Source organism: Malus sylvestris, chromosome 14 (genome assembly GCF_916048215.2).
Source record: "Malus sylvestris chromosome 14, drMalSylv7.2, whole genome shotgun sequence".
NCBI lineage: Eukaryota > Viridiplantae > Streptophyta > Magnoliopsida > Rosales > Rosaceae > Malus > Malus sylvestris.
In genome coordinates this window covers 7,016,693-7,088,781 of record NC_062273.1, presented here as the reverse complement: position 1 = coordinate 7,088,781, position 72,089 = coordinate 7,016,693, and the positions used below count along the sequence as shown (strand labels likewise).

Sequence of the window (72,089 nt, the reverse complement as noted above, 5' to 3'; positions counted from 1 at the left end):
TGCAATATTGCATAGCCCTAGGCAGATACCGACAGTTTGGTTCTCATAACCAAAGCCCGAGCTATCAATTGAAGACGCTTTATGAAAGCTTTTGCCAGGCCGTTTTGGGTGTAAACATAGGGCACAGGATGTTCCACATCAATCCCTACTGACATGCAATAATCATCTAGGGTCTATGACGTAAACTCTCTAGCATTATCCAGTCGAATCGACTTGATCGAATAATCAGGGTGGTAAGCCCTTAACTTAAAGATTTGAGCTAGGAGTTTAACAAACGCGGCGTTGCTTATGGATAACAAGCAAACATGTGACCATCGTGTAGATGCATCAACCAACACCATAAAGTATCTAAATGGTCCGCAGGTTGGATAAGTCCACAAATATCCCCTTGAATCCTCTGAAGAAATTTAGAGGGGTTCTGAATAATCTTTGTATATGAGGGTTAAGTATTCAACTTCCCAAAAGAACACGCTTTGCATGGTGAAACTCCAACATAGGGATGTAACTTATGCCCTTGTGAAGGTTTGAGGATACGGCGCATCATGTCACATCTAGGATGTCCCAAACAGTCATGCCAAAGCAACAAAGTGTCCTGGAACTTAGGCATAGGGCTGGCCACACTTTGGGCTTCTATGCTGCGAATGGTTGTGATGTACAACCCATTCGACAAGTGTTCCAACTTCTCGTGAATATGCTTCTGGCCATATTCATACGAAGTGATACAAAGAAATTCAGAACCATGATCTTCAATGGTTTCAAGATGATATTGATTATCTTGAATATCTCTAAAACTCGGCACGTTCTTCCGAAACGTGGAAAATAGAGTGCCTCCTTAATGAGCCTGAGAGAGTTGTCAAATGAGCTTTCTTGGGTATGAAGTTTGTAAAATAGTGTCGTTCACGCAAGATAGTGTGCGTGGTTACACTATATACCAGACAACTAACTTCCCCACTAGACATATCTAGAAATAAATTGATTAAATTGGTCACATGCATAAATATAAGTCCATTCATTCAATTAAGCAATTCGAGAAAATAATATCCATTCAAATAACAATCTATAATTCAAAACAAACCAAAACCAAACAAATTATTCCAAATACTTAGAAAAATTGTTCAAAATTAAACCATAAACCTAGCAAAATAGGGGGTAGGGCCGGCCACTCCTAGTAGGTTTGGCCACTAGGGGTAAACACCCTAAAAACATGTCTAATTTATTGATCCATAGGTGCTGACGCCTCCTGGAAATCCGATATCTTCATTGATGTAGTTACATCTTCTGGATGATCCACATGTGCAAAGTTAGACTCACGACGAGAATGATATTTGGCAATAGCCTCAGGGGAAGCTCGGCATCCACATGACCAATGAGCATTTGATCCACAACGATAGCACATGTCCAGTTCAGTAGAAGCGGACTGAACAGGTGTTTTGCCCTTGCTCTTGAAGTTTGGGGCCTTAGGGGCGAACGGTGGATGCTGCTGGGTGACGGTTCTTCCCTTAGGTGCGGCACTCTGTTGACTTTGGGCCCGTGGTTGGGCTTGCCACCCATTTCCACATCACGAGGATTCTTTGGTCGTTTATGGCTGCTAGAATAGGTTGCATGCGCTTCAGGCACAGCGTTCGAGCCAGTGGGTCAAGCTTGATGATTCTTCATCAAAAGTTGGTTCTGTTTTTTAGCGAGAAGTAAAACAGAGATCAAATCTGAAAACTTGGTGAATTTTTGTGCCCTATATTTTTGCTACAGGACAATATTGGTGGCATGGAAAGTCGAATAAGTCTTCTCTAGGAGATCTAATTCGGTTAGTTCCACTTTGCAGAATTTCAACAAAGAACGGATTCTACAAACTTCGGAGTCGTATTCATTCACAGACTTAAAGTTTTGGAAGCAAAGATGCTGCTAGTCATGTCTTGCTTCAGGCAAGTATATGTCTTTTTGGTGATCGAAACAGTCGTCCAAAGCAAGCCAGAGGGTGTGTGAGTCCTCCTCAGTGAGATACTCAGTCTGCAGTGCATCATGAATGTGTCTTCGAATGAAGATCATTGCAATAGCCTTCTAACCTTCGTCAACAGGTTTGTCAGCGATAGGTGCCTCGATGGTGGCTCTAATGCCCTTTGCAGTCAGATGGAGCTTCACGTCTTGAACCCATTTCAAATAGTTTCTTCCAAAGACTTCTAGAGCGGAGAAATCGAGCTTGTTCAAGTTCGACATATCCCTAAAGCAAAGGGAAAAATGTGAGTAGTCATATGGTAAGCCATAGACATATATCGTAGAACATACAGGTTTTATAAACATGTATGGTTTAATTTATGCATGAAAACTACAGGTTTCATGTGGTATGTTTTGAATGAAAACTTCAGGTTTCAAAGACACTAAATTTGAAACTATATGTTCAATTTAGTTTTATGAACAATTAGTTCATAATGAGAGGTTCCTGCAAGAAACACAAAATGCAATATACTAATTTGAATATAATGGATTTGAGGTTCTTCGGGAACTCAAGTGTGAGAGCTTCATTACTACGAAAGTATGTGACGGTTCAAAGTATAAAAATAAATTATTGAATCATTAATGTCCAAAAGTGATCTTCAGGATAATAATTTTGAATTCATTATCAGATTAATGGACTGCATGTCACTTTTAATTAATTCAATAAATCGGGCCATACGGGGTCGATTGTAAAAGCTAAATAATATTATTGGATAAAAAATATAACCCCAAAAATAATTTAGGCTTGGTGCCGTGGGGAAAAGGGCATAGGTTGGGTGCCTTAAGTATAAGGCAAGGCCCAAAGGACCTCGAGTGATGGCTGCAGGCCACAGGGTGGAAAAAAAATCCCTCAGCTGCAGCTAGGATTTAGATTGGGCTGAATGAGGGTGCACAGGACAAGGCCCAGCAGGAGCTGGCCTTGTGGGTGTGGTCGCGGGGAGCCAGCCTTGTGGGTTGGCGTGGAGAACAAAGGTCGTAACACTGGCCAAGGTGCAGGTTGCCAGCCTAGGCAACACAAAGCCCAACAACCAATGAGGTTGCGGCGTGCAGGGGGAAAAACCCAGCTAGTCTGGGGTAGTTGCGTGGCTACGAGCCACGGTGCAAGGACAAAGGGTTGGAGGTCCAAGTTGACTCACAAATTCCACATAACAATTTAATTGTGCGATGCATGAAACAAATATATAAACATATACAATATATATATATATATGTATATATATCGAAAGGAAAATATAAACATATAGGGGTTCATGCATCATGGGAAATGTTTTCATGCTTCGTGGACATTTCAAATATCTTATTTTATTTTAAGTGTACCTGATTAGCAGAAAACGAATAAGCATTTGAATTTTGGTAGATGATAGCCTCCTCCTATGATGCGTCAATTCCTCAACTTCTGGCAAGAGCGTGTTGATAACGTGTTGTAGGCCTATTTGATTGAGCGATCTATGATTTAGAGAGAGAGGGGGCCAACCACAATTAGAGAGAAGAATGATTCATTTAATTGTGAGGTGTGTTTGATTCACCTCATTGTGCTCTTATTTATAGTAGTAGGACAGGTAAAAACATTTCCCTTTACGACTACAACATTTAATAGGTAATCTAATCCTAATAGGAATATAAGATACTTTTTCATATCACTTAGGATTTACATAATCACATTCATATTCTAAATATGACTGCAACAATAATTCCTACAAATTTCTAATATTTTTAAAAACTTTCTAATATTTCCTAGAAATTTATAATATTTCTAAAATTTCCTAAAAAGTTCAAATCTTCTAAGGTTGAAGGATTTCGTCTCGTTATCTAATCCTAAAACTTGCATTTGGGTATTATTGACGTATGTCATCTCGAAGTATATACCAACACATTGACAGTTGGATTGTTGAAATTAAGAAAACAGTGAAAATCACGGTGGTGGTGGCTGAGAATTGTGCATGCGTTGGAGCCGGAAACTCAATGCGCTGGACAACTCGATCACTCGGCGTACCGCTTCTTGAGGATGTCATCAATGTAGCGATCATATCGGGATCAAACTCTTCAACATCATAGTTCCGCTGCAATTGTCCAAATTATTAAAATAATAATAATTATTATTATTATAAAATTATTTTTAAATTGACACTTACTGATAACACATTCCACAGCACTTTCTTTTTATCCTCCGACACATTTTTCCAGGACAATCGTTGCATAAGGCAATGAGTTCGCACTATCCACCCGATGTAGTGCTGGCTGCGCACCTTTGTTGTAAAAGTTGTGCAGTCCAGAGGATGGTACTGATGTGTATCCGATCATTCAACGCACATGTGACCCTAGCAGACTTGATCTGTTTGAAAGGCCTGCGAAAAAAAAGAAAAACAAAACAAAGATGGTAAAAAACCAACATAAAATTCAACCAAAAATTCGGTATAACCTCCCTTAAAAATATAATATTTCCCATAACTTGCAAACTGTTATATTCCTATATTGTCCACATCCAACCAACATTTGCAACAACCAACCCATTATAATCATCAACATTTATTTAACTATGTAATTATACTTTGAAACAAAAAATATGTAAAATTCACAAAATTTTCTTACCAACTATTTGCATATGGCTGGTAAGCCGGAGAAAGCGGTGTAGATATAAAACGCGACATCTACAAAATAATAATTTCCAACTATAAGTCTCTACTTCATCGCATAATATATATATATATATATATATATCATTCTCTTCAATTTCAATCATAAGCCTACAACAAACAAAATTGGTTAATTACACAATTAAACAAAAAATATTTAACAAATAAAAAAACCTCTAAATTAATTGGGAAAGGGAGAGACTGAGAGATGGGTGATGAAGTGGGTGTATGAGAGAGAGAGAGAGAGAGAGAGAGAGAAGAGAGTTGTGAAAGAAAGAAAAAAGAAGAAAGAGAAGAAAAAGGAAAATGGAACACGGTCTGTTTTAATGAATAATTGGAGTTTACGCAACAAATCGCACAACCTACTTTGATGATTGGGGTTTCCCCACGAAATGGGCAAAGTTACTAAAGTCGTCTAACAAACAGGTGTCTATAGGGTTTAGAACAGGTTAAGGTGGGTCTTTGCCCGAGGACTCATAAGATAAAACTAAACTATGAGATATAAGGATTAATCATTCATATTATTCTTCTCCCTTAAGGAGGCAATATATAAAACATGTATTTTGAGACAAGGAACATTAGAGGATTCCTAACTAAATTTGGCAATAGTCCATTGGCCAAGGTAATTTTGCCCAACGAAATTTGGTTCTTTGGGCAAATGATTCGTGTCATAAGATGTATCATTGAATCCAAGACTTTTCAATTACAAGTCGTCGGACAAGTGATGCTAATGTCATAACATGTACCTTCGAATCAAAGACTATTCACTTACCATTAATAAACAATATCAAACCACAATAGGCCTAGTGTCATAACATGTATATTGAATGATGAGATACCAAGTGGTAAATATCGAGGTCTAAAAAAGGGACATGTGTTAGCGCGGTATTGGTTCATGTCAAAGGGGTGAACATGAGAGTTGATGTAGAACATATGTTCGACAAGCGTAAAGTTAGAAGTAAGGTCTAAACATTGCCGATTTTGGCTCTAGTGCCTAAGTACAGAATGTGATATAACTTGAAAAAGGTATTCATCAATTTCCCCCCTGAACTTGTGATTATTGGCCAATTTCCCCCCTCAACTTTAATTTGGCCAATTTCCCCCCTCAACTCTCATAATTAGTCAATTTGCACCCTACTGTTATTTTTTTTTAATTTTCCATCTATTTTTTTTTCTTTCAATCTTTCTAATAACTTCCAACAAAGTACTAAAATTAACATAAACTCACCTGCATAATATATGGTAAAATGTACAAAAACATAATACAATTAGTATGTGATATGGGTTGATTATAAGAAAAAGTTATGAATCGGGTTTAAAGCATGTCGAAGAAGAAATAATAATCCTAAACTCATGGATCAGACCTATTTCAATAAAATGGGTTATTCTTAATAAGGAGTCGAAAATTATGAATTGACTAGCCATTTTTGCACTAAAGCTCGATTCTCCGTAATTTACTTGAACTTATCTTTAACTTTTATAAAGAAAATTGTATTCACATACAAAAATGTACACATCAATCCTTTTCATTATCAATTTTGTATAGTAAAAAATCAAATAAAATTACTCCATACTGATTTATTATGACTAATAATACTATCCATGATAAATTGTAAAATTCTAAATTTTAATCTATTTGTGATAGGATAAAGACATAAGAAAATGATTAACATACATCTTATTTAGTTTCTTACATACACTTGTTTAATTATGATCAAATTAAAAAATTAACAGTAGGGTGCAAATTGACTAATTATGAGAGTTGAGGGGGGAAATTGGCCAAATTAAACTTGAGGGGGGAAATTGACTAATTATGAGAGTTGAGAGGGGAAATTGGCCAAAATTAAAGTTGAGGAGGGAAATTGACCAATAGTCATAAGTTCAGGGGGGAATTTGATGAATACCTCAACTTGAAATTCTATAGTACTTAAGTGACTTTTAGGAAAGAACTAGTGGCTTTCCACTAATTAACGCCATCATGTATCCTGTTAGCATGCACAACCTTTCAACCCAAAGATGATATGAAAATGGTCTATCAGAAATGATGCTAACTGCTCGTCATGTCAATCTACAACAAATCGTTGATTCTGAGCAATTGCATCCTGCTTGCATTCAAAACCATGCAACCAATATTTTTCATTCACATATTAAAATAAATATATAATATACAATTTTCAACAGGCATGTGACCTGTCGTTGCATCACAAGTCAAATTCACTACTTTGTTGTGATATACAACAATTCTTAAACGAATTTATTTTTTTCTTTCTCATCCCAAAACATCATTCAAAGATTTGAGGATATTTTAGTATTTTGCTTCTTATTAGATTTCCTAGCAAATAAATAGCGTTGTGATGCCTTATGAAAGCATCCTTTGGTGGTGCTACGGTTGTTATTTTAATTATTATTTGTTCATCCAATAAATTTTTATGTTTTCTCACATTTCAATGGATATCAGATTGTTAGTGGATTATGGCATAGGGTTTTTTTTTCAATTTCCTTTTAGTCTACGACTCTACATCCATGACGCACGGTCTCTATACTATATTACCTTGTTCGATTTTTCCATTTAATTACTCGAAGAGTAGTTGCAAGTACTGTCTTTAGTAAAAATGGTAATGCTAGGGAAACTAAATTTTTAAACCAAATTCTGTAACCAAGTGATGTGGTTGTTGATAATTGAATTGTTAAGTGTTGATTAACATGCTTATTTTTCTATTGGTGACACGTCATTTGATTTGCAAAATTGATTTAATAATCTGATCTCCCTAGTGATCACCTATAAAATATTAGAGGATTGCAATCTACATTCTCTTATATATAAAGCCGGAATCGCACAATTAGTGATCACCTATATAAAGAACATTATCCCAACAAATAATGAATGATTGTAGTCACATTGCAGGATCAAAAGAAAGAAGAGAGAAGAGATAACAATGAGATTGTACCAGGACATAGAACTTAAAATTGGAAATGAAAGAACTATTGGGAAAAAAAGATCGTGCAGTGTTGCTTATGTTATTGAAGTGGCAAAGGTGATTATTGGTGTGCTAGACCACCATGTTCTTTCCAAGCACATATTCACTCTCATAATTATCTCATTCCCTTCCACATTTAGCTAACCAAATCTCCTAATCTCTAATCTTAGTACTGTAAATAGTAGCCAAAGAATGATGAAAGGAAGACACCGGCCAAAGAGCCAACAACGGATAAGGTAATGGAATCGGTACTTGACGGTGTAGGAGCTGGAGCTGAGTCCTTCTCTTTGCTAGGGGCAGGAGCATGAGCAGGTGAGCCCTTTGGAGAATGAGCGCCATGCTTGTCCTTTTTAGCTTCCAAAACGACACTCATCAAGGCAGCAACGACAATGATGGCAATGGTGATCTTCTTCATGTCCATGATGACGTTGATGATTGGTGATTGTGAACTTTGAAGTGATAGTAATTAAGTTGGGTGCGTTAGAGAGAGACGAATAACGAGAAAACTTGATACTTCTGCTCTGTTGGTTCAAGGATTCAAGCAAGATGAATACTGAGCAATTAATGAACTAATTTATAGGGAACATGTTGGTTATTATTAGAAAGGACACTTGATTACCAATTAGTGTTAGTTACGAATAGGTAGCTAGCTAGGTTTATACGTGCTTGGTTTTGCATGGTAATAGGAATTGAAAGGTCTTTTTTGGACATCAGCCTAACCCTTTTAAATTTTCAAACTCCTGTCAAATGTCAATAACCAAGTATTTTCAAGGAAAACAAAGAAACAAACAAAACCAGCATAGGAAGAGAGAATAACAAGTCTATTCAATGTCTTGCTGACCTAGTGACCTCCGATTGTGAGACCGCCGGATGTGCCGGTCAATTTTTTAGTTTTTTTTTTTTTTTCTTTACAACCCAAAAATAAAAATAAAAATAAAAAAAAGCACTCTTCCTAGATGAAAGGATTTTGTTGAGCCAAATAAGGTTTTTTTGGCAATTTCAGTCAGGCAAAGGTCATCACTCAAATGTTTACCAGACGAATATTAAAATTCAGTCTGGCAAATATAATTTGTCCGACGACAATTTAGTCAAACCAAGAGCATTGACCAACTTAGCCCAATGAATCAAGATCGGACTGTCTACATATCCAGAAAAGGAATCAAATTGTGTGTAGTTTAGATTGTGATTGTTCTTATTTACGCCACTTGGAGAGACTTGTGATGGGTTTTCCTTTTGTTTACAGGGCTCTTCCTCTCACCATCGGTTCTTCAGCTTCTTTGGTATTTGACCTTTCACTGCTTGTCGTTATAGTTAGGTAGCGGGCAAGGGTTTGTCGGCAACTGGAGTTTTGCTCATGTTGTGTAGTCATTCTCGATAGAGGATAACGTTGTAAGGAGACAGATTATCCATCACATGGAAGGTCACCAAATGTTCAAACGGTTTTACTTGTACCTTGAGCTGCATTGTTTCCATAGAGTAGAGTGATATGGTGGAGAGGAATAAGAGTTCACTCTTAATGGAAACACCAAAGGTTGAAATTAGGGGTGGGCAAACGGGCTTTGGACCCCGCGAGTCGGGGCAGGTCCATGCAGTTCGGGGCGGGTCCAAATATTGTAAACTCAGAATGAGGTGAGGCGAGGCTCTATAATAAGCAGGGCGGGGCGGATCCCAATATATGAGAAAATGGACCCCTGGCCTGGACCGATTCAATTGTCCATTATATGAGATTAAATCTCCACCATGTATTTCTTAAACATTAGATCACTCTCCTCTGTTTTCATTCTCTTTGAGTCTCTCCACCTCTCTTGATTCCTCGAAGACTTAAATCGAAGTATCGAACTCGTCTCTCGACTCAAATTTGCAACGGTAACGGTTACACAATACTTCATTCGTACACCCCTCGTCTCTTGGTCTCTCCTCTGTCTTCCAACTTACCAATCTCGAGAAACGACCTCGAGGTCTTTCTCTCTCCCGTCTCTTGGTCTCTCCTCTGCTACGTTCCTTCATTTTTAAGGTATTGATTTTTAGAGATTTAGGATTTAAGGTTTTCTAGATATAGGAATTTTGGGGGAGTGGACTTATTAATTTCTAGTTGTCTTTTGATGGAATCTACTAATTAGTTTTCTAATCTTGAAGCTTTGTATTTTGTTTTTTTGAAACGAGATTGGAATTATGAGAATTTTTAGATTTGGGGCGTTGGGGATCGATGGGCAAATATTGCGGTGGCTCAATACTAACATGTTTATCAGTATGTGTGTTCTATTTTGGGGTGTTGAGGAAGAACATTTTTTGTGATTGAAAATTTTATTTGTTTTTAACTGATTGATGAAATTGTGTGTCCGCAATATTGCGTTTTTGCAATTTCGATAATTGGAGAATGTGTTAATTGTTGAATCCGACTATTTGACGAAGCTATTGATTGAATCTAATTGTTTTAGAAAGAAAAAAAGGATTGGACCCATGGACCCGTCTCGAATCGGCCCGTTTTAAAAAGGTTAAGTTCGGTCTAGTTCCAAAACTCAAACTTCCTATAACCGGCCCGGCCTGCCCTTTTGCATTTTAAAACAGGTCCAGTCTAGTTCCTTCAAATTTGGACTCGGCCCAACCCATGCCCAACCCTAGTTGGAACTAAATTCACGCACTGCCGTGAGTGGTGGTTGTGCACAAGCTCAAGCAATCTGTAAAACAGTAAACAACAGTGAGCAAGCCTGAGACCATTAGGGATGTGCTGGTCAAATGTTCTCCGATGGTCAAGTTAGCGAATAGTTTTGAACTCAAGTAGTGGGCAAGAGAACTGAAGTGTTTAGATTGCATTATCCAAGATGAACCCTAGATAGTTGTGTTTATACTGTGAGAGATAGATCTTTTTAGGATAGAATCATTGTTCTAACCCAAAAAATCCTAGAGGATATCTAGAAGTAGATATTACACCCTCTTAGGAGTTATGGCTACTTACAGTGCATGTCAATCCCTAGATTGTAGGAACTCCAAGACTTATAAAATCTAATTGAGTCCATATTAGGATCAAATCCCGTGTCTTACGGAATAAGCATGGTTAACTAGTGGAATCGCTTGGACTTCACCTCTTACCCAGGAATAGAATGATGGTGGCACAACTACTCCGTCTAATCCAGCTCTGCCCGATGTTAGTAAGTCCATGACCGGACTTTTGAGGTAACTATATTCTGATCAGTCTTACTCCAACCCTAAAAAACTTTGGTCCCACACCATCCGTGTTTATTAAGAAGTTACATTCCAGATTTATGATTGTTGCAATTTATGTCGACGATATGAATCTCATTGGTACTCCTAAAGAGCTTGAGAAAACTGTTGCTCACTTAAAGTTAAAATTTGAGATGAAAGATCTTAGGAAAACTCTAAATTGTCTCAGCCTGAAGATCGAGCATTATTCGGATGGAATCCTATAAAGCTAAGCCTTCCAGTACTTCTATAGTCGTTCAGACGCTAGATGCTAAATGAGATTGTTTCTGTTCTAAGGAAGACATGGAAAAAATTTTGGAGCTTGAAGTTCCAACCTTAGTGCAATTGGTGCTTTATTATACTTAGCTCAGTATACTAGACCAAACATCTCATTCGCTGTGAATATTTTGGCAAGATACAATAATGTGCTTACACGCAGACACTGAAATGGTGTTAAAGACTTTTTGCGCTACCTAATGGTACGACATATTTGGGATTGTTCTACCTCTACAAATCCTTGAGAGAATTTGCCGCCGTCCCCCTCAACCCCCCTATGCTCGCACGATCCTCGGGTTGATTCTCCCCTAGTTGGTTACCTGATGTAAACCCGTACAAGACACGTTCTCAAACAAGTTGTGTCTTTACCATTGGAGACACCAAGTATATTAGGGTCTACCAAGCAAACATTAGTTGTGACTTCTTCGAACTATGTTGAGACTCTTACCCTACATGAAGCTACTCGTGAATGCTTTTGTCTAAGAGCAGTTATTGAACATTTTGAAGTACCAGCGGTCTTTTCTACGTCCTTGACGTCCCTACAATGATTTATGAGACAACGCTGCATGTATCGACCAGATTAAGAAGGGATAGATCAAGGGAGACAACACTAAGCACATTACGCCAAATTTTTTCTTTTTATATTAATAATAAAAATATCTAAACATTGAAGTCAAGCAAATCTGTTCCCAAGATAACCTAGCCGATCTCTTCACAAAGTCATTGCCAAAGTCCACTTTTAAGAAGTTCGTCCAAGGAATTGGTATGCGTAATTTTTTTTTTTTATCTGAATCGCTTGTAGTTCTCATTTTTGGAAGTTTTGTCAAACTTAGGTAGAGTATCTATAAGGATACTCACTTGATCTTAATATACTCTTTTTTCCTACGATTAGGAGCATTTTCCTCATTGGGTTTTTGCTACTTGTCGAGGTTTTACCGAGGCACCCATCCTAGGCTAGTCCTGCCTTGGGAGGATTCCTACTTTCATCTCATATGTTTAGTTTTTATATTATGCGTACTTCTTTCATTTCTCCTTAGTCTATGGATTTTTCTCCCATATGGGTTTTATTATAGCGAGGTTTTGTAAGTTTTATTACCAATGTATACTTCAATAATTTGAAACTCACATTCGCTCATTGTGTCGACGACTTCATTAACTCATCTTACTTCACTGCTGAAGACCTAATCCGATGTTTTGTTTTGAGTATTTACAAACTCAAGGGAAAGTGTTGTAGTCCTGATTTAATTATGAATGTGATTGTGTAAATCATAGAAAATCCTTATGGGATTCTACTATATCTTATCTTTAGATAGTATCATGTTTAAGTTGTAATCCTCATTGAGTAAGGAATTTACTTCGTGTTCTACTATAAATACAGGTACAATGGGATGAGATCAAACTCTCTCTCTCTCTCTCTCTCTCTCTCTCTCTCTCTCTCTCTCTCTCTCTCTCTCTCTCTCTCTCTCTCTCTCTCTCTCTCTCTCTCTCTCTCTCTCTCCCTCCCTCCCTCCCTCCCTCCCTCCCTCCCTCCCTCCCTCCCTCCCTCCCTCCCTCCCTCCCTCCCTCCTCTCTCTCTCTCCCTCCCTCCCTCCCTCCCTCCCTCCCTCCCTCCCTCCCTCCCTCCTCTCCCTCCCTCCCTCCCTCCTCTCCCTCCCTCCCTCCCTCCTTGCTCCAGTTAAATAGGCCCTCCATCGGAAACCAATTTATAAAATTCTTTATAAATTTTGGATAGATATCCGTGCATAACCTTAAAATAAGATAGTATATTGTCTTGCTATACATGTTATGCATATATATTCAAATGTTCACTGGACATAAATATATAACCAATTATTCAAATTGACATCAAACAGCTTAGGCTATAAAGTCGTAATTATAAGCAATTCATCCAAAGATATATAGAATTGTACAGTACCATTCAAATTAGCAGAGATATCATGTGGTACATTACTACATTACCGATTAACAATAAAATACTCAAAGTAGGAATATAAGAATGCTGAAGACATAATAAGGCAAATGTCAATACCAACAATGTCCATACATAACCAACAGCTCCACTACATTTCCCAAACTCAAATCTCCAAATTCATCCATTCATTCTAACAAAAAACAAACGCAGTGAGAGAGACCAACACAGACGAAAATATCGAAGCCATGCAAACCGGCAAAGCAAACGCCGTTCCGGTCTCCAACAATGGTGAAGGCGTAATAGCTGAATCGTCTGCTGTAATTTTGGTAGCATAAAGCAATGCAGCAACCATAATAACAAGAACTTTTGCTGGAATTGTTCCGAAACATGCCATTTTCTCTGTAAATAAAATTGGCCCAAAAACTGAAACAATTGGACAAAGATAGAGAAACAAAAAAGTAACCAATTATTGTGATTATGTTTTTATTTTGTAGAAGAGCAATGTGGTAGATGAATTTATAGCAGTCAGTTTAGTATGTGACACGTTCTTCAGTTTAACCAGGTCCATCAAATGTGAAACTTTAGTTTTTGCCTTCCTTTTCTGTCATGGCTAGTGGCGACCAATAAAAGCAATTAGCAGATAGACATGGGAACTACAGAACTTTTGGATGAATTATAAGAAATTTGGTGTGCGATCACCTTTCATACTCTCAACCCTTTGTAATTTGTGATGTGCTTTTTTTGGTACAGAATAATTGTGGGTTCGCATTAGTTTATTTATCCGCCTATTATCAAATTAAATCCTCGTCACCGAATATCATAGACCAATTGTGAGATATGCAAGTTGGCTAAGACAGTGTGCTCACCCATTTGCACTCTAAGTTCGAATTTTTCTTTTTACAGTTTAGAATATTGTCTTGTAAAATAAAAATATCAAAGACAAGGGCACCATATATTGATATAAGTTTGGTGTGTAATTGTCAGCCTTAAATGGCGCAAGATTAATACTAGAGCCTATGGTTCAACAAATGAATTGATACTTTTCAAGCAAACATTTTTGGCTTCCCAATTTGGTGGTGCTCTCCCTTTCCCTTCCTTTTGTTATGACGAAGGTTGTTGCAGAAAATGTGATATGCCAGTACTTTAATAGGTGGGTTAATAATTAGGGAATAAGGTAAGCTGTGATTTGTAGTTTCTGGTGTACAACCAAAATGTTAATATATCACTGTTAAACAGCAAACTTATACTAGGAGAAGAAGCTAATTAATGATTCTTATAGTTTTCTTTCTCTCTTTTCCTCACAAGTTCACAATTGGACTTTCAACCACAAGAGATTGGGAACATAGGGAATCTGAAATTAACTAAACCTTGAATTTTGAAAGGAAATTGGTTTTGTTTTGCAATGTTATTGTTAAACATAAATGAAAAGATATGCTTTCTAGTTTCGAGTGATTTTTTTTAGAGATAATCTTTGAGGGAAAACTTAAAAGATTGACGGTTGGATTGTTGAAACAATGTGGGGTGGGCTGTATGAAGGACCCCTCAAATAAGCTTATTTAAGAGATCCCTCAACAGAAGGGGACTGTATATATAGATGGCTCCGCTGACGATACTAGTTTCAAATCCCATTTAATTTGAACATTAAAATGTAATGCAATGACTTCCAACTATAATATACTACCTTAACAATGTAATCTAACGTCCACACCGTAAAGGGCAATCATGATATTGTAATAGCAAGGTCATTTGCTATAATAAATATAACGTTAAGATAATTATGTAACCTTAGAATGTAAATTTGAATAATTATGGTGTATGACGTCCATACCGTAAAGGACAATATTGGTATAGTAATATGAACGTAATTTGGTGTAATTAACTATAATGTTAAAATTATCCTTGAAGTGTAAATTTGAACAATTACAATGTAACCTTACCTTCATGTTGTAACACAATAACGATGTTGTTTAAAGTTTATATTTTTCCCCAGTAATAACATATGTCTTGTTGGAGCAATTATGTTTTTATTTAAATATTTATATATATATTTATGTTTTGTTTTATTAGAAATAGTAAGTATATAATTGTTAATTGCTATTAACCTTATTAGTTAATAAGGAGTAATTGGCACCACATAAACATGTTTTGAGATTCCTTCTCTGTATAGAGAAGAAGAACAAGTCTTAATCCATTATCCACCCATAATCATTCTATGTTGATTTTTTTTCCTTTTTGATCTCTTCCGTTTTGTTTTTTCCTTTTGATTTCTTACGGGGTTTTCACACCCAATAACTCTCTTGATTTCGTACGGTTTTGCAACCCCAAATAACTCCCTTAACGTCTCTTTCTTTAATATATATATATATATATATATATATATATATATATATATATATAGGAATTGCTTAAGGGGAGGGATCCCCATTTTTTTGAAAAAAATGGGGACACGCTCCCCACCGTTAGATTGACTTTAATGAAATTGTGTGGTTGAGATTGTGTGGTTTGTGTTTTAATCTCAACCACACAATTTCATTAAAGTCAATCTAACGGTGGGGAGCGTGTCCCCATTCTTTTGAAAAAAATGGGGATCCCTCCCCTTAAGCTCTCTGTATATATATATATATATATATATATGTGTGTGTGTGTGTGTGTGTGTGTATAGTCCCTAGAATCGTAGTGAGGTTAAGAAAAAAAATACAAGTTTTACATATATTAAATTAATAGCAACGTATCGAAAGGGTGTGGGTTTTGTAGATGCACAAAACCTGAGGAGTCTTGGAACAACGTAAATCCGACCGTGAATCTGCAAGAAAGTAAAGAACACAAGATGTATCGTGGTTCACCCCAATGTTTAGGATACGTCCACACTGATATTGTATTTCTCTGTTTGTGAGAGGACTGTGAGGGAGAGAGCTTCTGAGGGTGAGAGAGTTTTTTCCTATGGCCTAAGAATTAGCCTCCCCTAATGAGGAGAGTGAGGAGTCATTTTATAGAATAAGGCTCCTCACTTATTACATATTTGCCCCTTCATTTATTACATAATTACATTTGAGTACCCCGAGTATTTATACGAGGTCTAAATACGGAGGCCCTAAGTATGGTACAAACAAGTTTGAAAGTTTTTCCGCTGTGCAAGTAAGAACCTTATCAGAAAAAGAAGGTTATGGACTGTTTTATCCTAGGGACAACGTGGTGTTTGTTAATTGCTTGCACACTTTGGGTAGAGCTGGGAACGTCTTAAAGAGAGCAACTTAGTCCACGACTCATCTTAAAAATCATTCATCACTCAAGGCTTCTACATTTTTCGAGTAACTTCATTCCTTTCTATTTCAGTTACAACAATTTTAAGATGAAATCAATCTGCCATGCATTATAAGGAAAACTCTGCTTCTTAGGCAAATCTTGTTGAAGAGCAGCTAATTGCAATGATATTAGAAATCAACTTAGTTGATGGATCCGAGGGGTGGTAGGTGGACACTGGCACCAGTGGCGGATCCATATAGGGACTCAGGGGGTCCCAGGACCCTCTGTAAGCTTGAAGAAACACTTGTGATCGACCTTCAGGACCCTCCAACAATTTGGGCAAGTGCAGAGGGACGGATCTATTAAGGGACCTAGTGGTACTAGACCACCCGGAAGTCGGGATAATTTCTGTGAGGACCTTCGAGGATCACCCAAGTATAAGAATATAGTGGAGGAGAAGAGGAGCGGAGCTACAGAGTGTTCTGGAACTTCTGTTTTTCTGCGAACCAGAAGGAAGAAAGAAGGAGACGACTACTATGTATGGTTTGAAAACAAAAGTAAAACGGTGTGTTCGATACAACATTCTTTAATATATAGTTTTTGCAATTTTTTATTAAAAAAAATTGTTTTCAACATTCAAACAGAACCAGAACTTTTCCAATTCCATTTCTAACTCCTAATTGGCTAATCCCATTCTCTAGTCACCTCCCCACCCAGAAGGCCACCCACCAGCACAACCTTAGTCTCATCCCCAATCTTCACAAACTAAATAGTTCAATTTCAATTTTAGATCATTTCAATTATATCCTGGATATCTTCTTTCCAGTTGACAATAAATCTATAATGACACATTTTCAAGTATGATACATTGTCGGGGACAAATTTAATTCTTTGTAATTTGTATTTTCGTCTAATATTTTTTTTAACTTTTATGTTGGGACCACCCAATCTTAAAATCCTGCATCTGCTATTGGGTGCAATGGAAAGGCTGGTTGCCTCCATGGATGTGCAGGCAGCAGTGCTTATAATGAAGAAGAAGAGGTTTTTAATTTTTATTTTAAAAAGACGTAACCAAACTAACAATGTTTTTAAGCTAGGCCATTATAAAAAAATTAAAAACTAAAATATCTCTGTTTTCTCAGTAGAGCCCGAGAACCCCGGTCTTTTCCAGTAGTCCCAAATCATATTTAAAAACTCGCAGCCCCAATCATCACAACCTTCCAACTTTAAATCCAAGTTACCTTATCCCCACCATCATTTGTCGTTGTACCACCTTCAACTTCCTAATTTTATTTCTTCCAAATTCATATAAGTTTTTTAATCCCAGACTCTAGTCCCAACTCCCAATTGATAATATATATATATATATATATATATGTGTGTGTGTGTGGATACAAATTTCCGCCTTCTTCTTCTTGGACAAAAATGCACCTGCAAAACCATTAACACCTTAGGTCAAGGCCAAGAGTCTCGCGCGCCCAAGATGAATTGAGAGGGGGGGCCTTGGCCGAAGAACCTCCAATGCCAAAGTTAGAATTTGACAGAGAAAGTGTTTAGATAAATTTGGAGAATTTTAGAAGAGAATTGGACTTAGGTTTTGGAGAAAATGAGTGGCTATATATAAGGGTGTGGTCGGCACTGTTAGGAGAATTGGGACCAACCACATTTGGTTGATTTGTGGGATTGATTACAAGATATTATGGAAATAATATCTTGCAATTACTTTAGGCAATTAATCAATCAATTAGATAATTATAATTAATTTAGGTAATTAATCCCAATTTGAAAAAAAATAATTGGGAGTTATCTTATGGGTGAAGATATGAGGAGTGATGAGAGGGTTTAAAAGAATACCATTTTGATCACCTTTGACCTCGATTGAGCCGTTATTGTCTGTTGCATGCACGTGGAAATCCTCCTGTGCCCCAAGGATAATTTTGTCTTCTTTACCCAAAAATCCACGTGTTGCCTCCATGATTTTCTTGATTATTTTTTGATCCACAATACATATTACATTAACAAATTTTATCTTCGTAGAGTCACTAATTGCTTTATGTTGCTAAGGAGAATTTGTTGGTTTTATTACCTTTGAGATTAATTTGATTTATTCAATGAACTAAATTCAATAGAAAATAGTGATATGGAACTAAATTAGTCTAATATTTTTTTGAACTTTTATCTTGGACCCCCCAATCTTGAAATCTTGGATCCGCCACTGACTGGCACTTCTTGCCATGTTTGCTACGTTCCTTCTCTTTTCAAGACCTATTATGTGGCTGAGGGAAGTAAGGTGTTGTTGGGTGATTCGTACTCAACTGATGTTACTAGCATTGGAAAGGTAGAGTTGAAGTTCACCTCTAGAAAAAACATGATACTGAAAGATGTGATGCACGCTCCAGCTATAAGGAAGAATCTGGTCTCGGGCCTCCTTCTCAACAAGGCTGGATTCACTCAAACCATTGGAGCAGATACGTATACTCTTACTAAAATTGGGGTTTCTGTGGGAAAGGGATATGCTACTGATGGAATGTTTAAACTGAATGTTGATGCTAATAAAATATCTACTTCTACTTACATGTTTTCTTACTTGGCATGCTAGAACATGAGTAACTTAGGCTTTTTACCCAACTTATCATGGAATGATTTTGAAAAATGTGAACATTGTAGTCAAGCTAAAATCACTAGAACTTCGCATAAATCTATCAATAGAGAATATGAACCACTTGACTTAATTCATTCCGATATATGCGAATTTGATAGAGTGTTAACTAGAAATGGAAAACATTATTTTATTACCTTTATTGATGATTGTTCAAATTACTGTTTTGTCTATCTTATGAAAAGTAAAAGTGAAGCTATTGACATGTTCAAAACTTTCTTGACTGAAGTTGTAAATCAATTTAATCGTAAGATTAAAAGATTTCGTAGTGATAGAGGTCAAGAATATGAATCCACTTAATTTTTTAATTGTTTAAGTCTCATGGAATTATTCATGAAACTACTGCTCCTTATTCTCCTAAAATGAATGGTAAAGCCGAAAGAAAAAATTGAACTCTTTGTGAATTGATTGTTGCTACTTTACTTAGTTTTGGAGATGCTTCTTATTGGTGGGGTGAAATTATGTGACTGTATGTTATGTGTTAAATAGAATTCCTAACTCAAAAACGAATATTTCTCCTTAAGAAATTTGGAAAAATAAGAAACCAAATGTGTTGTATTTCAGAACTTGGGGTTGTTTAGCTTATGTTCGTAAACCTGATCCAAAAAGATTGAAATTGGCTGGTAGAGCATATAAATGTGTTTTTATTGGTTATGCATGTAATAGCAAAGCATATAGATTTTATGATTTGACAAACCATGTCATAATTGAGTCACTTGATGCTAATTTTTATGAGAATAAATTTCTTTTTAATCTTCGAAATAGTAGGGGTTCTAATTCTTCTAAAATTTATGAACCTATTGTTGTAGAACATAGTGAATCTGCATTAGAACCTAGGAAAAGTAAAAGATCTTGAATAGCTAAAGATTTTGGGCCTAATTTTCATGTATATAACTTACAAGAAGATCCTAATACAATTCAAGAAGCTTTAACATCTTTAGATGCAGATTTGTGGCAAGAAGCTATAAATGATGAAATGGACTCCTTGGAGTCAAATCAAACTTGGCACTTTGTGGATCTTCCACCTGGTTGCAAAACTATAGGTTGCAAATAGATTCTTAAAAGAAATTAAAACCTAACAATTCAGTTGAAAATTTTAAAGCCCGACTAGTTGCCAAAGGCTATAGACAAAGAGAAAATATTGATTTCTTTGATACTTATTCACCTGTGACTAGAAAAACATCTATTCGTGTATTGTTTTCTTTAGCTTCTATTCATGATCATGTTGTGCACCAAATGGATGTTAAAATACCTTTCTTAAATGGTGATTTAGAGGAAGAAATATATATGGATCAACCAGAGGGTTTTATTATTCTAGGACAAGAAAATAAAGTTCGCAAGTTAGATAAGTCACTTTATGGATTGAAACAAGCTCCTAAATAGTGGCATGCAAAATTTGATAGTTTGGTTAGGTCGAATGGTTTTAAAATAAATGAAAGTGATAAATGCATCTACTATAAGTCTGAAAATAATGTATGCACTATAATATGTCTATATGTGGATGATTTGCTCATTTTTTGTTTGAATATTCATGTTGTGAATGATGTCAAATCTTTGTTATGTGCTAATTTTGATATGAAAGACTTGGGTGAAGCTAGTGTAATACTTGGCTTGAAAATAACTAGGTCCGAACATGGGTTTTCTTTAGATCAATCTCACTACATAGAAAAGTTTTAAGAAAGTATAATTATTTCAATTGTAAACCAACATGTACACCTTATTGTCCTAGTGTAAAGCTGTTCAAGAACACTGGTGCCAATGTTAAATGGTAGCCTTCGTTATGCTACTGATTGCACTAGGCCTAATATATCTTATGTCGTATGAGTTTTATGCAGGTTTACTAGCAAACCCAGTTTGGAGAATTGGCATGCAATAGAGAGGCTTATGAGATACCTTAAAAGGACAATGAATTTCATATTACACTATGAGAAGTTTCCCACTGTACTAGAAGGTGACTTTAAAGCCACTAGTGGATATATTTTTAGTATTAGTGGTGGGGTTGTGTCATGGAAGTCCAAGAAACAGACTATTGTGTCATGGAAGTCCAAGAAATAGACTATCTTAGTTTAGTCTACTATGGAGTCAGAATTAATAGCACTAGCTACAGCAAGCAAAGAAGCAGAATGGTTGAGAAACCTACTGTGAGATACCCCTTTATGGGAGAAACCGATTCTAGCAGTTTTGATCCATTGTGATAGCACAACAACAATAGCTAAAGTGCAAAACTGTTATTATAACGGGAAAAGGCGACAAATACGTTGTAAGCACAACACTGTAAGAGATTATCTCTCTAATTGAGCTGTAAGAGTGGATCGTATACGGTCTGAAGAAAACTTGGCTAATCCTTTGACGAAAGGACTAGCACGAGAAAAGTTTTTGGAAAACCTCGAAAGGGATGGGACTAAAGCCCTTAGAAAATTGAGTCATTTGTGATAGCAACCCAACCTATAGACTGGAGATCCCAAGAAATAGGTTCAAATGGTAATAACAAGTCGCAAGTGATATGAGTGAAGTCTTGCTAATTTTAATTTAGAATATTATTTCATCTCCATCCCTAAGAAGCATGACATCTAAGCGTTTTTAGGTTGAGATTTGTTTTTCTCTTAGTAAGGTCTATACTCTATGTTGAGTGGGATATCTAGCTGCAGGAATATCCTTGATAGTCTTACCTATGTGAACGTGGAAGTGAGGCCGCTTCCTATGAAATCTTGGGCAAGTTTCTAGAGCGTTCGCTATATTGGGATACAAGCACATGGCCGTAATGTGCTAGCTTTCTGAACTTCACCTTAATAAAATTATGTGTGTGGTGTTGTCAAAGATAGAGTTCAAAACTATAAGTTACTCTAGTATAATCTGGATCACTAACACTATGTACATGTTCAAGTTGACAAACACCTTAACTTATGTATAGCTTTATGATATGTTGCTAGATATATAATTTTTAAACAAAAACGAGTTGGGGATTGTTGGAGCAGTTACGTTTTTATTTAAATATTCATATATATATATATATATATATATATGTTTTGTTTTATTAAAAATATTAAGTATATAATTGTTAATTGCTATTAACCTTGTCACTTAATAAGGAGTAATTGGCACCACATAAATATGTTTTGAGATTCCTTCTCTGTATAGAGAAGAAGAACAAGTCTATATCCATAATCCTCCCATAATCATTCCGTGTTGATTTTTTTTTCCATTTTGATCTATTCCGCTTTGTTTTTTCCTTTTGAATTCTTACGGTTTTTCTTACGGTTTTTCACCCCCAATAACTCTCTTGATTTCTTACGGTTTTGCAACCCCAAATAACTCCCTTAACGTCCCCTAGAATCGTAGTGAGGTTATGAAGAAAAAATAAAAGTTTTACATATATTGAATTAATAGCAACATATCGAAAGGGTGTGAGTTCAAAGGTTTTTCTATTGTGCAAGGAAGAACCTTATCAGAAGAAGAAGGTTCTGAGCTGTTTTATCTTGGGGATGACGTGGTATATGTGAACTGCTTGCACACTTTGGGCATAGCCGCGAAACGTCTTAACAAGAGAGACTTAGTCCGCGACTTATCCCAATAATCATTCATCACTCAAGGCTTCTACATTTTTTGGATAACTTTATTCCTTTCAATTTCAGATACAACATGTCTATACTATGACAGTAAACCAATGGTGTAATAATAAACGTTTCTTTTGTAATTCAATCATGTTGAAGTACAGAAACCTACCTTGACGATATAATAGAGGTCGCACTTGGTGCGATGGCAAGTGCCTTCGCCCATGAGCGGTAGGTCTCGGGTTCGAGACTTGGGAGCAGCCTCTCCATAAATGGGGGTAAGGCTAGCCGACATTCACCTCTCCCAGACCCTGCGTAAAGTGGGAGCCTTGTGCACTGGGTATGACCTTTTAATAATCACTTCATTTTTGTTATTAACTTGAATCTTATCATAATAATGTAACATTGTAGTGTAATTTTAGAGTGAGCTCCTACAATAAAGTGTGAAGATGCTCATTTGGAGCTTATATTGCTCAAAGCTCCTAGCTTAGTCAAATTAAATTCAGCCACTTACAACTGCATACATACGTGTAATAAACTTGTTCCAACAAGATTTAGTTTGAACTGCTAGGCCAAAGATTTGTTTGTGTGTACTTTTTTTTTTTTTTTTTAATTGGGCTTCCCCCTTATCTAGTTTTGAAACTTCAATGCATAATATTAGTTGAATATACTTCAGAAGAATTCTATTTGCACCCAAAATCAGTCTCCAGCCACCCAACTTCTTGAGTACTCATTTTCAAATGTTACACTTTTAAATCCACTCAAGATTTACAATTTCACGAAACTACATCTGAAGATCATGTTTTATTAATTTAAGCAATAAAAATAAAAAAATAAAAATAAAAACTGAGAAATTGACCGGCATGTCCAGCGGTCTCCCATCGAAGGTCACTAGGTCAGCAAGACATTGAACAGACTTGTTATCCTCTCTTCCTATGCTGGTTTTGTTTCTTTCTTTGTTGTCCCTGAAAATACTTGGCTATTAACATTTGAAAGGAGTTTGAAACTTTAAAAGGGTTAGGCTGATGTCCCAAAAAAGACCTTTCAATTCCTATTACCATGCAAAACCAAGCACGTATAAACCTAGCTAGCTACCTATTCGTAACTAACACCAACTGGTATTAAAGTGTTCTTTCTAATAATAACCAACATGTTCCCTATAAATTTGTTCATTACTTGCTCAGTATTCATCAACCTCGCTTGAATCCTTGAACAACAGAGCAGAAGTATCAAGTTTTCTCGTTATTCATCTCTCTAACGCACCCAACTTAATTACTATCACTCCAAAAGTTCACAATCATCAATCATCAACATCATCATGGACATGAAGAAGATCACCCTTGCCATCATTGTCGTTGCTGTCTTGACGAGTGTCGTTTTGGCCGCTAAGGACTCCCCGAAGGCTTCAGCTGCTCCTGCCCCTAGCAAGCAGAAGGACTCAGCTTCAGCCCCTAAGCCATCAAGTGCCGATTCCATTACCTTGTCCGTTGTTGGCTCTTTTGCTGGTGTCTTCCTTTCATCGTTCGTTGGCTATTATTTGCAGTACTAAGATCAGAGATTAGGAGATTTGGTTAGCTAAGTGTGGAAGAAGAATGAGATAATTATGAGAGTGAAACATGTGCTTGGAAAGATCATGGTGGTCTAGCTATATCTATTTTGGATATTCAAGCACACCAATAATCACCTTGTCATTTCAATAACATAAGCAATACTGCACGTTCTTTTTTTCCCAATGGTTCTTTCTTTTCCAATTTTACTTTTTATGTTTTCCTACAGTCTCTTTGTTATCTCTTCTCTCTTCTTTCTTATGATCCTGCAATGTGACTACGATCATTATTATTTCTAGGGATAATGGTCTTTCTAAAGGTGATGATCACTAATCAAAATTAAGAGAATGTAGATTGCAATCCTCTAGCAATATTTTATTAGGATTTTTATTAAGGACAATAAATACTTGCATCTGCTCATCGAGTAAATAGGAAAATTGAAAAACGTGATATATATAGTATTGAGAGCGTGAGCCATGGATCTAGAGTAAAGGAAACTGAACAAAACCCCAAAGCCATAATCCACTAATACTATGATATACATTGAGAATTGAGAAAACCTCAATTTATTGAATGAACGAAAAATAAGATAACAACCCTAGCACCACGAAAGGATGCTTTCATAACGCATCACATCCCTAGACTTGCTAGGACATCTAATAGTAATAAGCAGTTAAATAATAAAATATCTTCAAATCCTAGAATGTTGTTTTGAGATAGTAAACAAAGAAATTCGGTTAAGAATTCCTGTATATCCAGAGGCAGATGTACATTGGGACTACGATGGTCCAGGACCATCCTGAGTTCGTAAAATATAATGAAGGTCTTCCAAATGTTTGATAAGGGTCCCTTTTGTGGCAACTAGGTGTAATACTTGCTAAGCATATCTTAACAAGTTGCATCGACAGCACATGAGAAATCTCTCAATATCACTCATCAGATTGTTTTGGAAAATTTCGATATTTGCTCACATATGAGTAACATAGTTTGGCTGACGACAATAAGTTCACCAAGTGTTTGACAAAATGCCTCAATGAATAAATTGATTTTTTTTTTTTTTTGCACACTTCGTGCTATGTTTCTATCTAAAAAACTTATACTTTAACACTGGGACCTCTTTTGTTAAAAACCAAAAAAACAAAAAAACAAAAAACAGGGACCTCCAAAATTCAAATCTTGAATCTGCCATTACATATATCACAACAAAGTAATAAGTTTGACTCGTGATGAAACGATAGGTCACATGCCTGTTGGAAATTATATATGTATTGTTAAGTTTATATCTGAAAGGTTGCATGGTTTCGAATGCAAGCATGATGCAGTTGCTCAGAATCAACGGTTTTGTTGGAGATTAACATGCCTAGCAGTTAGCATCATTTCTGATAGACCATTCGTATCATCTTTTCGGTTAAATGCTTGTGCATGCTAATAGGATACATGATAGATTTAATTAGTTGAAAGCCACTAGTTCATTCCTAAATGTCACTTGAGTACTATAGAAACTCAAGTTAAATGACATTCTATAATTAGGCACTATAGCCAAAATCTGCAATGTTTGGCCTTATTTCTAAATTTACGCACATCAACTCTCATGTCCACCCCTTTGGCATGAACCAATACCACGCTAGCACATGTCCATTTTTTCAGGCCTCGATATTTACCACTTGATATCTCTTCATTCAATATAAATGTTATGACCCTAGCACTATACAAAAGTGATTCTTCTTGAATTGTAAGTAAAAAGTTTAGGTATGATAATCATAAATAACGAGTTGAATGTATAGTTGACATATTTTGTCGCTTACCTCCAATGTTTAAAAAGTAACTATATATACTACTTATTAATAGAATATTCTTTGTCAACAAAAAAATAGTCAAAATACCATTCTAACTCTATCAACAAAACTAAAGAAAAATAATCAAAATAAAAGTTATGTTCAATATAGTAAATTACAAACAAAATAATTTTACTGCTTTACTTTTTTCCTATCTCTTACAGCTAGGTAACCTTATCGGTTATCCCATTTTCCTCCCACCTCCTCTCTTCCACATTTTTCTTCAAAATAAAATAAACTTTTAATGACGAAATAGAATTTACAAGCAGTTGCTAAAGATATGAACAATCTCTCCAATGACAAAAATCCATTTGAAGATAGAAAGTTATAAGTAAAAGCACTATTGCAATGTTTTTTCTTTTTAACAAATGTTAGTGTTGTGCCATGAGTCTTAGCTGAAATAGTATTGTGACAAGATGGAAAGTTGTAAACCCTAGATTCAAACCCTACGTACAATCTGTACCAAAAATTATTAGAATGTTATAAACTTCTTATTTAAGTGTGATTGTGTAAATCCTAGATTAGATTTGATTCTAGTTATTTTTCCCTATTAGGACTTATATTCCTTAGAAGAGAAGGATTTCTTCTATGTCTTATTACTATAAATAAAGGCATTGCGTAGGGGGAATAACACATCATCTACACAACCCTACAAACACATCTCTCTCTATATCTTCTATGTGTCGCTGGCCCCCTCTCCCTGTTAGTTAATATATAGGCCACAACATTTTATCAACACGCTCATACCGCTGCGCTTAAGAATTTGACATGGAGGTTTTTTGCATCAAACCAGTTTATCAATATCATCACACAATCAGGTTATTTCAAAAAAAAAAAGGCTTTTATCTCGATATTTTTGCAACCCTGATAGCATGAACATTCACCATAATGCATGACCCAAACTTTATGTTGTTCGAATTTTAGATTCTACATAAATTGTGTATGTATTATATCCATAATTGTTGAATTATGTTAATTTAATATTGTCATGAATTGCATCAAATATATGCTCATGCATCAAATTATTTATATGAATATGCATTGATTTAATTCATAACCTGGAATTAAGATAAAAAAAAATTAAAATTAGGGTTTCTCAAAACCCATCCCGTCACCACCGAGAGCCGCTAGATTCCCCAACCACACCATGCCAAGCTGCGAGCCGCTGGATTCCCCAGCCACACCATGCCAAGCCGCGAGACCACTGGAACCATGGGCTCCATGTTCAAACCTAGAAACCTCAACGCCTTCCACGGCGTCCCCAATTGTTGCAAGTTGGCCTGTAGCCAATCTTCACCCACGGGTCAACGTTTTGACGAACTGCAGCTCATCCACGACAACACTTAACCGAGATTCTATTGAATCTCGTCGGATTTTTCAAATTTTCAATTCGAATTTCTAGGGTTTTGATTGAAACGTTGAGATTTCTCCATCTCCGTTGATATTCGTGATCCCTATTGAGTCACAAACTGGCCTCGAGAATTTTTGTCCCAAAACACGACCACCTGAAACGGCAGAGCCGGTCTTCTTCCCCAGCGAGTGCACCCAGCTATAGCTGGGGTGTTTTTTGTCCCAACTTGAGCCTAATTGGGCCTTGGTTTTCTCAGCCTAAAAATACTTTTTCATTTTGGGCTCGCCTACAGCTACCCAAACCATTAGCTAGGCCCAAATTCGACACCAACCAATAACGCTATGGTGTCCTCGTGCATAGCAACCACACCAGATTCCAGGCTGTAGCTAGTGAGTTGTTGCATGCACCTGCACTGTGACACACGTGATTACAACTCTGCATAACTGTGGTGCTCCCATGTACCACGACACACAAGATTGCGTCTTCCCTGGGTACATGTGCCTAACCCAGCCCAATTTCTTTGGGCCTGGAGCTCACGGTTTCATTTTTCCTAGCCCACCTGTGGGCTTTGGTCCATGTTTTTGGACCCCAAGGTTTAATTGCCTATTTTTTAGGCAATTTTGGGTTTTATAATTTTTCCACCCATACTTTAAATTTGGCCCGAAGCCCAAATAATTAATTCAATTATAATTATAAACCTGAAGTTCTATTTGCATATTTTCTTGTTGCATATTTCTATATATATATATATATATATATTTGCGTTTATCTGCAGGAACCTGTGAACCAGAAGTTCATAATTATTTCGAAACCTAAAGTTTCTAGAAACATGCCTTATATGAAAACCTAAAGTTTTCCTTAAAAACATCACTCATGAAAACCTGAAGTTTTTTCATGCAAATTTAAACCAAAACATGCCTATTATAACCTGAATGTTCTACTCTTATATGAATGGATTTATTTATTTTTTTTCTCCATTACACTAACCACATCTTGTCCATTTATTTTGTGATAGGAACATGTCGAATTTGAACAAACTCAACTTCACCAATTTAGAAGTCTCTAGAAGAAACTACCTCAAGTAGGTCCAAGATGTGAAGCTTCACCTCATTACAAAGAATTTACGTCCTGCCATTGAATATGAGACAGACAACCAAGCTGGCGAAGCTGAGAAAGCCACTGCCATGATCTTCATTCGAAGACATATTCATGACGCACTGAAAATCAAGTACCTTGCTGAGGAGGATCCACAATCACTCTGGGTCACTTTTGCTGATCGCTTTGATCACCAAAATGACATCTTCTTGCCTGAAGCAAGACATGACTGGCAACATTTGCACTTCCAAGACTTTAAGTCTTTGAATGAATATAATTTTGAAATTTGTCGAATCCGATCACTTCTCAAGTTCTGTAACGAGACTTTAATCGAAGAGGATCTTTTGGAGAAGACCCATTCAACCTTCTCTACTACTAATATTGTCCTACAACGACAATATAGGGCTCAGAAGTTCACTAAGTTTTCAGATTTGATCTCTATTTTACTTATCGCTGAAAGCAAAATCAGTTGTTGATGAAAAATCATCAAGCTCGACCTACTAAGGCGACTGATGTGCCTGAAGCACATTATGGCACAAACCAACGCTCAAAACACCAACATAGGCATGGTAGGGGCGGCTAGAAGTCACCCTGTCAAGGTCAACAGAGCCAAGGCCCATCTAATGGAGGAAACCAAGCCCAGAAGCGCCTTAACCTCATTTCAAATGCCCCATACTTCAAGAATAAGGATAAAGCACATGAAACCATGGATGCATACATGTGCTATCATTGTGGTTCAAAGGACCTTTGGTTCTGTGTTTGCCAAGCTCCCCAAAAGGTTGTAGCTAAATATCATTCTCGTCGTAAAAATTTTGAATCAAACTTTGTGCAAGTAAATGAACCAGAGAGTACCAAGATAAAGGTTTCTGACTTTCAAGAGGCTATTACCCTTATGGAAGACTTAGACATAACTATTTTTCTAGTTGAAATTTAGACAATAGGGCTGAATTCCACCTAGTGGCCAAACCCCCCTTGTTTTTTGGTTTAATTTTTGAACAATTTCCTTTATGTTTGGATTATTTGTTGGTGATTTGTTTTTGGATATTAAGTTTTTAATTAATTACCACCCTTGAATACTTAAATTATTTTGAATGGATATTTGTTTTTAGAACTTTTATGCATGTGACCGATTCAAATTAATTTTTATTTCTTGGTATGACTAGTTGGAAAGTTAGTTGTCTGGCAAATAGTGCAACCATGCACACCATTTTATGTGAACGCATTTATTTCACTAACTTCGTACCTAAGAATGCACCCCTGACAACCCTCTTAGACCCATCGAACCTTATCGAATGATACGGTAAGACACGTATAATGTTGTCCAATGGTACAATTTTGAGCATGGATGAGGCACTTTATTCTCCACATTCTGAAAGAACGTTGTTGAGTTTCAAGGACATTAGAGATAATAATTACCACGTTGAAACCTATGTAGAAAACGGAGTTGAATTTATGTGCATAACTTCCTACGAATATGGCCAGAAGTGTATTTTAGATAAGATAGAGCGTATCCCGAGTGGTCTGTATACTACCACCATACGTCCTATGGAAAGCCACTATGTGGCCGGCCCTACCTCTGGGACCACGCACGAAATTACACTTTGGCATGATCGTTTGGGACACCTTGGATGAATAGCGATGCACCATATCCTCAAATCATCACACAGGCCCCACTACCCCAAAGTTTAGGTTTGATTCAAGGAATCGCATGTCAAACTTGCTCCATGGGAAAGCTTATTATTAAGCCCTCTTATGACAAGGTTCGTTCGAATCCTCTTATTTTTCTACAAAGGATTCAATGAGACATTGGTGGACCGATTCACCCTCTTTGTGAACCATTTAGATATTTTATGGCTTTGTTTAACGCTTCCACACATTGGTCACATGTGTGCTTGTTGTCCATAAGGAACGATGCATTTTCCAAACTGTTGGCTCTGGTTATCAAGCTCATGGGTCACCACCCTGATTATCCGATCAAATTTATTCAATTGGATAATGCTGAAGAATTCACATCTAAAACTTTTGATGACTATTGCATATCAGTTGAGGTTGAAGTTAAACATCCAATACCCCATGTTCAAACCCAGAATAGCCTGGCAGAGGCATTCATTAAGTGCTTACAAATGATTGTTCGACCGTTGGTCATACGTACCAAGTTCTCGATCTCTGCTTGGGCCCATGCAATATTGCACACAGCCATGTTGGTACACATAAGGCCTGTTGCAACCTAACCATATAGCACTCTTCAGTTGGTTACCGGATACGAACTCGATATATCGCATATGCGCTTTTTTTGTTATGTGGTCTATGTGCTGATTTCGCCACCCTTACATATAAAAACGGGACCTCAGTGAATGATGAGAATCTATGTTGAATATGATTCTCCTTCGATTATTCGTTACTTAGAACTTTTGACAGACAATCTGTTTACTGCTCGTTTCAAGAATTGTCACTTCTATGAGACATTGTTCTCGTCGTTAGAAAGAGATAAGAACGTCAACGTTCTTAAAGAACTATACGAATTATAGTGGACGACTCCCACTCTGTCTCATTTAGATCCCCGCCCCGCTCAGTCTGAAACTAAAGTGCAGCACATATTAGATCTTCAGAGCATAGCTCAGAGCATGCTAAATGCTTTCACCGATCTAGCACAAGTGACAATATCACATATTCCATCTATGAATGTGCCTGCAAGGATGGGTGTACCAAATGTACGATGAATTTTTCTCTTGGAGGCCTAGGACGCCACTTTGGCCAATCCACATACATTAGCGGCTAGCTAATCATCTGCCCCTACACAAAAGCGTGGCAAACCACTTAGGTCAAAAGATTCACACCCCTAAAAGAGGAAACCTACGACACAGGCCCCTGAAGAGCCTAGCGTGAATCCGACTGTCGCCTACTCATTCTATCCAACTCATGAGGAAATTCTAGATTACGGAAGCGCCCTTGAAGATACAAATCCACCTCCTGAGAATCGTGAGATTTTGGTCCATTATGCTAGCTTGGATGATGTTTGGTGTAGAAACGAGATGATTATCGACAATGCATTAGCATATGCAGTAGCTACTGAGATCATGTTGATCAATGACATTGAACCTCATTCCGTTGATAAATGTCGACGTAGAACCGATTGGTTAAATTGGAAATAAGCAATCCAAGTCGAACTCAATTCGCTTGCGAAACGTAAGGTGTTTGGATCTGTAGCTCCTACTCCTTCACATGTGAAGTCCGTTGGCTACAATGGATTTTTGTTCAAAAGTGTAATGAGAAGAACGAGATTATGCGTTACAAAGCTCGTCTTGTTGCGCAAGATTTATCACAACACCACGGGATTGACTATGACGAAACTTATTCACCCGTTATGGATATGATTACTTTTCACTACCTTATCAATTTGGTAGTTTCCGAAAAACTGAGTATGCAGTTAATGGACGTAGTAACTGCGTATTTCTATGGCGATCTTGATACGGAAATTTATATGAAGGTTCCCGAAGAACTTCAAATATTTCCATACCCTGAAACACGTTTGTAATTTAGCTGAGGTGTTCACTCTACGGTTTGAGCAATTCGGAATAATATGGTATAACCGTCTGAGTGACTATTTAACTAGTTAGGGATATGTGAACAACGAACTATGCCATTGTGTGTTCATTAAGAAGTAACATTCCAGTTTTGCTATAGTTGCTGTATATGTCGATGACATGAATCTCATCGGAACTCCCAAAGAGCTCACAAGAATTGTCGCACACCTGAAGTCAAAATTTATGATGAAAGATCTAGGAAAGACTCGATATTGTCTCGGTTTCGAGATAGAGCAACGTTTGGATGGAATCTTAGTACATCAATTGAACTACACCCAGATGGTGTTGCGCCGCTTTAATGAGGATAAATCGAAGTCTTCGAGTACTCCTATGGTTGTTCGATCGCTAGATGCAAAATGAGATCCCTTTCGTCTGAATGAGGATGATGAAGAGATTTTGGAGCGTGAAGTTCTTTATCTAAATGCAATAGGCACTTTATTTTATTTATCTCAACGCACTATACCAACATCTCTTTCGCTGTTAAAGACACTGAACTGGAGTTAAAGACATTTTTGTTACGTTAAGGATACTACAGATTTAGGCTTGTTCTATCTTTACTAATCATCGAGTGATGCTGCACCCCCTTATCTCGAGTCGATTCTCGCGTTGTTACCGATGCGTGATACTTATTTGATTCGCACAAGGCACACTCTCAAATAAGTTATATCTTTATTGTTGGTGGCACCGCAATCTCTTAGAGGTCAACTAAACAGACCTTAGTTGCCACTTCGTCTAACCATGCTGAAATTCTCACCTTACACGAAGCAACATGGGAATGCTTTTGGTTAAGAACAGTTGTGGGCCATATTTAAAGTTCATGCGATCCTTACCCCATCATTGATGTCCCGATGATGATCTATGAAGACAACGCAGCATGCATCGAACAACTCAAGAAGGGTTACATCAAAGAAGACAACACCAAGCACATTGCGCCGAAGTTCTTCTTATCACATCAACAACAATAGCATCAGAATATTGAAGTTACACAAATCCGTTCACAATACAATATGGCCTACCTCTTCACCAAATCACTACTGAAGTTGACGTTTTAGAAGCTTGTTCAGAGAATTGGTATGCATAAACCTTCGGAGTTGTAACCTTGCTAGTTCTCTTTGGAATTGTGTCAAATTTAGGGAGTATCTTGAAGTATACTTGATTGATCTTAATGTACTTTTTTTCCCTACGATTAGGAGCATTTGTTCCACTAGGTTTTTGCTACCTAATGAGGTTTTGACGAGGCACCCACCTTGGGTTGATCATATAACTGATGACAACTCGTAGACGTTTCATTTGACTTTGCATTTCTCATGCATTTTTTCTTAGGCTATGGATTTTGTCCTTACTCGGGTTTTTACTATAGCCATAGGGTTTTTTGTGAGACTCAATTCCTTATGCAAGTTCCTACCTTATTTGAGAATAGTGTGTTCCTAGAATCAGTGTCGACGAGTCAACTTCCTCAACCTCTACATGATGCTTAATCTACTTGAGTATTTACACACTCAAGGGGGGGTGTTGTAAACTTCTTATTTAAGAGTGATTGTGTAAATCCTAGATTATATTTGATTCTAGTTATTCTTCCCTATTAGGACTTGTATTCCTTGGAAGAGAATGATTTCTTCTCTCTTTTATTACTATAAATAAAGGCACTGCGTAGGGGGAATAACACATCCTCTACACAACCCTACAAACACATATCTCTCTCTATATTTTCTCTGTGCCGCCGGCCTCTCTCCTTATTAGTTAAGGCCATCTCCAACCGAAGGCTGGCCAAAAGGCTCGTTTTAGCCCTCTAACCCTCCAAGAAATTAATATTTTAATGAGCAGTGCAGGGCCATATTTGTTACCATCTCCAACCAAAGGTCAAAGGGTCATAGGGCAATAGGGCCAAACATAATTTATTATTTAAAAACTACAATTTAAATTCAAATCCAACGGCTAAGTGACATCAGCTAGCCGTTGCTTAAGTTTTATGTTGTTAAATGTTTTTAAAAATGTTGTTAAATGTTTTATTTTTATGTTGTATAATTTTTACGTTGTTTAATGTTATCTAATGTTATTTAATGTTGTTTAATATTGTTTAATGTTGTTTCATATTACTTAATGTTATGTAATGTTTAATGGTTTAGGAAGTTATAGGAAAAAAAAAAGAACCTTTACAATTTTTAAAACAAATTTTGAAAATAAAAAATAAAAAATAAAAAAATGGTAAAAAAATAAATTAACGGCTAGCTGACGTCAGCAACTAGCCATTGCAAATTTGAATTTCAGCCCGACCCAGCGCTAGCTGGCTTGCTGGTTTGGGCTGGCCGGTTGGCCCTTTGGCCCTTTTTTGTCCAGTGGGGCCCACGAGCTCTTTGGCCTAGCCCTCGGTTGGAGACTGTTTTAGGGCTATTTTCGATCCTCAGACCCTCTAGACCCTTCGGTTGGAGATGACCTAAATATAGGCCACAACATAGAGGTTGTTATTGGCATTAAAAAAGTACTCTTGCATTTATAAATTATTTTTTCACGTTTAGTCACGGTGCAAAATAATTTTTTTTTAAATTTAAATAATAGTTCACATGATGACAATATGATAAACGTTGTAACTTATACCAGTATTTGACATAGGCGAGCAGGGATTTGAAAGTAAATTTCGGAGGTTGATAATGTACCCTATATAAAAGTGGATCATATTAATCGTGTCTGCTCATATTAGATTACTTGAGATAATAACATCACGTGACATGGTGATGGTGTTCTTAAGACACAAACTTCTCAAATATGTCCATGAAAAAAGACCGTTCAATTCCTAAAACTATGCAAAAACAAACAGGTAAGGAGTCTAAGGACCTGTGTTAACTAACAGCAATTGTCAGAATAACTGTTTCATTCTAATAATAACCCGAAAGGCGCCTTATAAATCTAATTGTGCATGCATTCCACAGCCTTGCAAGAAACCACATCAGAAATAGCAAGTATTTTTTGTTCCCATAGATCATCTGAACGGAACTCGACGTATTATCATTTTCAAAGTTGAAATTCATCATCATGGACATGAAGAAGATCTCCCTTACCCTCATTGTCATCGCTGCCTTGATGAGTGTGGTCTTGGCTGCAGCTAAGGAGGCCCCCAAGACAGCAGCAGCAGCTACCCCCAAGGCTAATGCTCCGACCGCCAAGGACACAGCAGCGCATGCCCCTGCCCCAAGCTCCGCCTTTACTCGCTTCCCCAATGTTGGATCTTTGGCTGCTGCCTCCCTTTTGTCTTTGTCTGCCTATTACATGCAATACTAAGCTCAAACTTTTGGAGATTCCCAGCTAGGAAATGGGATTATGAGTCATGGTTTATTTCTCTATTGTGTACTCAACCACACCAATCTTGTATTGTAGCTACATTATATCCATTATTTATCGGTAATGTGAGGTCCAGCATTAATGCATTGTTCTCAATATAACAATATCATGATAGTCTATATCATCTGTCACATAATCCATGTAATTTAACGTAAACATTATTTGCGTTATCTTTTTATAATTTAAAACATTTTACTCTCATGGTTTGACACCCTTCCAACTCCATCAAATCACACCCACTTGACCTAGGCCAACTAGGACGATCACTTGAGCACCCAAAAACTCGGGGCACAAAAAATATTAACTTGATTTACGCATATGAGGTTATATATCTGTACTCGTATAAAAATTTGGAACTGTTATTAGACCTCCAAAAATTCTCATTTTACACTTCTCATAAGTGTATTTTTCATTTTAATTATAGAAAATTTAGAGTGCAAAATGAGATTTTTAAAGTGACAATAGCAATTTTCTAAATATAAAAAGATAACTTAATATTTATCACAAGTCACTAGCAGCAGCTGTTCTTGCTGCTTAATTTTACATAAAGCCGACATTGGTTTCACTCTTGCTCCGGAAGGGGGCTATTTCTTTCTTTTACGAATTTTCAAATTTTTTTTATACAATAATATATTACATGGGGAATAAATTGGTATATACAGAACCATCATTCATGAGATTTGAACTTAAGGTCTATCACTTACATGTAAAATAAGAATTACTATTATACTTTAATTGTTAAATAAGTAAAGAAATGATGGCTGAATAATTTGTAGGCTTTGGCATAAGTGTATTTTTAAGGATTCACTTAATTAGAAATACATTATTCCAATACATTATTCCATTTTTGTACAACGATATATTTATTCAAAGGGTTAGGGAAATAAATTGTGTAAACTTGTCATTCTAAGATTCAAACTTAAGTCATCTCCCTTACAAGTAACTGTGAAACTTAACTTTTGACAAGAAGTGTTAGAATCTAAAAGTCTTTGCCTAAGTAGGTCAAGACAAAGTATATGGAGTGCAAGTTCAGTGGGAATGAGGGTCCAAATGATATAAGGGCAAAGATTGGAGATCAAGAAGTATAAATGAGTGAACGTTTTTGTTATCTTGGATCTATCTTGCAAAAGAATGGAGAATTAGATGTAAATCTCAACCATTTTAAAGAGAGGTCAATTAAGGTCACTTAGTACCATAGTCTAGTAGTATTCTTTTTTAGTTGTGGACATTTTCACAAATTTGCATATCGGTATTTTTACAGATACCAATGTTTTAAACATTGGATGTAGATGAGATAACTTAAATTCGAATCTCATGAATGACAAATTCAATACCAATTTATATTCCACCACTCCTTACTGTAAATATATTGTTGTATATAAAAATAAAAAATAAAAAATAAAAGGAAGATATCAATGAAGAGAAATTTTAGCAACTGGTGACCTTAGATGAAGGAAAACTGTTTTTATTGATCTTAACTAGTTGTAGCGGGCAATATTTTCAGTTGACCTAAGCAGAAAAATGAAATTACTTATTGACCTAAATTGATTTTCCTAGTTATTTTATTGAGGTATTCATCAGTTTCCCCCTGAACTTGTGACTATTGGCCAATTTCCCCCCTCAACTTTAATTTTGGCCAATTTCCCCCCTCAACTCTCATAATTAGTCAATTTCCCCCCTCAACTTTAATTTGGCCAATTTCCCCCCTCAACTCTCATAATTTGTCAATTTGCACCCTACTGTTAATTTTTTAATTTGATCATAATTAAACAAGTGTGTGTAAGAAACTAAATAAGATGTATGTTAATCATTTTCCTATGTCTTTACCTATTACAAATAGATTAAAATTTAGAACTTTACAATTTATCATAGATAGTATTATTAGTCATAATAAATCAGTATGGAGTAATTTTATTTGAATTTTTACTATACAAAATTGATAACGAAAAGGATTGATGTGTACATTTTTGTATGTGAATACAATTTTCTTTATAAAAGTGAAAGCTAAGTTCAAGTAAATTGCGGAGAATCGAGCTTTAGTGCAAAAATGGCTAGTCAATTCATAATTTTCGACTCCTTATTAAGAATAACCCATTTTATTGAAATAGGTCTGATCCATGAGTTTAGGAATATTATTTCTTCTTCTACATGCTTTAAACCCGATTCATAACTTTTTCTTATAATCAACCCATATCACATACTAATTGTATTATGTTTTTGTACATTTTACCCTATATTATGCAGGTGAGTTTATGTTAGTTTTAGTACTTTGTTGGAAGTTATTAGAAAGATTGAAAGAAAAAAAAAAGAATAGATGGAAAATTAAAAAAATTTAACAGTAAGGTGCAAATTGACTAATTATGAGAGTTGAGGGGGGAATTTGGCCAAATTAAAGTTGAGGAGGGAAATTGACTAATTATGAGAGTTGAGGGGGGAAATTGGCCAAAATTAAAGTTGAGGGGGGAAATTAGCCAATGATCACAAATTTAGGGGGAGAATTGATGAATACCTCTATTTTATTTGGTTTTACATATTGACCAACTTTATACCGAGAGCTACCTATTTGCTAAAGTGAATGTGCTCATCCTATGAACCGGGTTCGAATCTTCTTCCGAAACACATAAGAGAATAGTTTAAAGTAAGACATCACGTGAATACAAAATAAAAAATAAATCTTTGACCAAGATTTCACCAGTTTGGTCATCGCCAATCCACCAAGAAAACTACAACGGTGGTTTTTGTTGTTCCAACTTCCAATTTCCTCATGTGTTTCAGTCTAATGTCCCCAAAATTAGAAGTTAAAACAAAAACAACAAATCAAACAACAGATGTGCATTTGTTTCTGACCACTCGATCGCATGCAAAAACATCGTTCAATAGTTTCCTCCTGATACCATGCAGAAAAACACGTTCAACCACCCAAAATTGTTTCACTCCAAAAATAAACCAAATTCTTCCTATATATATTGAAATAATTTTTCCTCTGTATTCCTCAGAGCTGCAGTAATCAAGGAAGTAACAAAGAAATTTCCTTCATATCCTATCTCTAAGGCAGCTGTGTTTTCTATCAACTTATTCTCTCTGTCACAATATTCATCATGGAAATGAAGAAGATCTCCCTCGCCATCATCGTTGTTGCTGCCTTATTGAGCGTAGTCTTGGCTGCTGACAAACCCAAGGACCCAGTTGCCGCTGCCGCTACCCCTAAGGCATCAGCTACCGCCCCTGTAGGCTCAGCTGCTACCACCACAAGCACAGCATCTTCCCCTGACTCAGCTCATGCTCCTGCCCCATCAGGCGCCACCTCCACCATGCCCCTTGTCGGCTCTCTGGCCGGTGCCTTCCTCGTGTCCTTCTTTGGCTATTACCTGCAGTAAGCTCAGAGAATAAAATGAAATTCTCAATAAGGCTATAAAAAGTGGAAAATTTACTATGAAATCCAATGTGGTTTCCAAGAGAAAGTTAAGGATGTATTTTTATGAATAAACTGTACAAGTATAAACATGCTGTATATTTAGACAACAATAAAAGTTACCGCACAGTAAAAGTTATCGCATCGATTTTCCACAAGAGCCAATGTTGAGTTACAATCTGCAAATATGTTATTTCTCACTCTAAATCTTCAAAAATTAACACACTGGTTGACAAACAAATTTATGTCAATATAATGAAACACTCTCTTTTCTTCTTTTCCTTTTTTGGAACAGTTTTGCATGAATTACAATCAAATTATCCATAAAAATTAGGATCCTCCATTAGATTTTTGTGCAGACATGAGACTCTGTGTCAACCATATAGCTGTTTCTCTAGATGAGACCGCATCTTCTCCAAATGGTTTTAGCACGCCAGCAAGCTCATCAAGCTTGTCCTGCTTTAGTAGCCGTGCGCATAGCTCAAGCAGAGACTCAAGGGCCTTAGCTCTTTGCTGACTTGGATTCTCCCAGTTGCTCTTGGAATCATCACCGCCTACTGCAGCTATGTCAATTGGTGCTTGGTTAATCACACGAACCTCGTCTTTTTCTATCTGTGCAGAGCAATTGTTATTGTCTGCCTTTCTCACCACTTCATCTTTTGCTTTCTGTATAGAGCAATCGTTGATATTTTCAGATAACAAGCTTTCCACATGACCAATTTCAGTATATACATTGGACCTTTCCTTCTCTACACAGCTGGGTTCCTCCTCAGATTTAGTCGATGATGAGCATTTATCATCAATCGACCCAACCTTTTTGGTGCCGCCTACACTGGACACTGAAAATTCCCTGCAATTTTCTTCATTAGCCCCCTCTCTTGCTTTAGCACCTTCAAGAACTTGTTGATTTTCACATGCCCTTCCATCCTCACTGTTTGGAGTCTTGGCATCAACCTCTTGCAGTTGTTTGAAATTTGCGGCAGTTGGTTCTTCTAGTCCTTCATGCTGAAAATTTGATAGGCTTGCTGATGTAACCTCAATGTCAGGTTCAGTATTTTCCTTTTCCGTTATACTGATAGTGCCAGCTTGCTTATCACAAACAGATGCTTCTGAATCAGTCGGTCCATCTTTTGAACTATCGGCGGCATTGGATAATTCCACAGAACAGCTACTAGGATCAACTCTCTTGGTTTCAAGCTCTTCTGAACTAGATGTGAATACAGGGTTATCAAGGTTTGTTACATATCTATGCGTCAGATCAGCACTGCTCCCAAATGGTTGGACCTTTTCCATGTGGTTCGTTTTTCCAGCCTCTTTGTCTTTGTTGTCTTTTGCTTTCCATATAGAGCAATCGTTGATATTTTCAGATAACAAGCTTTCCACATGACCAACTTCAGTATATACATTGGACCTTTCCTTCTCTAAACAGCTGGGTTCCTCCTCAGATTTAGTCAATGATGAGCATTTATCATCAATCGACCCAATCTTTTCGGTGCCACCTACACTGAATACTGACAATACCCTGCAATTTTCTTCATTAGGCCCCTCTCTTGCTTTAGCTCCTTTGAGAACTTGTTGATTTTCATATGCCTTTCCATCCTCACTGTTTGGAGTCTTGGCATCAACCTCTTGCAGTTGTTTGAAATTTGAGGCAGTTGGTTCTTCTAGTCCTTCATGCTGAGAATTTGATACGCTCTCTGATGTAACCTCAATGTCAGGTTCAGTATTTTCCTTTTCCATTATACTGATAGTGTCAGCTTGCTTATCACAAACAGATGCTTCTGAATCCATCGGTCCATCTTTTGAACCATCGGTGGCATTGGATAATTCCACAGAACAGCTACTAGGATCAACTCTCTTGGTTTCAAGCTCTTCTGCACTAGATGTGAGTACAGGGTTATCAATGTTTGTTACATATCTATGCGTCAGATCAGCACTGCTCCCAAATGGTTGGACCTTTTCCACGTGGTTCCTTTTTTCAGCCTCTTTGTCTTTGTTGTCTTTGCCACTGCTGCGCTTGCTAGGCGGTGATTTTCTTGGAGTTTTATCTTTTAAGTTGGGTAGTGGATATACCGGAAGAAAAACAGATGATGCATTGCGGCATTGAAGGATATATGGTTGTAAGTGTGGATGCCTTATTAACTCTACAGCCTAAAGTAATAGATTATGCGGGTATTAGAGCCAATAGAAAAAATGTTCTTCAAATATCATGCAAGTGGGAGTAAACTCACTGTTGGTCTGTGTTCTGGACTTTTCCTGAGCATGCTCTTGATGATTTGTTTCCTATGATCCAAAGGCCAATACCATATAAGTCGATACAACATACCATATTAATTAGAAATATGCAATTATAATAATAGCACCATGGTTTCAATGATTTTAAATATAATTACTTACAGTGTGGAAGAATACACAATTGGAAGAGGAGAAATGATGGATCTGTTAATTTTGTTGATAAGTCCAGCCATGTCCTGTATAATCAAGTCATTCAGAACGGCAGCCCATAAATCAATGAGGCATCAAAAGCTCAAGCTTATACTTACAGGCGCTCTAAATGCTGATTGATGTGCAGCAATCTCAAACATACAGCAACCTGAAAAGCGATAGAAATTACAGTTATAACTGTTCAAAATCATGGTCATCAGCCAGGAAAAGTATAACTATAAGCGACTAGAGTTCTTACCAAGCGACCATATATCAGATTTATAGCCATAAGGTATATCTGCGAGAAGCTCAGGACACATGTAGTTTGGAGTTCCGACAACCTATGTTGAATTATATAGGGATTGAAAATGAACTGACATAAATAAGTATATTTAGTGATACAGTTGCAAGTGCCAAAAATTCTTAAGGGTGGCCAAAAATACTGAGGAATATTGAGTGGCCTTATCGGATAACCCAGTGCTTGGGGGAAAGGAGACGATTGTAAACCACTCTATGGAAAATTTCATGAAAACAGAGGAGTTCAAAGAAAGACTTGGAAATTCCAGCTTGTTTACATCATAGGGTTCTAAAAGACAGACTAGACAATTGTGTAGGTAGAGGCATAAAGACAATAAAACAATATAAATGCCAGTCCATACCGAAGAAGTAAGATCTTCTGTGTTGAGTAGTTTTGCAAGCCCAAAGTCACCTATAATGTTGATGCAAGATATACATATCTTTAAGACCAACACATGGAAACCACACTTAATGCAGTGAAACATTGCTTCTCTTAGTAATCATTGAGTGTACGTACCAAGTCGGATGTCATTGTCCTTAGTAAGGAATATATTAGAGCACTGCAATCATTAGATTTACGTTAAAATAACCATCATATGTACTGTATCATACTATTATTTCTTACTGCAACTAGGGTGGTCCACTATATTACCTTGAGATCCCTATGAAGTACACGATTGGAGTGCAAGTAGTCCACAGCTAGCAACAACTGAGTCAGCCATTTGCAGAGCTTCTGCAGGGAAAAACAGAATAACAACACAGAGCAGTTGCTTGCTACCCTTTGTATAGGCACATATACAGGATGTGAAGTTCTACCGAATCTAATTGATTACCTCCTCTGGAAAAAATTGTCCTCTGGCCTTCTTTATCATATCAACCCTGTTAACAGATTAGTTGTTTATCATTCAGTAATCACTAGAAGCATTGCAATTGATTTTCTAATTCTTAAGTACTTTTAAAACATTTTGATATAATGTCATAAACTAGAAAAAGAAACTCTCCTAAGGTCCTTAATGAGGTCTTAATTAACATCCACTAGATTAAATATAGGCGGTTGAGGTGAATCCCGGCTGTCCAATATCTGATCCAAGGACTCAGAAACAATACTTCATGCAAGGACCCTCTTTATGGACCTTAACAGAACAAGGCTCAACACAAGATATGCTTAGTTTAACATGTTGACTACGTAACTAAGATAATAGATTTCCTCCTATATTTTGTCCAATGTGTGCATTTCTATCAGTTTCAAGCTTATATTTAGAAGAAACTTGAAGATAGAAAACAAGTATTTAAATTCATCCTTTAAGCAAAAGATGTTAAAATATGAATCTTTTAATTCCATAATTTGGCAAAAGGAAAAATGCATTATTTCATAGTAGCCAAAACATAATTAGAGCATCGTTGATGTAAATTGTTGTTACTTACATGTCACCTCCTTCACAATAGCCCGTTACAATGCATATGCAGTCTCCCTGCAGAAAAACATGTACTGTTAAGCATCGGGAGTGACAAGTTAGGTACAACTGCTAAAGACTTCCCGAAATATATATACTCTTGAGTCCTATTCAAATTTATGAAATTTAAGAATCGTGGATTCACCTTGTCCACCCAAGCATCTTTATAATCCACAATATATGGATGATTTAACTTTGCAATTAAATTCATCTGCAGCAGAATAATAGAGATTGCGATTAATTGAGTAGAAAACACATCTTTCAGAGAAAATTGATATGAAATCACTAGATACAATATCAGGAGAAGGTTCATACGGTTTACAGGTGATAAACTATGAAGTAGACAATGAGAAGAAACAAGTGCCATTGACCCTCTAATATGGTATTTAGAATCAAAGTAATTGGGGACTACAAAACTAGAATGTTACAATCAAGGATCTATTTAATTATGTGTCCACAAAATAATAAAGAATGCATCATTTATGAGAAAAAAATTCTGAATGTCTGCAAGCGCATGCTCATGTATTATACTTTCATATGAATATTGTTTCAAGCATGCATATCCCAGTTGATTGTCATGAATAGATTTGGGTATTTTGGACGGAACGGAGTGCAGCCAAGACATGAAAATTTCATAAAGCTGAGATAACCAGAATGACAGTGATGATATGGACAAACAAATAAGAAAGTTGGAGATTGTATGTTTGACTGCCAAGAAAACAAGGAAAGATAAATTTTGATGCTACGGTTGGTTCCTAAGAGAAAAGATGACATGGAAAAAAGAGAAATCGGCTTTAATTGGACATATACTTGTTGAAAAATTGTAGCAACTCTAAAAATAAAAGAAGAAGATTAATAGCTGGGACTCAATGCTACATATATCAATATCCAAACAGTTTTTGAGAAGCAACCTCTTGGTGAGCTGTGCGTTTGAACTTCTCTGTTGGCTTAGCCAAACGAATTTTTTTCAACACATACCTATTAAAAGGAAAATTAAATGATTACAACAAAATTGATGAAGCACAGGTGTAATCAAATTTGAGCTAGAAACCGGTTGCACAATCAGAAAATAAACTATCAGAATATCGGTTATCTCTTCTTCCGAAATTTCATACCCTGAGATGTGAATTGTGGTACAAATGTAGGGTTTTCTAGCTAACTGTCCTTAATTGCAACAGCTATTATCCAACTATTCATTTTTCTTGTTAAATTGTCTTTAATTACAAAATTATCTTCCAAATTACAAGAATTACAATACTAATTACAAATTGCCTTGGAAAAAATGGAAAGTGGAAAACAAGTTTGGTAGAAAATACTCTTACTTCTTTTTCTGAATCTTATGAAGAACAAGAAAAGCGGCTCCAAAAGCCCCTCTCCCAATCTGCTCTATTACTTCATAATCCTCCATCGTTGACTTCGTTTCGGCATCGTCAGTCTCCATAGCCACCTAATTAAGACCTTCAAAACCCCACAAACCCAATTTTAAATCAAATGCAGAAACTCAATTGCACGTAATACAAACAGAATTTACTGCTATTACAGCAAAAAATTAACCCAAATCTAAAAACCCAGAAGAGGAAAATTGGAAAAGTTACCAAATTCAATGCAATGTTGCCCAAAGTTTGAGTCTTTAGGGTACTGAGTTTCCCAAAAAAAAATAAAAACTAAAGAGAGAGATATAAATGAATAAGAAGCTACACATTCAATAATAACAATGGGCAAAAAAAACTCAAAGTAAAAGCAGCAAGAGACCGAAATGATGAAGGGGACGGCAGTGTGATGACTAACCAAAAAAACGTAGAGAGAGAGAGGAGAGAGAGTGGGTGGAGGGGGCAGTCAGGAGTCAAGTAAAGCAGCAAATTAATACTTAATTGGGAGTTGATTATCTACCAAATAGAAAATGGAGGGGCTTGGGATTGGAAGGCAAAAAGCTAAAGTGACAGTAGTCAGCAGGTGTTTGTGAAACGGAATGAAGACTCGGGGAGAAAAGTAAACCTTTCTTTGCTTGCATTTACAGACTCATTCTCTCTCCCCTCACCGGAGAATGTTTTCCAGCGCGTAGTTGTCATGTCACTGTCCTTGCAACTTATAAATCCACTTCTTTTTTGTATTCAAACACAAAAAAAATATTTTTTTTTAATTTTTTTTTCAATCTCTCTTTTAGAATTATTGTATAAACGTTATACTTAAAATTATTTATTCTTTTTATTATATTTAAATATTTTAAAAAAAATCATTCAATTAATAATGCCTCAATCACTAATTTGTGCCTAACAAATCGACAATTATAATAAAAATAATAAATTATTGATTTCTTTAATATACATGGAAAATAGAACAATAAAAATAACAAGTTCAATGATAACATTTATACAATGAAATAATGAAATGTCAAAAGTATCATCCCTTCTTTTATGAATGTACAGTCTCTGCCCGTCCACTTACTCAAGTTTTAGAAAATCACTCTCTTGCTCTTTAATTAATCTGGTGGAGGTTCAATTCCACAGATTCCCTTTTCTTCTAACAACTAATTACTTAGCTACTAACATTATCGCTCTACTAAAAAGGAAATTTTAAAAACATAACAATTATAAGTTTACAACTCAGCCAGATGACCATGGGCTTGCCCAAAGTCAAGTGCTATGGTGCCTCGTAATTGGTGATAAACGAAGAATGTTGAGGTACCGTGAAATTGATTCATCTCCGAATAATGAGTAGGTAGCTAGTTCAATCCTTTTGATTCTTCTCTTGATAGTAAACATATAGGGGGATGCAGAGCAATAGGTCGAATTTCTATATAAAGAAGAGTTGTAAACTATGGGAAGATTTCAGTGTTCAATAAGAATAGGGATTTGAAATGATACAAATTCCTCTTCATTTTGTTGTGCTCAACGAAGGAACTGCCTAAGCATACTTTTTCGGGTCCAAACTTGTTTGTTCTTTCTAACCTTTTCCCCAATTAAGTAATATGGGTACGGTGGTGGTTCTCGTTGTGGCATTTCCCTTCCTCTACAGGGCACTTTGCTTGAAAATCAAGGCCTAGCGATAAAAGGTTGTCAAGTCAGGGCAAGGACATCAGGAGTTTTTGAATGAGTTGGAGCTCATAGCCAAGCTTCAGCATACCAATCTTGTTAGGTAGGGGTGGGTTCCAAAACCGAAAACCGAAAACCAAACTGAACCGAAACCGAATTGAAAAAACCAAACCGAACCGAATTATTTCGGTTCGGTTTCGATTTCAGTGGTCTAGAAACCGAACCGAATTAATTAAATTATTATTTTTTATTTAATTATATGTTTTGGGTATTATTTTCTAAACCCAATTTGTAAGCCCAATTTGTAAGCCCAATGTGTTGCCAAACTTTAAGCCCAAAATATTAAAAAAAAAACCTTTAGAACTCTTAACCCTAACCTATTATTTTTCCCCCTTCTTTTCTTTCACCCTAGTTTATTCAAGTGATTTTGCCAATATTCAAGCAATTATATTCTCATGCACCAGTTGCTTTAAACTTTCCCTTAAATTTATTCACTGTTCTGTGTGATCTTATTTTACTTCCAAAGGAATATCCAGTGGAACACATAAGATTTTACAACAATTTGGATCCTCACAGCGCAAGTGTGAACTCCATAAAACCTAGGACACCAACTAGATTCCTTAGTTCACCACAATATTCGTTGTTTTAATGGTTGAAGCATGTTTGTACCATACTTGACCAATCCTGAAATTGCTGAGCACCAATCAACGTTATACCGTCAAGGATCCAGAAGAGTTTTCCTTTAACCAGGAGGCCAATCACAGCGTGACACGTGTTGACATCAGAAGCTAATCATAGCGCAACATGTATCAACATCAGAAGCCAATCACAACACGACACGTGTCGATGTCAGAATGAAACTAGAAACTCTCTTTTATAAATAGAGATCATTCTCTCACAATATTTCCGAATGTCATTTGTACTAAATCATTCACTAGTACTCACTAAAGGAGAGCTTGAACCTATGTACTTGTGTAAACCCTTCACAATTAATGAGAACTCCTCTACTCCGTGGACGTAGCCAATCTAGGTGAACCACGTACATCTTGTGTTTGCTTCCCTATCCCTATCCATTTACATACTTATCCATACTAGTGATCGGAGCAATCTAGCGAAGGTCATAAACTTAACACTTTCTGTTGTACCAAAGTCCTCACTGATTTTGTGCATCAACATTTGGCGCCGTCTGTGGGAACGATACTTATTCCCACTCTCTTCAGCTTTGCCAAGCTGGTTTCCACCATTCGTACACTCTCTTTTGACCAGGCATCCCTCTCCAACATGGAGAGCGAAGGAAGCCACAGCACACAGAATGACACCCATCTTGCACCTAGTGCGAAGCAACGAAAAAAGGAAGGAAAAATGGTTGCTCTTCAAGCTAAAGTCGATGAGCTAGAAGCTCGGAACAACAAGATAGCAATGAAGAATGAGGTCATCCAGGAGTAGTATGAGAAGCTCTTTGAGACGCTCCATGAAACTAAGCGTACTCAAACACGCGAGCTCGTTGCCCATGTAGACATCAACCATCATCTGGGTGCTCCCCAACACAAAGGGTCACCTCCCTTCGACATGGGTATCCCTGTGAGGAGTGAGCTAATCATCAAAACATTGATCAACATGAGACTTCTCTTAACCCAGATGCTTCGACCCGAAGTAGAAAAAGTGGAGGAAGACACCTCCTTGCAGAAGGGTTGGAAGGATTGAAAGCCGTTTATCGTGATTGCTAAGACTTCCTAAAGCAACGTCGAGAGAATCCCCTCCACATATACTCAAAGATCAATGACCCAAGGGTTTCTGAAATACTCGGTCCCCTCCCACGACCCAGGCCAGCTGCCAATCTAGGGAAGGAACGATAGGTCCCAGAGGAACATGAATGTACAGGGGACTCTGAGGTATTCCGACAGACTCGCCCTAGAAGTCAGTAAGGCAAGTCTAAGAAAAAACCGCACGCCCATGCTTAAACTTTCCTACTTCCAAGAGGCGATAGAGACTTATGAAAGAAAATTCCAGTGGTACATGACTCCACTCAGGACCCCCTTGCCCTACAGCTCCTTGAGGAAGTAAACAAGTTGAAGGCTGAACGCCAGGCTGAGATACCTGACTGGAACCAACCCAGGCCTGGCCCTATCACAAGAAGGATCATCAACACCCCCTTCAAGCGAAGACAAAACAAAAACTTGGTTTACAACTCTATACTGGAAGGGAGGACCTAATTGAACACCTTAACCTCTTTGAGTCCACCATGGCATATCAGATGCACACCAACGAAGAGTGATGCCTTCTCTTTCCCTCCACCCTCTCTGGCGGAGCTCTAAATTGGTATTGCCATCTTCCACTTGAGACAGTAGACTCATTTGAGGATTTGAGGAAACTGTTTGTCTCTTAACACATCTTCCAGATCAATCACTTGCATTCTGCAGATGACTTTTACACTATTCGCCAAAAGCCAGACGAGTCACTACGAGAGTATGCCGGTCGCTTCAGCCATGAGTATTCTCGCTGCGCTGAGGCAAATGACAAGACTGCTCTCAAGGCCTTCACAGCAGGCCTATGTGATTGTTTCTTCAAGTACATGATCAATGCCAACACTTGGAAAACTTACTGTGAGGTGATAGCACAGGCTTACAACCACGCTTCCGCCGAAGCAAGAACATACCAAGGGAACCCTTCTATGGTTAACCCCTATCAACAAATGGGAAGTGGAAGTCAAGTTCTACCAAGTGAGGAGATATTGGCCATTCAGACACCTATTGCATCATCTCCTGCCTCATTTAGCTACTCGCTAAGTCACCAAACGTATCTGTCTCTTGGTAAGAGGTAGGATTTTTACTCTTAATAAGCCCATTACAACAAGAGGGATAAAAGTTCGTATCAAGACAATCAGGGGTGAACGTACCGTCGGCTATTATGATTATGGGGTCAAGCCTCACTCTTTCAAAGTGGAGGACTAAGTACTGAAGGAAATGCTATTATAAGAAGGCATACACATTACAAATGTTTTGACTCTTAATTGCTTGAGATCTTTTGTCACACAAGCCATTCGGCAAATATTTAAAGAAAAGGGAATTCGGACAACTTCTTCTGAGTCTTTTGCATTCTTAGCACTAGAACACTTGGTCTACGCTGACCTACCCTTATACTCCAACTCAGAGCTTCAACATGCATACTTTGACACAAAGTATGTGATATTAAGTGTTACAACCAACATGGTTCACTTATTAAAAGCATGGATCCCTTCATGCATAGCAAAACATTCATAAGCATCACTCATATCAACCAACATAAACATTATACATTCCAACACATTCATACATAAACATCATACATTCCAACACATTCATACATAAACATCATACATTCTAACACATTCATACATAAACATCATACATTCCAACACATCCATACATAAGCCAACTGTGCTTCGAAAGGGTTCAACATACTTTGTGTCTTCGACACTTGCTACAATGTGCCTCGACACCTTGCCCTTATTCTCACCAACCAGGTGATGAAATGTGAAGAAGGAACACATCTTCATGCCACCAACCAGGTGATGAAATGTACAACCCGTACTTTAATATCATTTGGCAACTTGCCACTCATGCCACCAACTAGGTGAAGAAGGAACTCATCTTCGTGCCACCAACCAGGTGATGAAATGTACAACCCGTACTCTAATATCATTTGGCAACTTGCCATTCATGCCACCCATCAGGTGAAGAAGGAACTCAACCTCGTGCAACCAACCAGGTTATGAAATATGCTGAAAGCTGATAAAGGAACTCACATTTGTACCACCAACCAAGTGATGAAAACAACTCACCATTCATTCCACCTGCCAAAAGACGAGTGGTACAACTTGTACATGTGAACTCCTAGCATTCACAAATAATAAAAAACCCTCAAGCTTGACAACTCAACTAGGGGAGCACTTATGCCCAACAAGAGTTATAGTCACCAACAAAGTCTTATTGCAAGCCAACAACAACTTCAGTGCATGGCATACGAAGATCAAGCTATTCAGCCCTCTTGCATTTGCTTCAGACATTTCCCCTCTGTAACAATGCAAACATTACAACTCATAGAAAGCTTCACACTCTTGATCAAGATAGTGTGAAGCAAATCCAATTTATAGTGCCAACAAGAGCTTCATCAAAGAAGTTCAACCACAATTCTCAAAGGCTTCATACACTCTTGATCAAGACAGTGTGAAGAAAACCAATTTATAGGCAACCACAATTCTCAAAAGCTTCACACACTTTTGATTAAGACAGTGTGAAGCAAAACCAATTTATGGTGCCAACAAGAGCTTCATCAATGGAGGGCAACCACAATTCTCAAAAGCTTCACACACTTTTGATTAGGACAATGTGAAGCAAAACCAATTTATGGTGCCAACGAAGGCTTCATCAAAGGAGTTCAACCACAATTCTCAAAAGCTTAAAACACTTTTGATCAAGACAGTGTGAAGCAAAACCAATTTATGGTGCCAACAAGAGCTTCATCAATGGAGGGTAACCATAATTCTCAAAAGCTTCACACACTCTTGATTAAGACTGTGTGAAGCAAAACCAATTTATGATGCCAACAAATGGAGGGCAACTACAATTCTCAAACTTTCGAGGCAAATTCAAGACTCTTCGAAGCAAATTCAATTTATATAGTTCATCCAAACCTTTGACTACTACAAGGTGTGGCTTGCATCACAATCTCTTGCTCAACAGTGTGGAAGAAAAATTTGTATATGTTGTCTCTCCCACATTTTCAAATTTCTAGTTTCCCAAATAAAAAAAACAAAAAGGGAAATTCAACAAAGCTTCATCAATGGAGGACAACTACAAATTCTCAAAAGCTTCACACTATCTTGATTAAGATAGTGTGAAGCAAAATCAATTCGTGGTACCCAACAAAGCTTCACCAACAAAAGCTTCATCAATGGAGGACAACTACAAATTCTCAAAAGCTTCACACTCTCTTGATCAAAATAGTGTGAAGCAAAATCAATTCATGGTACCCAACAAAAGCTTCAACTCCAAAGCTTCAACTCCAAAGCTTCACCTACAAAGCTTCAACTCCAAAGCTTCAACTCCAAAGCTTCACCCACAAAAGCTGCACCCACAAAAGCTTCACCCATAAAATCTTCACCCACCACAAAAGTTTCACCTACAAAAGCTTCACCCACAATAACTTCACCTACAAAAGCTTCATCCATAAAATATTCACCAACAAAAGCTTCACCCATCACAAAAGCTTCACCCACAAAAGCTTCATCCACCACAAAAGCTTCACCTACAAAAGCTTCACTAACAAAAGCTTCACCCATAAAAGCTTCACTCACAAAAGCTTCCCCCACCACAAAAGCTTCACCAACAAAGATTCACCCACAAAAGCTTCACCTACAAAAGCTTCACGTACAAAGCTTCAACACAAAAGCTTCACCTACAAAAGCTTCACACTATCATGATCAAGATAGTGTGAAGCAAAATCAATTCATGGTACCCAACAAAGCTTCAACCTCAAAAATTCACCTACAAAGCTTCACCTATAAAGCTTTATATATATATTTTCGGAAATTCGAAAATTCAACAATTCGGAAATTTGAAAATTCAGAAATTCAAAAATTCGAAAATTTGAAAATTCAAAAAAAAAAAATTGCCTAGGCCTCCTCTTCTTTGGGCCTAACAACTTTCATAACAAATATCTATGAAGGAGGAGTTTTGGGGTACCACTTAGAAAGGAAAATGGTGAAGTTTTGTTACTTTGGAAACTTGGCTACTAGCAAGACACCTTTTTCGTCAACTCCCTCGACCGGAGACTTGGGGGACTCCTACCATATGCTACTGCACCTTGATACTCGGAAGTCTCATGACCACTCAGTGACTTGGATTTTTTCAAGTCTCCAACCGAGAAGTTTTCCTCACTCGGGAAATTAAGGGAGCACTACCTCAACCTACATGCTTCACTCATAAAGCTTCAACATACAAGATTCAACAAAAGGAAAAATTCAAAGAACTTAGTGTATTTAACACAATACGTTGAAATGAAGCAAAGCTTGTTTATTGATATCTCCGATAAGTTACAAATATGTACATATACATGAATCAAAATAAACAGACAAGAGGGAGCCTTTACAAAGGTTGCTCAAGAGAAGTTCCAGCAGTCGGCAGAGCCCCAGAAAGAGGAGGCACCAGAGGGTGATTATTCGAAGCCTCAGTACTAAGCAGAACCCTAGAAAAAGGAGGCACCGAAGGTTGATCATTTGGAGCTTCATTATTCAGTACAGTCCCCTAAGACGAAGGCAATAAATGCCTTTAGAACAAACCCACAAACCTCTGATGATCAAGTAAAATCTGACCATCAGACTCCTGCAGCTGGTCAAGCTTCCTTTTCATGTTTGTAGCATAGTCATGTGCGAGCCTGTGCAACTGTTTATTTTCATGCTTGAGCCCTCTAATCTCCTGTTTTAGACTTATCACTTCAGCTGAATGATTCAACTTGGCGAGTTCGAGCAAAAAGGCGTTGGGCCATATAAGACACAGAACCTACACACTGAACACTGAAAGCCAGAGAATCCTTAACAACCAACTCATCAGACCGTTTGGAAAGTAGTCTGTTATCTTTGGGAGTGAGAAGGTTCCTAGCCACCACCGCAGCGGTCATATCATTCTTCATCACAGAGTCCCCAACGGTAAGAGGACCAGTAGAGGATAAGAAGGATGGGTGCCATATGTTGTCTTGAGAAGGCATGGCTGCCTCTACACCAAAGTTCAAGTCAAAACGACGGTCAGATGGGCCAGACATTCTCAGAAATGATGAAGAAGAAATGAGGTGCAATAAATCTTTGAAGTAAAGGGAAAATTCCTACAAGCAATAACTCTTTAAATTTACTTCTTGCACACAATTGGTGCCCTTATAAAAGAAAAAGCAACAGGGTCGTTGGTTCAAAAATTGAAGAGGCACCACTCTCCGGATTCCGAAGAGGCATCATTTTCCACACGCAACATCAGCTCCTCGGGTACCACAGATAACTTTGCCAAAGATCTCTAACAAAGTTTAGACACATAAATTTTGAAGGTCCAGCTACCCTACTATTACCCACAAGGGTAAAGGAATAGCACCACTGCTTGATAACTAGAAAGTCCCAATGTGTGTCAACCTCCTGCTCTGTGGCAAGGTAGACTGGAAAAAATGCCCAACCTTTACTCACATTCTAGAAAACACTCCCAACAAGATTGCTTTCTCAAAAATTGAAGAGGCACCACCCTCCGAATCTCGAGAGCTAAACTCCCAACATGATTACTTTCTCAAAAATCGAAGAGACACTGTTCTTCGAATCTCAAAAGTCAGACTCCCAACAGGATTGTTTTCTCAAAAATCAAAGAGGCACCGCTCTCCGAATCTCGAGAGCCAGACTCCAAACAGGATTACGTACTCAAAAATCGAAGAGGCACCTCCCTCCGAATCTCGAGAGCTAGACTCCCAACAGGATTACTTTCTCAAAAATCGAAGAGACACTGCTCTCTAAATCTTAAGAGTCAGACTCCCAACAGGATTGCTTTCTCAAAAATCGAAAAGGCACCATTCTCTGAATCTCGAAAGCCAGATCCCTGACAGGATTGCTTGTTCGAAAACCAAAGAGGCACCACTCTCTGAACTTCGAGAGCTAGATTTCCTTGGATAAAGCTTGTCTGTAATCTTCACATGCAACATCAGCTTTCCAGATACCACAAACCACTTTTTCAAAGTTCTCTGACAAAGTTAAAACACGTGAACTTGCAGCTCCCACTACATTGCTATGACCAATAAGGGTAAAGGAATAGCACTACTACTTGTTGTTAGGGAGACTTATATATCTGTTGACCTTTATCCTCCACAGCCAAGCAGACCTACAAATAAAAAAAAATGCTCAACTTTTCTTCACATCCGAAAGGGCACTCTCAGCAGAGTCTCTCGAAATACTCAGCTTATTTTCCTCCCGATAATACCTTTGCAAATAAGCCGCACCAGAGCAAAAGTATCTTATATCATCAGGGTTAAAAGCAAGAGTATCCCATATCATGCTTTTTCCCTGTCTTTTCTTTTGGCCTTGTTCTTACTTGCAAGACAATGAGAAATAGAGCAATTAGTCAGCACTTGGAATCAAGCTTCCAGTCAGGAACTGACTTCCTAGAACCCCTTGCCTGATTACTTACCTGGCATTGCTCTCGAGTACTCATCTTCAACATCTTATGCTTTTAGAGAAGATACCACATCTGTCTGAGAAACAGATAGGGCAAGTGAGAATGATACAAGGAATCATGTGGAGACAAGCGTAACAGAACACGTGCCGATACATCCACTACTTTGTCAACAGCAAAAGTATCTCATATCATTAAGGTCGAACGTACTCTATATTTGATAAACTTGTTTTGACCCTCAAATTCTTGAGTCGGCCTTATACTCTGGAGGAAACTAGAAAACCCTCCAGCCCAGTTCAAGAATAAGCCTGTGGAAAGTTACTTCTTTAAAAGCAAAAGTATCTCATATCATCTCTTCTCCATTTGCTTCTCCTTATCCTTGTTGCTGTTTATGACACAAGGAGAAGGAGAACAATCAACCGGAAGCCGAAGTCGAACCTCCGATCCAGGTTGCTTGCTTGGAAGTTTGATTGCTTACCTTGTCTGTTACCTCCTTCGGCAAATCTCCTAGCTCAGCGACTTGGGGGACTCCTACTATAGGGTTTGTATCGCACTTGACCAAGCCCGAAACTACAAGTAAGCTTCAAGTGAAATTGATACATTACTTTGTGCATCTTCATCGGTTAAAGATACCACCCCTGGATGGAGGAAAAGTACTTCCAGAGAAGATGCCACATCTACATATAAGACAGATAAGGCAAGTGAAAATGATACCACACTTCGGTACTTAGAAGTTTCGTGATTACTCAATAGCTGAAACTACTGAGTATCGGTCAACGTTATACCGTCAAGGAGCTTCCCTTACTCAAGAACTTAGGGGAGCACCGTTTGTACCATACTTGACCAATCCTGAAACTACTTAGCATCGGTCAACATTATACCGTCAAGGACCCAGAAGAGTTTCCTTCCAACTAGGAGGCCAATCACAGTGCGACACGTGTTGACATCAGAAGCTAATCATAGCGCGACATGTGTCAACATCAGAAGCCAATCACAACACGACACGTGTCAATGTCAGAATGAAACTATAAACTCTCTTCTATAAATAGAAATCATTCTCTCACAATATTTCCAAATGTTATTTGTACTAAATCATTCACTAGTACTCACTAAAGGAGAGCTTGAACCTATGTACTTGTGTAAACCCTTCACAATTAATGAGAACTCCTCTACTCCGTGGACGTAGCCAATCTGGGTGAACCACGTACATCTTGTGTTTGCTTCCCTATCCCTATCCATTTACATACTAATCGTGACCGGAGCAATCTAGTGAAGGTCACAAACTTAACACTTTCTGTTGTACCAAAGTCCTCACTGATTTTTTGCATCAACAAAGCACATCTATTAGTCAAATGTTTAAGTTGCTACACACTTTGAAGTTTCTAGAGGTAAAATTGGTGATGTTAAGGAGAGTAGCTACATCTTTATGCATTTGTCAAGTTTAACTTATGTTATGATTGTGTTGGAGATGTTAAAATTTTAAATTTTAATTTACAAATTAAAAAATAAAAAAATAAAAACCGAAACCGAACCCAAAAAAAAATAAACTTAACCGAAATTTCGATTCAGTTTCGGTTTTGACAAAAAACTGAACCGATTTGAACCAAACCTAGCCCTATTGTTAGGCTCTTGGGTGGCTGTGTCGAAGAGAAGGAACATGCCCAATCGGAGTTGGACAGACTTTTGTTTGGTACATCCTCATCATTTCTAAAATTTGTATCTTTGATATTGTTGATTTCAGGGATGTCAACTTTGATTAGGTTTGTCCAAAAAAAAACACTAGCTTATTTTCCTTCATGGTTTGTCCAATCAAATCCATTTGAAAAATCAGAATTAGACTGGGGAAAGCGTTTTCGAATTATAGAAGGTATCGCTCAAGGAGTACTTTAGATTCACAAGTACTCTAAACCGAATATCATTCACAGGGACCTAAAAGCAAGTAATGTTTTGTTGGATGGCTCGATGGACCCTAAAATATCAGACTTTGGAATGACGAAGATTATATAGATAAATCAGACCGAAGCAAATACCAATAGGGTTGTTGGCACATAGTAAGTTTATATGGCACATGCTTTCAATCATGTAAACCTTACGCAATCACTACTTTAGTACTTTTGCTTATTGTACCATTAATTGATGCAGCGGCTACATGTCACCCGAGTATGCAAGATATGGTAATTTCTCTGAGAAACTGGATGTATTTAGTTTCAGAGTGTTGTTGCTAGAGATTATAAGTGGAAAGAAGAATGTTGCTTTTTATAGCTTTGAACATTCACCAACTCTTGCTGGATGGGTAAGTACTAAACAAACATTCCAACTTATGATCATTCTATTTTTAAGCCTTGCAATTGCAAATGATGATAAATTCAACATTTTAATTAGGCATGGGAGTTGTGGAAAGAAGCACGAGGAATGGAGGTGATTGATGAATCAGTCAGGGAAACATGCCAGCCGGATGAAGCTTTGAGGTGCATCCATGTAGGGTTTTTGTGTGTTCAAGAAGCTCCGGTTGATTGACCAACAATGTCTTCAGTGATTCATATGTTGTAGAGCAATGAAGCTACATCTCTTCCACCTTCCAAAGAACTTGCCTTTTCAACACACAGAAATTCTAGTTTTGTTCCCTCTTCTCAAACACTTACAAGTTTTTCCCACAACACAGTCATCATGAGTTTGCCAGAAGGTCGATAGAGGTTGGAAGAGTAGTGACCGGCTAGAAGATGAGAAAATAGTGGATTAAATTAGGAAAAAAAAAAAAACCCCCCGACGACTATAAGTTTTATACAAACACTTCAAGGGCTCAATTGGAGAGAGATAAAACCTCTCATGTGAGGCCGAGTCTCTTAGACACTATATACAAAATGGATATTTAGTATTCTTTTCACATTTTAACACATTACAGGAACTGTTTGTGTGGTTTATGGTTTATTCCCATCCAAACTAAACTTAATATCACAAGTTTTTTTTGAAAATCGGGAGACTTCATAAAATTCCCTGCATTTTCGACACATAGGAATCTCGGTGCTGTTGGTTCTTCTCCTTGAACACCTACCAATTTTTCCCATAATTCAATCACCATGAGTTTGCCAGAAGGTCGATAGGGGTTGCATAAGCAGTGACTGGAAAGCAAATAAGAAAATAATATAGTAAATTAGAGATAAACGCCTCGACAAACTATAAGTTTTATACAAACGCTTCAAGCGTTCATTTTCGGGAGAGATTCAAGCCGTATTTGGAGAGGTCAAAGCACTTTTCTGGCACATGTCAAGCCGTATTTGAAGAGGTCAAAGCACATTCTGGCACATGTAGATTATTATCCCTTTTAGCTAGGTTCACTGTTGTGGCATAATGAGTGTTTGCATTTGCTTATGCAATTTGTTTACTGTCACAATGTCGAACTTACTGCAGTAATATCTTGTTCTATCAATTCTTTTGAATGTGCGAAATGTCGAGCTTATTGCAGCAAATATGTAGATTGTTTTTTGGTAAGTACAATATCAACACAGTGTCATAGAATTATAGGATACAATTCCTCTGTGAGTCTTCGCGCCCCTCGAAAAGGATGGACAATTGTGGCTTGCCACCAGTTGTCTTTCTTTTTAAAAAGAATTCCCTTCATACCATCAAGGTTAAGAAAGGACACAATGTCACAGACTCACAGGGTACAATTTGATTAGTACGAGGGACAAATCTCAGGATGTGAATAGTTACCCAACCGACTGTGTTTTGCCAGTGGACTGGCTACTCACGTCCTACAAAAGTTATACATCATCAAAGAAAACCCTATTTTATTAGATGGTGAAAGCATTACAAATTAATTTACAACCTAGTCTTGGATTGTTGGCCAAGGTACACGTATCCTAATTTCTTGGTTTGACAAGTCAACCTCGGACCCCAAAAAATAGTGTGTCCGTCTAACCTTAGACCTTGGACCTTCACTCACATACCCGGCCATTAGAAACTGTCACACCCCAAGTTTTCGAATTCTTCTAAATCCAGAAATAATATATCCGCCATTGTAATTTTCTAATCTTTTCTTTCCCACAAAGAATCAGAAACAATTTGAGTTTCAGAATGTGGGGACATTCTTTCTTTGAGACTGCCTCGAGGCTTTTCCATCAACGTTCCTCTCTATACAAAATTCTTGTTGTTGTCACTATGAGGTACTTGTTCAGTTATGAAGTCTGTTCTTTACTTTAAAAAACAATCGATTGTCAATATTGGTACATTTTTCAGAATAATGATATGTATTCATTCTTTAATAAAGAACAGACGTCATGCACATGAAATTTCTCTCTTTAACACTCATGTTTATAACTTGCTTAGTTTTTGTTTAGTTTTCTTTTGCAAGGATTTATGCATTTCTTTATTTGTATCTTTTTTGCCGATTATATATAGTATACATAACATCTTTGGCATTTTATGTTTAATGAAACTCTGCATATCATGATTTCTTCTGACTTGCATTGCATATATTTGCAGTGGGGGAGGCCTAGCAACATTTCATGAGACCTAACCAGTCCATACAGTATATGCTGATTTGGCTCCGGAAGCCGAAACAAGCAAGAAAAAGGTGGTAGTACTAGGAACCGGTTGGGCTGGAGTCAGTTTCTTGAAGAATTTGAGGAGTTCTTCTTACGATGTTGAAGTGGTGTCACCCAAAAATTATTTCATGTTCATGCCTTTGCTACCGAGTGTTACATGTGGCACGGTCACGCAGCATTGTTGAACCAATTCGCAAGATTACTGTGAAGGAATGTGCCTAGACATATAGATAAATTTAGGTTTAAATGTTGAATTCAGGGAAGCAGAATGTTATTGAATCGATCCAAAGAATAAGAAAGTTCTCTGTTGATCAACTCGACACAGTAATTTGGGTTCGAAAGAAGCTGAGTTTAGCATAGATTATGACTACCTGATCGTTGCAATAGGAGCCAAAACAAACACATTCAACACTCCTGCTGTTGAGCAATATGCTCATTTCTTGAAGGTAACTTAAACTTATTCTTCCTCCCATGTCCAAAAAGTATTTTACAGGATGAAGAAATAGTAAGTATTAATGTTGGGTTTGAGCTTTTGATTTGCAGGGAATAGAAGACGCTGTGAGGATCCGACAGACTGTGATTGACTGTTTCGAAAGGACAAGTCTTCCTAGCGTAAGCGAAGAAGAGAAGAAGAAACTTCTGAGTTTTGTATGTGTTGGTGGCGGTCCAGTTGGTGTGGAGTTTGCTGCAGAGCTTCATGACTTTGTAAAAGAGGGTGGAGTTTGTTGCAGAGCTTCATGACTTTGTAAAAGAGGATTTAGCCAAATTATACCCTTCAGTTATAGGATACGTAAAAATTACTGTGATAGAGGCAAGCGATCATTTTTTAAACATGTAAGGCATGCATACAAGTTTCCGTATTAGGGTTTTACATGTTTAAAGATGCTAATTTAATTTTTACACACTTGGTTAATTTGGTGTTGCAGGTTTGACAAGAGAATTACTTCATTTGCTGAAGGGAAGTTCTTCCGAGACAGAATTGATGTAAAAATAGGTTCTGTTTGGATCAAAACTTGAACTTTGGGCTCAAGGAAGGAGCTGGCCCGAAAGAAAGCCCAAAGGGAAAAATAGCCAGAGCCCAGTCAAAGCCCAGAAGGCAGGGAAAGGCATTTTCTGACCTGGTGCAGCTCATGAAGACCACTTGCTTACCTACCCAAAGGCCAAGTGGTGTAGACTGATCAGCTACACAGCCCATAAAGCACTTTATGGTGGCATTACATGTAAAATAGCTGATGAGTCATCACCCTCAAACCGCATTCGGGCAAAGCTGCTGCTACAGAAGCCCAAGCCGAGTTGTCTATATAAGAAGAAAGAAAATCCAGGATTAAGGACACTCAATCAAACAAACAAAGACACTCAATCAAACAAACAAATGCAAGCACAAACTCTGCTCAAAGCCAGATTTGCCTTCAAAACAAAGCTGTAGTCAGCCTTCATCCATTTCGGGACAAACCTTCATCCCTCTTGGGATAACCCTCTCTTCAACCCTTTGTAATAGCTCTGCTACCTTGTTCAACCTTGCTGTAGTATCGATTCATCTTTTGTAATCTCTCTCTCTCTACCCCTCTAAGCTTTCAGACCTTTGACAAAACTACAAAGATAGGAACCTGCAAGACGAGCAACCTTACCCGATAAGGTTTAACCTTGCCCGACCTTCTTTGCTTTGGTTTTGTCTTTTCAATATGTTGTATACTTCCAGTTATATGCAAGTTATTTTAGCAACATGGCTATTAAAAGGCTTTCTCAGTACTTGAATCCGATTTGAATATATCGTCAGTGTTCAAACCAGATCCAAGTCCTAAGCCCTCGGGCATGTAAATCTGATCAGTTAAAAGTCCTTGGCCTCAAGGCATAAAAAAGAACCTTATGTGGACTTAACCCATCCACGACAGTCCTTGATAAACGAGAAGTCCAAAGTTACTTGGGGCGCAAGTAATCAACCTACCTTCTAGTTTTCTTTCTATTATATCATGATTACCATAGAACGCTTGAGCATGGAATGGATTCTAATGGAAAGCCTCAAGGCCTACACCTAAGGCCCCACAAAGGCATCCATTTGGATTCATTCCGTTCAGCGATCTAAAGAGTCTAAGTATAAGAATGAACTCTGATGGGAAGCCTCAAGGCTTACACCTAAGGCCCCACAAAGGCACCTATTTGGGTTCATTCTACTTCTTGGATTCGGGTAATTAGAAGTATAATAGTTAGAAAACTCCTACAATCACGAGAACAAATATGATGTGTTCGAGCACTGGTTTAGTTATTTATGGGAAGCCTCAAGGCCTACACCTAAGGCCCCACAAAGACACCTGTTATAACTAACACGGTTTCTTGGATACATACATATATACAACTAAAGCACGACAACCATTTTACATCTGCCATGCTAAAGATGGCAGTGGCACGCCTGAGCACTTAAATGTTAACCTTGATTGTGAGCCTCAAGGCCTACACCTAAGGCCCCACAAAGGCACATCTCAAAGTTAACGTTGTCTTTCTCTTTCAGCCTTGCCCGAAGAGTCTTGCCTGACGAGACTAGCCCGACGAGACTTGCCCGACAACGCCCGATAGTGAAGCAGAAGCCCGACAGCAGCCCTCAACCGGCGCCAACCTCCAGGGGAGCTGTGTGCTCGTCGGCCAGGAAACATCCCAGACGGAAATTCCTGACGCGAACATAGTTTTGGCACGCCCGGTGGGATCCAAACTTCTTGATCTTGCATGTCCAAAAAGAAAAGCCAGAACACTTGGCGAAAACAATCCGAAGGAAAGTCTTCACAAATGGTAGATCAATCAGAAAACCCTTCCTCCCCATCAGGACAAGTGGTCCTAGAGAGCCCAACTGCATCTGAGAGATCGGAAGGAAAGAGAACTAATGAAGAACTACAGGCTACGATGATCCAAGTGCTGAAGAGCATGAAAAGAATCTTCTTGGAAACCAAGGGAGAAGTAAGTAGGCTCTGTACACTAACGGGAAATCTACAGAGAAGACTGGATTTGGAGTTCTCTACTCCAAAAGAGGCTCAAGGGGAGTGGGATGAGCCAAGTAGTTATGAGAAATGAACCAATCATTCCTTTGTTCCCACTGTTAGAAGAAGAAAAAGATAGGGGAAAGAAAAAGGTAGCTCCTGAAGGGAGTCAACCGGTGATGGAGCCAGTTCGGGAGAAGGAGCTTCTCAGCTTCCCAGTATTATCATTCAATAATATGAAGCCAAGCGAGCAAGAGAGAACGAGGTACAGAATGCCAGCTACGATGGGCGAAACTAGCGGAAATGAAGGCTCCAGTACTGCAGATAAACCCCCACCTTATCGGCCACCCCCGTTGGTGAATAAAGGTGGAGGAACTAGTTGGAGGAAGCCCGAACCAAGGAGGGAAGCAAGTGCGGGCAATGACCAGAGCCCAAAAATCGAACCTGCTCTCTTCGGTCATAATGATATTCTAGCCACTCAGCAGCTGAGGAAGGAGTTAGCTGAGTTGAGAAGGACAGTGGCTCAAAATGCTCAACCACGAGCTCGTCCGGTATTCAGGATTACTTATCAAAAGCCTTATCCTGAATATGTTGATGAGTTAAATCCATTCCCTCTCAACTTCAAGATGCCCGCATTCCCAATATTCACAGGTGAAGATAGCAGCGTGTCCTTCAGAGACCACATTTTCAAATTCTCCAATCATTGCGTGGCATATAAGGATAACCCAAACTACAAGTTGAGGTTGTTTGGGAATTCATTGGCAGGGTTAGCATCTCAGTGGTACTCTCTATTGCCCCCTAACTCTATCGCCAACTGGGGGCAAATGGAGATGGCTTTCCATGAACAGTTCTACAGAATAGAGCTAGAATTGACTATCAATGATCTGGTTGAAGTCAAACAATACGATCATGAATCTACTGAAGACTTCATGATGAGGTTCAGGAGAACAAGGATGAGATGCCAATTCCCCGTCAACCAAGCGCAGCTCATATCGATTGCTCAAAGGGCTTTGAAATTACCTTTGAGGAAAAGATTTTATGATGCACAATTTAATGAGCTGCAAGAATTGGTGATTGCTGCCACGAAGTATGAGAGGCTGTTGCAAGAAGAGCAACAAGTGAAGCACACTTCCAAAGTTCCTCCTTTCTACAAAAATAAGGCTGCAATTCATCGGGTGGAAGTGGGAGAAGCCAGGCCAGAGCATGAGGATGGCCGTGAAGAAGAGGACGTAGACGTGTGTGCCGTTGAAATGACCACACCTTTCAAGCCATTGATGGTAAAGGGGCTAGTCCAACCTGTCAAGGATCAGAAGGTCATAATGAACGATGGTGGTTTTGTCCCCATAAAACCACCCAAGTACCAGAGCTATTCGTTCGATCTATGAGGAACTGGTACGGGCAAGAGTGATCTTGCCCGACAATACTAAAAAAATGCCCAAGCCGGAAGAACTCAGGGGGAAAAAGTATTGTAAGGTGCACTATACCTTTAACCATTCCATAGTTAATTGTGTCCAGTTTAGGGACTGGATACAAAATCTTATAGTGAAGGGAAAGCTGTTGCTTGATTCACCCCAAGCCAGTATGATGGTAGATACTAACCCTTTCCCTGAGGCTTCTATCAATATGATCAACCTCATTTTACAAGAGGCAGGGTCACCATTTGGTATTGCAGGGAAAGAGAAGGGCCCAGGTTGTCACAGCACCTTTGCATGAATAAAGTGCCATGAAGGGGATCAAGGGACCAAGATCAGGTCCTAAGATTGGTGTTAGCAAGGGCAAAAGAAGAAAGAGGATTAAAGGGGGGCAAAGAATTGCCCAAAGTCAATACAAACAGTACCAAAGAGCAGAGCAGGAAGCAAATTACATGTTCATTCCAATAAAAGAAGAGTTACAAATCATCCTATTCTAAAAAATTTACATCTTCACATAGGGTGATTATCCGAGAATGATATGTTTGCATAATGGTAAATATCCTGCTGGGTTCGGCCAAAACAGTATGAATGTTTACAAGTTGAGACCGGGCACGCTCTAACTCCGAATTTGACTTCTCCACTCCCTCAATTTGATTTTCAAGGGTATCTAGAAGAGTTGCTTGTTCTGCTTTGAGAGCAACCAATTGTTCCTCCAGCTGTTGGATTTTAGAAGTAACAACTCTGACCATTTCTTTTGTCTGCAAGCTTTCTTCCATCCACCGATCAACTTGAGCAGAGGTGCTTGATTCTTTCTCCATGAAGCATTTTGTCCGATTAGCCTGTCTGTCCGCTCTCTGGTATTGTTCCCTAAGGGCTCTCAAGTTCTCAAAGAAGGATAGAAAAGAATCATGTTGAGACTTTGATAACCGACCGGTTTTGAAAGACTCAGTTATGATCCTTTCAAAATCACAAAGAGCCTTGAGGCTGAATGAAGCGGTGAAATCCTTCCTTGCCCATTCCTGAAGGACTCGCTTTGCTTTGAAGAAAAGGGGGTAGCTGAAGATTGTTTTGAGGATTTCAACCGTGTCTCAAGCCGTCCAAGTGTTTCGAACAGTATGGGCAACTTAGCAGGGCTTGGAGGTGCGAAAGAAGGAGGATCCTGCACTGCAACTTCCTCTAATGAAGGAATGCCCATTGAGGGGGCAAGTTCTGCCTGCCTAATCTGCTCAATTCCAGAAGGGGGAGTCGCAGTACCTCCAGAAGATGAGTGAGGATGGGAGCGCTTTGATTTGCGGACCAGATGAGGGGGAAAAGTTTTTCTTGGAGCTTGCTGCAGAAAGCCAAAAGACCAGGTCAAGACAATTTGAATATGGTTTGAGGCGAAAGAAGATTTGGAGAGATGAAATGTACCTGACTCAGCCCTGGGGTTTCACCAGGAAGAGGACTAATTCCTGGTTGGCGGGAAGATTCCTCACCACCAGCAGGAGAGTGATGAGCTGCACCTGAACCTGTACCAGTGCCCTAGAGGTACCCAGAGATAGCAGTAATTGTCAGTAAATAGAGCATAAGAGAAAGAACAAAGAAGAGAATACTCCCATACCTGAGTTTGGTCTTGAGGAGGAGACAGAGGTTTATCAACTGTCGGGCAAGCAAATACCCGCGAAATTGCTACCTCTGAAGCTACAGGGATCTCAGGGACTATGGGTTCATTATCTGAAACTACTATTGAAGGGGGTGGCTCATATACTGGAGAAGGCTGTGGAGAACGTGAGTAAAAGTTAGTCGGGAAGCAATGTGCAGAAGTTCAATATGGAATATGTGACTCACCAAGTTACTATCCTCATCCACGAAGTGCAGCATAACTCCTGTGGATGGATCGAATTGAGAAGAAGGGGTTGCATCCAGAGCAGTAGAAGAGGTCATAGACCTCAGAGGAGGGCCATGACAAGGCAAGGAAGCAGATGCTTCAGCCTAAAAATATTTAGACATTAGGTCCAGAAGTTGGAAAGTTATCCAAGAATTAGAAGAGAAGAAAAATCACCTCTGAAGGGTCGACCTGGGAATGAGGTAGGCTTGTCTCTCGGGCAGATTGTGGAGAGGCTTCGGGCGAAGAGAGCTTTTCCTTTCTTGCGGCCTGAGTCAAATAATCAGATTTAGAGTTATATGAGAGCAAGAAGAGGCCTAAAGAAAAATATATAAATCATACCTCAAGTTCTCTGAGGGCAGTATTTTGCAGTTCTTTGGCCTTTTTTAGCATTGCGGCTCTTAGTGGTTCCTCCTTAGAAGCAAGGATTGGTCTTTTAGATGCTTGGGGTCCTGTTTGCCGGTAAAGGAGACAATTAGATAAAGGGGAAAGGTAACAGTTTGATGAAGAAAAACAGAAACTCACTTAAGGATTGTTGCTTCTTTCTGCCTGCCTCAAGAACTGGAGCAGATGGGGCTGATGACTTAGGATGAGCGGTAGTTCTTGCTCTCTTACTTTTTCTAGTAAGAATTGGTCGGGTGGTTTTGGGTAGAGGTACTGGATCAGGATCTGAAGTCTTAGTCACAGCCGCTTTCTTTCGCTTAGGCGCTTTGATAAGAGCTTCAGGTGTTTCTTCAGCTCCTGAATCCCCGAAGGATTCTGAAACATCTGCACCCTCCCCAGCTTCTCGTCTCCCAGCTTCTGCTGCAGCTCCATGAAGAATTGCAGCATCAGTAGAGTCATCATCGGATTCAATGACTTCCGATTCAACATCCACTGGAGCTGCAGAATTTAGCAAAAGTAAGGATAGAAGGACTTTAGAAGAGAAACAAAGTCAAATTGAAAGAGAAGTACCTATCAGAAGTGACTGATTCTTCTCTCGAATCATCTCCTTCCAATTTTCAAGTTTGCCCGAGCCAGGGTATGACTTAAGTGAAAGTTGGTTGAAAAGGCGATCGTGAGTCTCTTTCAAATCTCCTCCATATTTCTTAGTCCATATGTCTTCCCACTAAGAAGAGAAGAGCGAGGTGCACTCAAAATTGAGAATAATGGACTTTCGGGCCGCTTGACTCATTACGTCAAGACTGCGTCGGGCAGCTCAGAATGTCACTTCAGATGGAGTTGGTAACCGGAATGAAGTGCCACAATGGACAGAGTCGAAGAACGGGACAGGAATGGCCTGTCTAAATCTTAACTGTCTGCTGCAGAAGTTAGGATGGTACACTTCCAAACCTCGGTCATATCTATTGCCATGAACTCCCCAGGCCAGGTCTCTCGATTAAATGCAACTAATAAATTTCTCCCTGCAAAAGGGGGTAGCATCCTCGCCAGGGGCATCTTGAAAGACTTGGTCAAAAAACCAAGGATATCTTCTTAGGACCGACGCACCCCATTCTAAATCTGACCGAGTCCTGCAAACTCTGAAGAAATAGAAGCAGGCAAAAGTGGAATGATCTATAGGGGCAGCTTCAGCCAGGATTCGGGCATGGGCCACACCCTCAGGGAACTCCAGATTAGCAGCCCGAAATTCTGGAAAGTACCATTGAAGCCAAGTTTGTATCATCCATATAGGTCCATTCAAGTTGGTCTCAAATGGCTCACCTTGAGTCATTTCGAAAAGAAGATGATAAAGATGGGAAAGAAGGAATGGACCTGTGGCTATGTCATCAAAGTTGTGAAGAGCTTCTACCAAGGGGATCCATTCAACCCTCACCCCTTTAGATTTGTTGGGGAAGATGTGCTTGTTGAGCCAGTATAAGAGGAAATACATGTGCTCCTGATCTTTATCAACCCGAGGTGAGCCTACCCCAAAATTCTCTTTTACGAAGGGGATGAATCCTTTGAAGGAGGTCCCATAACTCTTGAAAGTTACAGAGTTATAGTTCAAAGAGAGGAAGGCAGCAGATGAACTTGAGCTTCCAGTGGTAGAGGACGGAACCCAGTCTTGAGTGACGTCCACTATCCTGCCCGAGAGCCTTAAACCGAAAACTTGAGCCATGTCAAGAATGGTGGGAGACATGGGGCCCATACGGAAGTCAAAGGTATTTGTGCCTGAATTCCAGAAAAGGAGGGCAGAGACAAGTAGTTCGGGCTTGGGAATAATAGAGGTCTTCGAAAGCATGATTAACTCATAAATACCATTATTCATCCATTTCCTCTTAAAAGTAGGCTCTAAATCATCAATCCATTGAGCCCAGGCAGGATCATTCATCAGAGGAAAGCCCCGACGATATGATGACCATTTGGAGGAAGAGATGCCCGACCTAGCCGAATAGGGATTTGGGGAAAACCAGTTATCTCTAGGCATGTTGCCCTCCACCATTGAAGGGACCCGAGAAATCCAGGCAGGACCCAATGATTGTACCCCATGCACCTCAAAGAAAAGCTCGGAGTGCAGACCTGCCTGAGGGCGATGCAGCCCATTGAGTAGACGACGCAGAGTGGCGATTCCTTCGCCAGATTCGTAAGAGGATTGGGTTTGGCTAGATTCTGCAGTCATTTGAAGGAGTTCGAGAAAGGAATAATATCAAGGAAGATGACGAGGGCGAGAACTTAGAGCAGGATTTCTTACTGTGAATACAGGGGATCGAGGAGTTCAACCGCAAGGGATTCGTGGGTTTTATAAAGAGCTTTTTCAATCAATATTGGCGCCTGGAATTCCAGGCTAAATATTGATTGAAGGGGGCACTGTTTGGATCAAAACTTGAACTTTGGGCTCAAGGAAGGAGCTAGCCCGAAAGAAAGCCCAAATGGAAAAATAGCCAGAGCCCAGTCAAAGCCCAGAAGGCAGGGAAAGGCCTTTTCTGACCTGGTGCAGCTCATGAAGACCATTTGCTTACCTACCCAAAGGTCAAGTGGTGTAGACTGATCAGCTACACAGCCCATAAAGCACTTTATGGTGGCATTACATGTAAAATAGCTGATGAGTCATCACCATCAAACCGCATTCGGGTAAAGCTGCTGCTACAGAAGCCCAAGCCGAGTTGTCTATATAAGAAGAAAGAAAATCCAGGATTAAGGACACTCAATCAAACAAACAAATGCAAGCACAAAATCTGCTCAAAGCCAGATTTGCCTTCAAAACAAAGCTGTAGTCAGCCTTCATCCCTTTCGGGACAAACCTTCATCCCTCTCGGGATAACCCTCTCTTCAACCCTTTGTAATAGCTCTGCTACCTTGTTCAACCTTGCTGTAGTATCGATTCATCTTTTGTAATCTCTCTCTCTCTACCCCTCTAAGCTTTCAGACCTTTGACAAAACTACAAAGATAGGAACCTGCAAGACGAGCAACCTTACTCGATAAGGTTTAACCTTGCCCGACCTTCTTTGCTTTGGTTTTGTCTTTTCAATATGTTGTATACTTCCAGTTATATGCAAATTATTTTTAGCAACATGGCTATTAAAAGGCTTTCTTAGTACCTGAATCCGATTTGAATATATCGTTAGTGTTCAAACCAGATCCAAGTCCTAAGCCCTCGGGCATGTAAATCTGATCAGTTAAAAGTCATTGGCCTCAAGGCATAAAAAAGAACCTTATGTGGACTTAACCCATCCACGACAGTCCTTGATAAACGAGAAGTCCAAAGTTACTTGGGGCGCAAGTAATCAACCTACCTTTTAGTTTTCTTTCTATTATATCATGATTACCATAGAACGCTTGAGCATGGAATGGATTCTAATGGAAAGCCTCAAGGCCTACACCTAAGGCCCCACAAAGGCATCCATTTGGATTCATTCCGTTCAGCGATCTAAAGAGTCTAAGTATAAGAATGAACTCTGATGGGAAGCCTCAAGGCCTACACCTAAGGCCTCACAAAGGCACCTATTTGGGTTCATTCTACTTCTTGGATTCGGGTAATCAGAAGTATAATAGTTAGAAAACTCCTACAATCACGAGAACAAATATGATGTGTTCGAGCACTGGTTTAGTTATTTATAGGAAGCCTCAAGGCCTACACCTAAAGCCCCACAAAGGCACCTGTTATAACTAACACGGTTTCTTGGATACATACATATATACAACTAAAGCACGACAACCATTTTACATCTGCCATGCTAAAGATGGCAGTGGCATGCCTGAGCACTTAAATGTTAACCTTGATTGTGAGCCTCAAGGCCTACACCTAAGGCCCCACAAAGGCACCTCTCAAAGTTAACGCTGTCCTTCTCTTTCAGCCTTGCCCGAAGAGTCTTGCCCGACGAGACTAGCCCGACAAGACTTGCCCAACAACGCCCGATAGTGAAGCAGAAGCCCGACAGCAGCCCTCAACCGGCGCCAACCTCCAGGGGAGCTGTGTGCTCGTCGGCCAGGAAACATCCCCGACAGAAATTCCTGACGCGAACAGGTTCACTGGTCGTAAAATTAACTGATAAGGGAGTCTCCGCTAAAGATAGAGACACGGGAAAAGTTTCAAATATACCTTATGGGATGGTTCTCTGGGCAACTGGTATCGGGCCACGCCCTGAGATTAACGATTTTATGAAGCAGATTGGTCAGGTTTGATACTAACTTGTGCTTGTTTCCAATTATAGTCGAGAGGTTAACTTTTGATTTGACGCTTCAATTGATCAAATTTTGTAATTTGTTTGCGCAAAACAGACCAATCGACGTGTTTTGGCTACGGATGAATGTCTGAGGGTGGAAGGATGTGACGGGGTGTATGCTTTAGGTAATTGTGCAACAGTAAATCAACACCGCGTCATGGTATCTATTTAATGTTTTTCTGCTTATGCCATGCATTGCAGTATGGTTGAAAGTGTTGATGCATGCATTGTTGTATGGTAGAATTTGCCGATTCTATGTATGATATTTTGTTGTCATTGCATATCGATTTGTTGTCAGGATGATATTGTTTCGATATTCCGAAGGGCAAATAAGGACAACTCTGGTACATTAAGTCCAGAGGAATTTCAAGAAGTCATGGAGGACCTCATGGTAAGGTATCCTCAACTGAGCCTTCATTTGAAGAGCAAGCATATGAGGTATATTAATGAGTTGCTGGAAAATAGTTGGAAAAACCCCGAAAGATGAAATCGATATTGAAACATTTAAAGCAGCTCTTTCCCAAGCAGATTCGCAGATGAAAATCTTTCGGCAACTGCCCAGGTTAATTCAATATATTCACTTCTTTTTCCATCACATCTCCTTATCCTCTAACTCAAATTCCATTTCTTTAACTATTTTTGTTTTCGAAATTCTAATAATTTAGGTGGCTGCTCAACAAGGTGCCTACCTTGCCGATTGTTTCAATCGTATGGAGGAATGTGAGAAGTACCCTGAAGGTCCCTTCAAGTTCAGGGATGTTGGACGCCACCGCTTTCAACCCTTCAGGTGAAATTCTACTAGGCTCGTTGGCATGAACTTTTGATTTACTTGAAGGTACAAACACTTTGGGATGTTCGCCCCACTGGGAGGAGAACAAACTGCAGCTCATCTTCCAGGAGATTGGGTCTCAATTGGCCACAGCACTCAGTGGCTCTGGTACTCAGTATATGCTAGGTAAGTATCTGATACACATTTGCTTTTACTCAGCTTAAATCTGGCATTAGCATATCGGTTTCTGCTGAAAATTCTCGGAATATTTGCAGCAAGCTAGTGAGTTGGCGCATAAAGGTGCTGGTGGTTTCGGACTGGGGAAGGCGATCTACTTTCAGAAGGGACTCTAGTCGGATTTGAGACCAGATGAGAGTATATATATCATCACACTGGAACTGTGTTTCCACCATTTGTCTTGCAATATATTAGGCAGAGCATTGGTTCCATTTATTTCTTACTTCAAACTTGTAACCGTATTGAAGTTATGATATTTGTACTACATATATGCAATTAGGGCCGTCTCTGAGATTTTGGGGCCCTGTGCGAAATTAATAAAATGGCGTCTTTTAAGATAGTGTTTTAAAAATAGGTAGGACAATGTATTGACACTAGAAAGTAATCACTTAAATCAAAACAAAGTTTAACACTCGCTGATTGCAAGTTTAAAAATGTCACTAATAATAAATAAAAAGAGCTATAAACATAACGTTCACTAAATAATCAAAAGCAGTTCAATCTTAAACAACCAAATCAGAAAAAAAAACTTCAAAAACTCTAACTTTAAAGTTTCACTTGAATATATAACATTATTATATAATAAAATTTGTTTGTACCATACTTGACCAATTCCGAAACTACTGAGCACCGGTCAACGTTATACCATCAAGGACCCAGAAGAGTTTCCCTCCAACCAGGAGGCCAATCACAACGCGACACGTGTCGACATCAGAAGCCAATCATAGCGCGACACGTGTCAACATCAGAAGTCAATCACAACACGACACGTGTCAATATCAGAATGAAACTAGAAACTCTCTTCTATAAGTAGAGATCATTCTCTCACAATATTTCCTAATGTCATTTGTACTAAATCATTCACTAGTACTCACTAAAGGAGAGCTTGAACCTATGTACTTGTGTAAACCCTTCACAATTAATGAGAACTCCTCTACTCTATGAACGTAGCCAATCTTGGTGAACCACGTACATCTTGTGTTTGCTTCCCTGTCCCTATCTATTTACATACTTATCCACACTAGTGACCGAAGCAATCTAGCGAAGGTCACAAACTTAACACTTTCTGTTGTACCAAAGTCCCCACTGATTTTGTGCATCAACATTTGGCGTCGTCTGTGGGAAAGACACTTATTCCCACTCTCTTCAGATTTGCCAAGCTAGTTTCCACCATTCGTACACCCTCTTTTGACCAGGCATCCCTCTCCAACATGGGGAGCGAAGGAAGCCACAACACACAGAATGACACCCCTCTTGCACCTAGTGCAAAACAATGAAAGAAGGAAAGAAAGAGGGTTGCTCTTCAAGCTAAAGTCAATGAGCTAGAAGCTCAAAACAACAAGATAGCAATAAAGAATGAGGTCCTCCAGGAGCAGTATGAGCAGCTCTTTGAGACACTCTACAAAACTAGGCGGACTCAAACATGCGAGCTCGTTACCCTTGTGGACATCAACCATCATCTGGGTGCCCCCAACACGGAGGGTCACCTCCATTCGACATGGGTATCCCTGATGAGGAGTGAGCTAATCATCAAAACATTGATCAACATGAGGCTTCTCACAACCCAAATGCTTCGACCCGAAATAGAAGAAGTGGAGGAAGACACCTCTTTGCAGAAGGGTTGGAAGGATCGAAAGCCGTTTATCGTGACTGCCGAGACTTCCTAAAGC

At 38.5% G+C, this 72,089-nt stretch overlaps 1 protein-coding gene and 1 pseudogene across 3 annotated transcripts; one reads left to right on the top strand and one right to left on the bottom strand.

The window, feature by feature from the left end:
• Positions 1-38,721: 38,721 nt before the first annotated feature.
• LOC126599959 (serine/threonine-protein kinase Nek6-like) lies at positions 38,722-44,837 on the bottom strand. Of its 3 annotated transcripts, XM_050266441.1 has the most exons (15): positions 44,566-44,837; positions 44,373-44,441; positions 44,100-44,235; positions 43,689-43,755; positions 42,923-42,988; positions 42,749-42,795; positions 42,157-42,202; positions 41,976-42,056; positions 41,841-41,883; positions 41,686-41,735; positions 41,286-41,367; positions 41,146-41,195; positions 41,000-41,073; positions 40,834-40,885; positions 38,722-40,753 (listed from the first exon to the last, which is right to left on the bottom strand). In XM_050266441.1, the coding sequence occupies exons 3-15, from the start codon at positions 44,216-44,218 to the stop codon at positions 38,933-38,935; spliced, it is 2,598 nt and encodes an 865-aa protein (XP_050122398.1). In that variant the 5' UTR covers positions 44,219-44,235; positions 44,373-44,441; positions 44,566-44,837; the 3' UTR covers positions 38,722-38,932. The 3 variants fall into 3 exon arrangements, with proteins under 3 accessions (XP_050122398.1, XP_050122399.1, XP_050122400.1); XM_050266442.1 differs by lacking the exon at positions 44,373-44,441; XM_050266443.1 differs by lacking the exon at positions 44,373-44,441 and having other exon boundaries at positions 44,773-44,810.
• A 13,220-nt stretch (positions 44,838-58,057) lies between these two features.
• Positions 58,058-70,545, top strand: LOC126599344 (external alternative NAD(P)H-ubiquinone oxidoreductase B3, mitochondrial-like; annotated as a pseudogene).
• The last annotated feature ends 1,544 nt before the right edge of the window (positions 70,546-72,089 follow it).

What these genes read in the sequence shown, in the direction of transcription:
- LOC126599959 (XM_050266441.1), bottom strand. Translation starts at nt 44,218, where the DNA reads ATGGAGACTGACGATGCCGAAACGAAGTCAACGATGGAGGATTATGAA. An exon ending in GGACAATGACATCCGACTTG is followed by an intron (nt 41,736 to 41,840) that starts GTACGTACACTC and finishes TCAACATTATAG; the next exon opens with GTGACTTTGGGCTTGCAAAA. An exon ending in CAGAAGATCTTACTTCTTCG is followed by an intron (nt 41,368 to 41,685) that starts GTATGGACTGGC and finishes AATTCAACATAG; the next exon opens with GTTGTCGGAACTCCAAACTA.